We start from the raw sequence: 72,089 nt of genomic DNA on the forward strand, positions 1-72,089 counted from the left end.
AAATAATAATAATAAATAATGGCAGTGGGATTCTGGACGGGTCTGGATGTAAGTTAAATGACCCAGAAGTCGGGTGCAATCGGACAGATGCAAGGATCGGGAAGGAAAAAAGGTCGGGCGGAGTCTGAAAAAAGGTGTACCCAAATCGGGTAAACCGTAGATCGGGTGAAAGACGAAGTCGGGCAGACGCAAAGGGATAGGGCAAATAGAGCCGGTCGGTTGGTCCGTGGTCGGGACCACATTTGGTTGGTCCATGGTCGGACCAATTAAAGTCGGTCAAAGACGGAGGGCGGCTGATGCGGAGGTCGGCCCAAATGATGTCGGGCAAAGAAGCAGGTCGGGCATTGAGGTCAGGACGTGATACGAAGTTCGGACCAAGTGAAGTCGGGCGAATGGCATTTCTGGGACGGATTAAGGCGTGAGAGGTTTGGGGAGGTTGAAGGAAGTTGTAACACGTGTCAATTGAGGAGAATTTGATGGTCGGTTGACAGCGGTTGCTGTAACCGACCAGACGGCGGTTCAAACCGTTTTCTTCAAAGGCTATTTAAGGATTCAGATTTATTCTGAAAAGGCATCTTCAATCAACTTCAACAAAGCAAAGTCAGATTTGGGGATCACCACTTTAAATTTCAGTCTTTTATTTTCCAGTTTATTTTCTGTACCGTACAGTGTTTAGAGATTCCTAATCTCAGGCACTAATTAATCAAGTTTAAGGATATTTTTTATATATTTGAATTTTACTTTATTTTTGTTGAAAAATTACATCAACAAAAACATAAGAAATTATTGCTAAAATTAATATCTATTTGAATAACCATCGATGTATTTATAGTCATTCACAACATTTACAAGTCATTATTATTTAATACATGTCAATATAATATTCTAACATTTATCAAAACATAAGAAATTATTGCTAATTAATTGATATGTATGTCATAATTCTCCCCCTTATATGTCATTTAATTACAATGAATACGCTTCGTTAAAATCTTATTAGAAACAAAATCAATTGGAACAAAAATCCTAGTGAAGGAAAAAAAAAAAAAAAAACACGATATTCATGCATTAAAAATACTCCTCCTGATGTGGACATCACTTGAATTCTCGTAGCCGATGCATCCCGATGTTTTTCACCAATTTCTTGAACATTGTGTTTAGTAAAATCTTGGTCAACAAGTCTGTAAATTCTGTTCCGATCAAATCTGTTGCACATCTATTTCATCATTTTTCTAGAGATCGTGAGTAAAAAAAAAAATTTAGTGAAATATATTTTGTTCTATCTCCCTTGATATATCCTCTTTTCAGTTGAGCTATACACGTTGCATTATCTTCATATAAAATAGTATGAGGATATCTTTTCAGATTTCAAACCACAATTATGTAAAATGTGGTGAATCATTGATCTCAGTCAAATACACTCTCGACTAGCTTTATGAATTGCTATTATTTCTCCATGATTTGAAGATGTAGCAGTTAATGCTTGTTTAGTGGATCTCCAGGATATCACTGTGCCACCACAAGTAAATATATAGCAGGTTTGAGATTTGACTTTATGCGGATCAGAAAAATATCCAGCATCTGCATATCTAATCAATTCATGTTGAGATCTCTTTGGATATAATAGGCCGAGATCAATAGTTCCTTGGATATAACGAAAAATATGTGTTATTCATTTCCAATGTCTTTGTGTTGGCATTGCACTAAATTTAGCTAATAAATTTACAGCAACATTTATATCTGGTCTTGTACTATTAGTCAAATACATTAACGCGTTAATAGCACTTAAATATGATACTTCGGGACCAAGTGCTTCCCCACTCTTCTCTTTTGGTCTAAAATGATCATTCATAGGATTAAGAGTTCTAACGACCACTGGAGTACTTAATGAATGTGTTTTCTCCATTGCAAATCGTTTCAATACCTTCTGGATATATGCAGATTGATGTATCAAAATTCTATTTTCCAGATGTTCAATTTGTAGACCAAGACAGAATTTCATTTTCCCAAAACAAACTCCCATTTTAGATATTCAATAGCTTCTTAGATCTCTTCAAATGTTATAATTAAATTCAATTCATTAACATAAACTGCTACTATCACAAAACTTCTCCCATTTTTCTTTATAAAAATACATGGGCAAACAAAATCATTGGCATATTCTTCTTTCAGTAATGATTCACTGAGACGATTATATCACATGCGACCAGATTGTTTGAGCCTATGCAAAGACTTTTGTAATTTAATAGAATAACATTATTTTGACTTTGTTTTGAATGCTTGAGGCATATTGAATCCTTATGGGATTATCATGTAAATACTACTATCCAATGAGTTATGCAGTTGCAACATCCATCATACGCATATCCAAAGTTCATGAACTGCCAAACTGACAAAATATCGAAATGTTATTCCATCAATTACTGGAGAATATGTTTCATTAAAATTAATTCCAGGTCTTTGTGAAAAACCTTGGGCAACTAGTCTTACTTTATATCTCACAATCTCATTATTCTCATTTCATTTTCGAATAAATATCTATTTATAGCCAACAGGCTAAACACCTTCGAGTGTTTGAACAATTTGTCCAAAAACTTCCCGTTTGCCAGTGAATTTATTTCAGATTGGATGACATCTTTCCATTTTGGTCAATCTATTATTTTCCGACATTCATCAACTGATCTAGGTTCTGGATCCTTTTCATTTTCTATTGGATCAAGTGCTACATTATATGCAAAAGGATTATCCATAATTGTATCATTTTGGTTCCAATGCTTTCCAGTAGTATCATAATTTATTGAATTTTCAATAATTTCTCATTCTCTTCAAGAGAAACTTTATTAGGATTAACATCATCAACAACTTTATCAGGATCAATTTCTTCAAAAATCTGATCCATGTTACTACCTGTTTCTTGAGGATTTTGATAAATATCCAAATCCTCAACCCTTTCATTTGTTCTTCTTTTCTTTCAAGAACTTTTATCTTTGGAATCTATAGGTTTTCCACGCTTTCGGAATTTTGTATTTTTCTTCAGAAATAAAAATTTTAGCAGGTACATTTTCAGCACGTATAAGATCTAGTGACTCTGCTAGCGTCACAAAAAGCATCAGACAACTTATTTGTTATTCGCTGCAAATGTAAAATTCATTGCACCTCTAATTCACTTTTACTTGTACAAGGATCAATAAAATTGAATGGCATTTTCCAAGTAATTTCATTTTTCAGTTGATTAGTTTCTCCCCATAATGTTGGAAAATATGACTCATCAAAATAACAATCAACAAAACGAGTCATAAACGAATCACCAGTTAATGATTCAAGATATTTAATGATTGATGGTGATTCGTACCCGACATATATCCTCAATCTTCGTTGAGGGCCCATTTTTGTACATTGGGGCAGCGCAATTGACACATAAACTGCGCACCCAAAAGTTCTCAAATGTGAAATATTGAGTTTTTCATTGTACACCAATTGTACTGGGGAGTAGCTATGATAGCTTGTTGGTCTTAATTTTATTAGTATTATTGCATGATAATTGCATGTCCCCAAGTAGATACGGGAAGTTTAGATTTCATCAACATAGGTCTTGCAATTAATTGCAATCTTTTTATAAGCGATTCAGCTAGACTATTTTGAGTGTGTACGTGAGGTACAGGGTATTCGATGTCAATTCCAATAGACATGCAATAATCATCAAATGCCTTAGATGAAAATTCATCAGTATTATCAAAATGAATTTTCTTTATTGGGTGATTTAGAAACTGAGCCCGTAATTTAATTATTTGAGCAAGTAACCTCGCAAATGCCAAATTGCGGATGGACTATAAGCATACATGCGACCATCTAGTAGATACATCGATAAGTATCATAAAATATTTGAATTGTCCGCATGGTGGATCTACTGGCCCATATATATCATTATGAATTCAATCTAAAAATGCAGGTGATTCATTTTCCACTTTTACTGGTCATGGTCTAGTTATTAACTTTCCTTTTGAGCAAAGAACACATTTAAGCTCATTTGCATTTAATACCGTTTAATCTTTCAAGTTATAACCATGAGTATTTTCTATAATTCGTCTCATCATAGTATTACCGGGATGCCCAAACCGGTCATGTCAAATCATAGAATATGTAGACTTTTGGTCTACCAGATATGTTTCAACTACATTAATCTTTGTGCAATATAATCCGGAAGACAATTAAAACCATTTTTTCTAATATATATTTATGCCCATTAATGAATTTTGTAATCAACAAAAATTCATTATTTGTCTCACTTAATGTCTTAATATGATATCTATTTCTATGAATATCATTAAAACTCAATAAATTTCTTTGAGATTTGCTAAAATATAGTGCATTTTGGATATCAAATTTTACTCCTTCGAAGAGAAATATTATTGCTCTTTCAAAACCCTCAATAATTTCGCACAATCTCTCGTAGTATTCACCTTAATTTTGGAATCACAGGTGAAATTTAATTAAGTCCGTAATTTTATTGGTATTACATATTGATTTCAAGTCTATTAAAAATTCCGTTTGAACTTCCAACATATTTTAATTCTGTAAATAATTTTGTTGTAAATACCAATGGAATTCTAATTCATCCATAATTTTTTCGATAATAGTGACGAAAAAAATCCGTTGCATTTTTTTTTTGTAATGATGTTACATTGCGTTAAAAATTAAAAAAAATACTTACATTGTAAAATTGCAATAGAAATTTTTAAAATATTAATATACTATGATAAACAATAATATATTGATAATTATATACTTTCTCTTTTTTAGGTAATTGTCTTTTTGGTATGAATAGACAAATTTATCATTTATGATAAAGTAGAGATTAAAAGTGATAAATAAATGAAGGGTAAAAAAGTAAAATTTGTTTTAAAAAAAAATAGGACAATAGTTATTGGACATCCCAAATAAAAAAATAAAATATTAGTTTGTGGACGAAATGAGTATTATATTAAATTAATATGATATTCATTAGTCATATGTATACAAATATTTTTAAAATTTATAATTTACTTTAATTAATTACATTGTGCATGATTTATAGTAAATATTTTACAAATTATATCATTTATTAAATCATGATTATATTATATTACTGACAAAATTATAATAAATTGAAATGCCTTTACGTTGCATTTATTCTAATTTTTTTAAAAAAATAAACTAAGGGAAGGTTATTGTAAAATTCTCAAATTTCATTAAAAAAAATTCTGATATTATACCATAGAGTGTTAGAATTTTATTCCTACTCTTAAAAATTTCTATTTTACCCCAAAACTATTAAATCACATATATAATTTTCAACTTATATTTATTTTCTCTATTCTCCCGTGTCATAATATTTGGTCTTCTCTTCCTTTCACGCTCTTTTCCTTCCTATGGTGTCATTACCTTTGGTCTCACTCTTTATTCCTTTTGGGTATTCATTTTCAGTTTGCCTCTTTCTCTGAGTATATTTGTTCCTTTTATTCTTATAAATCAAGGTTGAATTCAGATAAATCTCAACCGTATTTAGTTCAATCGATAAATACTAATGTATTTAGTTCAATCGAATAATATGTGAACGATGGATGAAAACCTAGTAGTAGATTGTTGTGGTTTGGAACTGTATTAAGACTTTCTGTGTATGATTCTTGTACATAAAATTATATAGATATAGATATTTTGCATATGCTCTTTTTTAACTTTGTATGTTTTAATTCAATTTTTATGTTTATTATTTCTATAAATAATTGTATCTTTATTTGATGACGATAATGATTATTATTATTTTTACTTTGCTTGCTATATGAAGATTATAAAATGAATTCCGAAGAGGAGAATGAAAATAGCAAGAGTGTTGTCGAAGAAAATATCGTAGATCTTAAGGTTGCTTGTGAGTTCAAGGGTGACATCCAGTTTTTTATTGTGATAGACGAATGGATAATTTCTCTAGTATTGCTCGGAAGTGGCCTAAAGTTAGTTCGATATTAGTGAAAGTGTCATTTCAAATGGTCTATTTACTTGTTGAATGGTGACGATGTTGCAAATATGTGTCGAATACATTTCATGAAAAAGAGGACTATATGTGACATGGTAGCTATAACGATTACGACAATGCTAGGAAGTAAAAAAACGAAGGTTTGTTATTACATGATGAACAAACACTTTAGGCATGGAAGGTGTTGACTTCTATATTTGTAACTACTATTGTTTTTCTACGTAGGAAAAAAACGAGGCGAATATTGAAGTTATTATTTAATAATTTCAAAATATAACAATTTTGGATTAATTTAAAAATAATATAATTTAGTTAAGGGTAAACTGTTTTTTAGTCCCGTAACTGGACCCCTTATCATTTTAGTCCCGTAAGTGTAGCCTGTCACAAACTAGTCCCATAAGTGAAAAATTTTCACTGTTTTAGTCCTTCGGCGCCGGAGATGCCCGCGTGGCTCGCCGGTGGCGGACACGTGGATTTTTTTATTTTTTTTTAAAACTTATTTTTAATTTATTTTTAATTTTATTTGTATTTTTTTATTTAGTCCAATTAAAAAAATGAAAAAAATAAATAAACTCACATGTCCGCCAGGTATCGCTGACCTGGCGGACACGTCACCTCCGGCGAGCCACGCGGGCGTCTTCGGCGCCGGAGGACTAAAACAGCGAAAATTTTTCACTTATGTCACTAGTTTGTGACAGGCTCCACTTACGGGATTAAAATGATAAAGGGGTCCAGTTACGGGACTAAAAAAACAGTTTACCCTTTAGTTAATTCAATTTAGTGGAAAATTTTAAAAAATAAATTCTAAACAAAGTTAATAAATTTTTATTCGTAATTTTTTTAAATAAAAATTATTTTTAATATACATGCACTACTTTAGAATACACATCTACATAAAACTTAACTGCATAGTATTTTTTATGGCATTCAAAATTCTACCATTTTTAAATAAAATAATTTAGTGTTCAACATGTAAAAAAATAAATAAAAGAAGTGTTCATTACAAAACATACAAATCAAACATGCCAATTAAATATTTGACATAAAATCAAGGGTCTTGTCTTATTCTTGCTTGAAATTCGTCAATTCTACTTGAACTTGGTGTTGCATACGGAAATAATATGAATTGAAACACATAATTTTCTCCTAAAGAGAGTTGTGTACTTGGACCTCCTTGAAAATCATCACATAGTAGTATGCTTTGACTCTTTTTTGATATAACATTTTTTCCTATAATAATAATAAACATCAAAATACTTTCATAACAAATAAACATAATATAACGTTAAAAAAAATTATATAGCATATAATTTAACTTACTTGATGCGACAATCTTACATTTTTTTTCTTACTCTTGTCATCCCAATGACGCTTATGAATATTGACCATAATTCCTCTCTTTTTCATAGTCAGTGGATCACATACTAGAACTTCAGTCTATCGGGAAACACATCATTGCAAATATTTGCATCATTTAAATCCATATATCCCAAGCAAGCTTGTATATTTTTTTCTATGTTTCATACCCTCAATTATAACCAATCTTGCTTCTGCATTGGTTTGACTAATGAAGTAAGATCATAAAACTTCTTCATTGTTGTATTGACAAATGCCAACTCAGTAAGAAAATTACTATTACTATTTTGAGTTGCATTGTCACTTGGGGTAGAGAATGATACACTTTTGGCATATTTGATCCATCACTTCAAAATATATTTTTCGGGTATCATAATTTGTCTAGTATTTGTATATACCGACAAAATATGTCTGCATAATATACCCGTAGTTTCAAACTTATGACAAGTGCACCAAACTTCACCTGTATTACTTTGAAGTTGCACGATGTACTTTTTCGAACTACCATTAAGAGACATGATCGTAAAAATCCTCAAGCTACCATCCAAATATTGAGGTTCCTCCACACACCCAATAGATAACACTTCTCTCATTTTTGTATCAAACAACTTGAAACTTTTGTGTGTACCATGACAGCTTGCTTGAGTAACGGTTTATGAGGACTAAAAAGTGGGGTTGTTTATGTGTGATTCAATGTCATTTACCTTCTCTTTTGCTCGCCAACTACTTACAACTTCTTCATAACTTTGAACACAATGTAGCAATGTCGAAGTACTATTTCCAATTTCAGCCTTTAAAGTTGTATTAGTACCTTCACTCCGAGATGTAGCCATAAGCCGAGCACTAAACACCTCAACGCTAAAAGTAGTCAACCATCTTTGTCGTAAATTATACATCGTATTGAACCAACTATGTTCATTAATTCCGTGATCAACCACCATCTCTTTGCCTCGAATTCTTCTTCAGATTCACAAAAACTCATGCACTTTCTCCATAATCTTTTGAACTTTGAGTCGGAGTTCAACATTACAAAATATGATGGGGCATTTTGATTAATATGCCACTAACACAATCTATGATGAACAAGGGGAAACTTGTTGTCGACTGCATTTATGATTGCTTGACTTTGATCCATAAACACAACCCCCGGTTGTTTATTGCCCATGGACTCAAGAAACACGCCTAAAAGCCATTCAAATGATCTTTGACTCTCATCAGTTAAAAATGCAAACCCAAACATGACATTTTAATTGTGATTGTGAATTCCGACGAATGGAGCGCAAACAAGTCCATACTTATTAGTTCGGTATGTTGTGTCGAATGAAATGACATCATCAAAGCAAGCATAATCTGTTAAACATTAATATCATCTTCATCCACCTCCATATTCCAATAAAAATGTAGTTCATAAAGTGATTTGTTTCTAATATGCTGTACCACTTCAATTGCATCACCTCCACTAATTTTTCCTTTATTTCTCCTCTCTCTAGCAACTTCATCAAATACATCTCTTTGAATGAATCCTAAGTTGGTCTCTCAAAAGCAGATTGCATACTAGCATTCAACAGTGCACTATTGTTCTACGTTCTTCACTCAATCCACGGTGAAATCACAGTAAATATGCTTAATCGGGGCTATACAATTCATGCAATTCTGCTTCATCCAGTAGAATATTTAAATCTAAATCCATTTATGTTGTTGTCTACAGAAATAATAATAATAATAATAATATTATTATTATTATTTATAATATTTTTATGATATTAAACTACATCAGTTGAGTTTAAAAAAAATAAGGAAAAAAATCTAATGAAAAAAAAAAAAATTAATAAAAAAATAGTAAAACAATTAAAAAAATTGTGTAAAATTTAGCTAAATATAATATATACTTTTTTTAACATGTTTAAATTATCTTGATATATAAAAATAGTAAAAAATAAAAATTTTCTAATAATAATAAAAATATTATAATTATATAAAATCATGTGTACTTTATCAAATTTGTTTTCAAATCCCTTCAAATAAAAAGAAAAAAAAAGCCTGATTGAATTAAATAAAGTAACTGTTTTTTTATGGAAAAAATATATTAAATCAAATAAAAAAGTATTTAAAACTTACTTAAATATAGTGTGTATATATTTGTTCTCGTACATTTAAAATAGATTGATTCATAAAAATAGTAAATAATATTTTTTTAATAATAAAAAAAATATCAATAGTTTTTTTCACATCATAAAAAAAAAATAAAAATATATGTCCAATTAAAATAAATAAATAAACTATTTTTAATGAAAAATTAATTTTATATAAATAAAAATAGCAAATAGAAATTGTCTAATAATACTTTTTATATAAAATCACATATAGTTATTAATTTTTTTCACTAGTTGAGATAAAAAGAAAAAAAAAATCTAATTAAAATAAATGAATAGTATGATTTTTAATGAAAAATTATTATATGAAATAAAAAATTGTAAAAATTAAATAAATATATTATATATATATTTCATAAGTTTAAAATGTTTTGATACAATAAAACATATAATAAAAAAATAATTATTGGGTATGCTTAGATATAGAATGAAACAAAAGTATAATATCCAGTGTATTGCTTCACCAATTCAAAAATTTGCCCTTGCATTTGTCCACATCAAAATTTTATTAGTCTTATAGATCAAATATATAATGTATTTAAAAAAAATAGAAACTCTAATCTTTTACGAGAGAAAAAATAAATTATATTGTCAAATGCTGATTCATTTAAAAATGGTGAAACGATTACTCCCATTTCAAATTTATCTCATAAAAGTTGATGGAAAAGAAATTTTTTTCTTATATACAATATGCAACAATTGTATACAATATATATAGAAACTCTTATACAATATTGGAATGTGAAAGGTTTTGTAATAGTTACTATATTAAAGCCTAAAACTTTACTTGTACAACGTTCCTATCATAAATCATGTCAATATTAATAACATGGTCTTCTAATAATAATAATAACTGTACATAAATAAATTTTTTTAAAAAAACATAAAGATATTGCCACCAATAACGGATCAACAGGGCTAGGGGGTCATCTGACTCTCCAAGCCCTTTCTAAATTTTTTTTTAAGTGTAATTTTTTTTAATTTTTTATTTAGTAATCAAATTTGCCTTCAATTTGGGATTAATACTCTACCTGAACCTCCATATTTATTATTATTTTAATTTATAATAATATATAATATTTTTATTTATAAATATATTATATAAAAAATAAAATATTTTATTTTAAATATTATTTTTGTTTATTTTTTTTTTTTTTACAATCATATTACAGTGTTAATAAAAATTGAAAAAGTTAAGATGACATCAAATCAGTAGAAATGAATCGTCAAGAAAGTTCTTATATTATTTTTTGTATACACAAAAATAGCCGGTTGAAACTAAAAATAAATAGTAAAAAAAATAAAATAAATAAACATAACAATTTTGCCCATTAGAGTCGCAAAACTGGTTCCGGTGATTGCCACACAACTGTGATTTATTGGCCCTGCTCTACCAGGAGTACTGCTCGTGAGAGCAGGGTCTACTAAACTAAAATGGAGTGTCAATTGAAAAATGGGAACCGTGAGTGCACTAATTTATTTGTCGAGTTAATCTTGAGTGCTATTCTTTCCCAAATCATATTTAAATAATCAATTTTTTTTATATGGGTTTTTTTTTTTGCGCACCCATAAGTGCGCAGTGAGTAAACCTCGATCGAATCTAATACCCTGCAAATTAAGCCCGAATGGTTGATATGGTCTTTGATAGATATTTTGGTTGTTGGGGACGGAGCTACACAAATTTTAGGTCCATAGATCTGTTTGCTTTTAAATAACTCTTATTTCGATTTCAAAAGTTCATTTGCATTAACAGTCAACTATATATACATCTTCAAGATCTTGTACTGGAAAACTTCCCCAACGTCCCAAAACACTATATCACATAAAGTTTGAAATCACTTATGCATTATTACAACTGTTAAACGAATTACTTGACTCAATTCGGGTCGGTGAAAGTAAACAAGCCGAATCTAACAATATATATAGAGCCGTATTTGCGAACATTCGTTAATATTATATATATATATAGTATTGTTAATTAAAAAATAAAATAAAATATCATATCTATATAATAGACCAACATGAGTCTTCTAAGCAAATATTAAAGAAGAAACACAAAAACTTATTAAGCAAATGCAAATACAGTGTGAAATATTTTATTTTTATTAAAAAGAATACATCAAAAACTTATTTTATCACGTCCAACAATACATATACCTCGTCATCGCAATGCAGCACCATGTCATCCTCCCGACAAGAAACTGCTGCCAAATTATACTATATATTTCCTCACAATCATCAAAGGAGGCAAATGAGACAACAGAGGGCCTTACATAGGAATGTTGTGCAATCCAATATTGAGGTCGGAAGAGATTGAGATGAGGAGACGGCGGGCGTGGGCGTTGTGCCACGCAGCTTTGAACACTCTCTTCTGATGAGCCCTTATAGACTGAGAAGGCTTGTGAGTGTTGAATCTGATATCGAATATGTGTATTGCAGGGTCTGTCGATCCAGAACTCATGTACAAACCGTCGGGAGACCACGACTGATTTATGAGAGCCGACTGTGAGTCGCTGCACTCTTGATTCCACCCGAATGCATGGATTTCTATTTGCCTCAGTCTAAGATCAAATAGGCGTAGCTGCCGCTCTGGGGTCCTGCAAATATGGCAAGCTCAAAAAAAATTTCATTAAGTTTTAAATCAAAAAATCATGGGCCCGAGATTGCTACCAATTTTAAATCGAGTGATAACAATGAAACTTTGCCGTATCCATGTATTGTACGGCTAAATATAGAGATAAATATTTTTCTACAATACTAAGGTGCAATTAGCAGAGTTAAAGATGAAGAGCAATCGCAGATTCGAATACAAAACTCACCCTGTCTGAACCATAAAGAGGTTGAAGTCGCACGGATTAGGCAAAACACTCATGCATTTGCTGTCCAACTGGTGTGTGTAATCCAACCTTTCTGTTTGTACATTATAACCAACAATGCGCTTGTCTGCACCGACAGACATCACAATATTCTTATGCTGAATCCCAGCAACTCCCATCACAGCAGAGGAATGGTGATGTTTGTGTAGAGGTTTTGCTTTCCAAGAGTCTTCGGAGTCTTTCTCAGACCAGATAAATACAGCATGATCACTTCCACCCGTGACGAATTTCGTTTCATCCCAAGGCATGAACATTATGCTGTTGATGATGCCCTTTACGTGAGGCTTGTCTTGCAGAAAGTTTACGCGGGTTTTCTGCAGGTTATCCAAACAAGGTTACTACTAAAAGCAAGCTTCTCATTCAGAGCTATTGAAAGTATATGCATTTGATCAATCAGAGCCATTGATCAAAAGGAAAAAACTTAAAAACTCTTATAATTAGTCCCATAATATAATAGATATTAATTTTACTCATAATTTTAATCTGATTTACTTGATCAACTTTGTAATTAGTCCAAACATTTTCACATCTATAAAGATTGATGGAAACCACTGCCTTGCATATTCTTCTTAAATATACACATGCTAATGCTTTTCTTTTCTTTTTTCTTTCAATTGCCACGGCTTTGAAAATCAAAATAACCAAGAACTCTAAAAACTAGTCTATTTGGTCATCAACTTCTTGTGGACTAAAATAGAAATCAACATGCCTTTAGGGATAAAACTGCAATTTTGGAGGGCATCAGAGCTTAACATTCGATACAGTTATTCATTCATTCAAAGGATTTGTCATCATTTGTGCAAGATTTACCATGAGAAGGAATGATCAGGAAAATCAAATACTCCAGACTGCAACACTGAATATTAAAGAATACACAGGTGCCTCAAATAAGAGATTAGCAAAACAGTATCAAATTGTTTGTTACCTCTTTTCCTTTGTTCAGATTCAGAAGGGATATCTGAGAATCTCCATTGTCTGCAGTATAAACTGAAAAGAGTTTGTTTCCCTGTGGACACCAAGCTATGTCCTCCGGCCATCTCTGCTTTTCAGATTGACAATCGGTTGAACTCAGAAGAGTTGCACTTGTTCTGCACTTTATTGTAAGGACAGTAAAATCAGTTGGATTTAGAATAAGTGAATAACTAATTTGCTATCGAATAAAAAATTGAACAGGCTATCATGAACAGAGGAGAAACTATATAGATGCAGAATTCCATTCTATGGATTAAAAGGATATTATCATACCCTCTTCCCTGAACTTGCCATAGATTGACTAATCCATCAAGTGCACTGCAAAATCATAATATAAATTAAGAGAAGTTACAACCAAAGCCGCTGTGCTGTTTTAGAAAAGAAAGAGCACAGTAAATGCAACTTTATACAACTTCAAGAGCAACAAACTGCCTTTTCATAGACAAAAACAAGGAGGAAAATGATAAAAGCACGAACCCAGAATTTTGTATCAAACATTTATGCACAATGAAATGCTGTAAAATATTTCTGTTACAGATAACAAATGCACAGTAAATGCCACACATATATGATACAATCGCTTCGGTTACCATGCTGATTGGGTCAAATATGTTTATAAAAAAAGTAGCACATATTTTGATAGCGCATTATATAATTACATATACCACAATATATTTTTATTTCAGCACAATAACAAAATAAACAAATAATACAGTACAACACAATATATAACCATACAGTAAATATTAATACAATATATAACATAGCATATTATATAATTCCATATAGTAACACATGTTTATATATAGCACACAATATGCTATCTTCCTTGTGATGAAATGCTAATTGCTTCAAGTTAGTGTGTTAACTTGGTCATATGTTATCTGGCATGTGATAAAATGTTAATTGCTTCAAATTAATGTGCTAACTTGGTCAAATCAGCACGGTCATCACCCTAACTGCCGCCATGATACAATATTAGACACAACACACAAACATTCACGACTAGAAACATTTTAGGAACCATGGAAGCATAATGCACAGTTAAAACACAAATAGGATCAAGATATTGAATATGATTCATTCTTCTCCTATTTTTCTATCTTTACAACAATTTGGATCTCAACAAAAATTTCAGACTCAAAATAGCTAGGAAAATAAGTGATATATATTATATATAAACGCAATAGTTGATAACAAAATAGAGAATAAGAAAGAAATTGACTTACTGAAATAAAAAGTATATAAAAAAAATAAACAAATAAATTTCAAAATAAGGGGGCAAAGGGGCAATGATAGAGATGAAAAGGCTAAAAAAAATTAAAGAAATTTCTTTATCATCATCAATCACTTAAAATAAATTAGAGTATTAGACAAAAGAAAGAATTGCACCTTGGGTAACTAATGGACACTCAAGGCATATGCCACAAGCAAGCTATTTAAAAAATGGCACAGAACACTTAGAGCCCTAGAGCACCATGCTTCACAAAGCATGTAACAAAAAATAAAAAAAGAAGAGAGTGTGAGTGATTCTGATTCCTCAAACTCACACAAGTGATTCTACTTAGCTCAAATTTCTAGACTTGGAAGAGAATGCCCTAAAGAAAAACCCAAGATAACAATAGAATATTGGCAGTGATCCTTGTACTCTGCAGTACAATCATCCAATAGAAGAGTAAGGTCAGTGAGGTAAAACTGATGCCAACGAAACATTCACATATCTCAAGTCACAAGTTATAGAACTTGCCAAACCCTTGTAGATCAAGTGGTAAGGCATCCTTGTTTGGGGGCTATGACCCGGGTTCGAACCCGGGTGGGTGCACGTGTGTGTGTGGGGTTAAAAGAAAGTTACAGAACTTTGAGGTTTGTTGTATTGCTAATTTATTCCTACCATTTCTCTTGAGGACATCCCACAACAAAATTTGATTTCCTGTTGTGTACCTCTTTAATTTTCTTCATATAAGTATTCTATGGATAAGAAAAGGCTGTTATATTTCTCATATCATTTATAACATAATCCCACAAGTTTCACATACATGGAGTACATAGGTTCAGCTACAAGATGAACAGAAAAGGATAAGGCCCTTGCACTGTTATCAAACTTAAGTAATATTTGACCAACTTAAAAGGTTGTGACATCAAGTTACTATGAAAACTCTTGTACCCAGAGATCAACGTACATAGGACAAGATCAGTTCATCTATCTACACCAATTTTCCTATCCTAATCTACATTTATGTACACCAATGTTTACCTATATAGTCAGCGCTCCCCCTCAAGTTGGAGCATATATATATAAATCATGTCCAAATTGTCACAAATATAGTTGATAGTTCCTTAGAGAAATGTGTCCCAAGTTGTTCTTCGGAGTTGATCTACTACGTTGAGATGAACCCTTCTTGGACCTTGTCATGAATAAAGTAACAATCAACTTGAGTTTGCTTTGTTTATTCATGAAATATTGGATCAGATGAATTGTTTAGAGCTTGGTTGTCACATATTAGTGAAGACAAAATTGTGTTAATTTCAACTTCAACTAATATACATTTCATTTATTCCACAAAACATATTTCCAGAAGTAACTCACACGATATACAAATGATAGCCTTGAGGCATTAATCATGTATGAACTAATCACCATAAACACTAATACTGAAATGTCAAAACAAATGAAACATAGAGAGACCAATTAAAATTTAAAAAAAAAAAAAAAAAAAAAAAAAAAGCACCTACAAAGCAAAGAGTTTTGAATCTGTTACAGCTGCATGTGGAAATTCCCAACTAAAATTCCCGAAGCGAAAGAGAAGGATAAATTCAAAACCAATGAAACATATGCTTCACTTATCCTTACTGTTTTCATCTCTGACGGAAATCAAAACCCTCCTAGTTTGTGTCATAACAACTAATCATGTTCCAGAAATTTATCATTTATTCTTATTATTTGTTGAGAATATACCCTATATTGGAAAATTGTGGGATCTCCCTTTGGCTTATAAGAGTGAAGGGCCACTCCACCTATCACCAATTGGTTTTAGGTTAGAAGCCCGGATCCCTTCTTAACACTATTAAAAAGGAAATAGGGAAGGGCGGGTTACCTTGTGACAAATAACTGATCATTTGTTGGGCACAAGACAAGACTTCTAAGCTTTCTTTTGTGTTGGCTGGACAAATAATTAGCAGTCTGACAGTGGATAGTGAGTGGTGAAGGGCTTTTGTTGATCAACTTAATCAAATCTTTATGTTCTCGCTGTTCTGTCATTGAAGCCAAACAGTATGAATAAACTATGATAGAACATGAACCAAAGCATATGAAAACCAGAGTGGCTAGAAACCATGTGCCCATTCAACAAAAACATAAACATATGAAAATAATTGTAGTCATTGAAAAGGATTAACAAAAGAAGTCAAACCAAGTTTCCGCTTTGCTCCCTTGGGCTGATTATCCAGCTCAGACGATTTCTTATAGGCTTTTTCTTGCTTCGCCTTGGCCATAGTGTTGCTGTGATGCAGCATTGAGGCGGACACTGATCCAGAACCATCGGAAATTCTGTTTACAGTTTCTGTTGCCTTTGTTGGTTTAGTATTTGGTAAGACAGCAGATGGTGCAAGATGTGGTCTAGACTGTGTTTGGTTTTTCATGTTGTGTCCTCGAATATTAGCCAATTTATTTTGGCTGTCCTTCAACCTTTTCTTTGCATCGTTAAGCTGCAACACCACACACAAGGTCATTGACCCATAGAAGAAAAAGTTGCTGAAATAAAGACATTAATCGGATCAGCTATAACTCTCTTTTTCCACTCCAGTTTTTTGTTCTTTGGGCTCTAGCCATCTGATATCTAGGACTATCTTAAGCATAACTAATCAATCTGCCCAAATTGCATCCAAAATGTGACTATTTTGCATATAATATAGATTGGGAGATCACTTGTGGCCTGCAAAAGTGATTGGACACTGATGACACCAATGAGAACAAAATCTAAGTAAAAAGATAAGATAAGAAGTAGTTCCACCATGTAATGTGCAATAACCAAGCCTGTGTTGCTTGCTCCTCTGAACCATTGAATAAGGCCAAAATAGCAAAAAGCTTCCGCTAGATTTGCAAATGCACAAATTACTTGCACACATATGAAAAGGTCCAACATTATGTGAATGGAAATTTAGGCTATGTTCTTTTTCATGGATTTCTCAAATATTTATTCTATTGACTTAATTTTTTCCTACAAAAAAATATCAAACCAAATAACTATTTTTCATTTATTACATTATACTAAAAAATCAACTTTACATTCAAAATATTACATCAAACAACTATTTAAATTCAATCTTTTACTATTGAAAAATCCAAACCCAAATTCCAAATCCACAAACAAACACACCTTGTTTTAGAAAAAGCCCTAATCATTTAATGATATATATCTAAAAGTGAAGAAAACACTAATACATAATTTCTTATCACAAATCATTGTTTCCATGCAATTATAAGCTTTTGTTAAAACATGTATGAACTAAACCAGTGGTTCCAAAAAGTTAGAACAGCTTCAAAAAGCCTGTACTGCATGGATCACTTAAACAAATGAACCCGCTACTAACTGCCAATTTGCTTCCTAAATTAAGTATCACATCCTCAAAATCCTAGGAAATCAAAGCTCAGATGCCTTTAGCAGTCGAGCACAATTATGCATCGCATTCCTATCAGTCGGACGAACCTCGATTAAGAGAAAAACAAATCAGCATCATCACCATCAATCCTCCACATTGACTAAATACTTCAGGACAGTAGCAAATTTGATCTCAAGTCATAAGGTCACCAATAATCAAATTCAAACCAAAAGATAATAAGAATAACACGTTTCAACTAAAAAGTGCTCAAATAAGATAATAAATGAAAGCGCCCAAAAGTTTAAAAAGGAAAAGCAGCAATAAGCAATAGATATATAACCTGGGAGTTATAGTAGGTAATTCGTTGGCTCAGGTGTTCAACTTCTTTTTGGCGATGCTCTATGAGGGCGATTATAGCTTCTTCCTGCTCATTCCTGATCTGCTCCTTAGTTTCATTATTTCCATCTCGTTCTGGTTTTGGTTCTTCTAATGGCTCCACCTCTTCAATAGTGTTTTCTACTCTCTCGAATTTGGGTTTCTTGAGGGGTGAATAGCCGCTCATTTTCGTGAAAAACTACGAATTCTTGTTCGCCCGGATTATCGGGCAGATGAAAGAGAACGTACGCTGTTCCTAATGTGCTTAGGGTTGGTTGTGTACAAAGCGTGGAAGAAAAATAGTACCCGGGAGGCTAGGACTTGGTATGTTATTTCTGCTATGACATATTATATATAGGTGTCATTAATTTATAATGCTTTGATATGTGTCAATATTGTATTATGCCAACCAAGCTAAGTTGGTGACTAATCTTTTGTAAAATTCTTATAAATATGGTTTTATGGGACAAATAAAGGTGATATAAAAATTCTCACTATTTTGCATGTTTCTCTTATTCTCTCCCTCGACTTTCTCTTTCTCTCTAATTATATACACATATCTATACATATATATATATATTTATCTAAGTTATCTTTATATACATTATATACTTATATTTATATCATATTTGATATATTTCATAACACGTTATCAGCACGAGGCTTTGCCGAGGAAGTGCATATAAAGATAACGTATTTTTTTGTTGTTGTTTTTGTTATATTACTCGGAAGGTTGCGGAATTTCTGAAGAAGAAATATGAATGTTGAACATGTTATAATGAATAATATCGAAGACAGTTCATGTCTCATTGATAGTGCATCAACGCACACCGTTTTGAAATATAAAAAATATTTCACCAACCTGAAATTGGGAAAAATTGAGGTGAATACCATAAGTGGTTGTGCGAAGTTAATTGAGGACTCTGGAAGAGCAATAATATTTCTCCCTGAAGGAGTAAAACTTGATATCCAAAATGCACTATATTCTAGTAAATCTCAAAGAAATTTGTTGAGTTTTAATGATATTCGCAGAAATGGATATCATATTGAGACATCAAGTGTGGCAAATAATGAATTTTTGTTGATTACAAAATTCATTGATGGACATAAATGTATATTAAAAAATTGCCTTCATTATCTTCCGGATTATATTGCACAAAGATTAATGTGGTTGAAACATATCCGGTAGACCAGAAGTCTACAGATTTTATGATTTAGCATAATCGGTTTGGGCATCCTGGTAATACTATAATGAGACGAATTATTGAAAATACCAATGGCCATAACTTGAAAGATCAAAGGGTATTAAATACAAATGAGTTTATATGTGTTGCTTGTTCAAAAGGGAAGTTAATAACTAGATCATCACCGGAAAAAGTGGGAACTGAATCCCCTTCATTTTTAGAACGAATTCAGGGTGATATATGTGGACCTGTAGATCCACCATGGGGACCATTTCGATATTTTATGGTACTTATCGATGCATCTACTAGATGGTCGCATGTGTGTTTATTATCTACCCGCAATTTGGCATTTGCGAGGTTGCTTGCTCAAATAATTAGATTACGAGCTCAGTTTCCAGATCACCCAATAAAGAAAATTCGTCTTGATAATGCTGGTGAATTTTCATCCAAAACATTTGATGATTATTGCATGTCTATTGGAATTGACATTGAACATCCTGTACCTCATGTACATACTCAAAATGGTCTAGCTGAATCACTTATAAAAAGGCTGCAATTAATTGCAAGACCTATGCTAATGAAATCCAAACTTCTCATATCTGCTTGGGGATATGCAATTAAGCATGCAGCAACAGTGATAAAATTAAGACCGACAAGCTATCATAGCTACTCCCCAGTACAATTAGTGTACAATGAAAAGCCCAATATTTCACATTTGAGAACTTTTAGGTGCGCGGTTTATGTGCCAATTGCACCGCCCAAACGTACAAAAATGGACCCTCAACGGAGATTGGGGATATATGTCGGGTACGAATCACCATCTATCATTAAATATCTTGAACCATTGACTGGTGATTCATTTACGGCTCGTTTTGCTGATTGTCATTTTGACGAGTCGCATTTCCCGATATTAGGGGGAGAAACTGATCAACTGAAAAAGGAAATTACTTGGAAAATACCATTCAGTTTTCTTGATCCTCGTACAAGTCAAAGTGAATTAGAGGTACAAAGAATTTTACATTTGCAGCGAATAGCAAATCAGTTGCATGATGCTTTTTGTGACGCCAGCAGGGTCACTAGATCTTATATAGCTGCTGAAAATGTACCTGCTAAAATTGTTATTCCTGGAGACAAAATACAAAGTGCTAATGAATCAAATGTACGCTTAAAGCGTGGCAGACCTGTAGGTTCCAAAGATAAAAATCCTCGAAAGAAAAGAGGAACAAATGAAAGGATTGAAGATTTGAATGTTAATCAAAACCCTTAAGAAACAGATAGTAACATGGATCAGATTTCTAGAGAAATTGATCCTGATAAACTTGATGAGGATGTTAATCCTAATAGAATTTCTTCTGAAGAGAATGAAATTATTGAAAATTCAATAAATTATGTTACTACTGGAAAGCATTGGAACCGAAGTGATACAATTATGGATAATGCTTTTGCATATAATGTAGCACTTGATCTAATGGAAAATGACGATGATCAAGAACCTAGATCAGTTGATGAATGTCGGAAAAGAAATGATTGGCCAAAATGGAAATATGCGATCCAGTCTGAATTAAATTCACTGGCAAAACGAAAAGTTTTTGGACCAATTGTTCAAACACCTGAAGGTGTTAAACCTGTTGGCTATAAATGGGTATTTGTTCGAAAGCGAAATGAGAATAATGAAATTGTCAGATATAAAGCAAGACTTGTTGCCCAAGGTTTTTCACAAAGACCTAGAGTTGATTTTAATTAAACATATTCTCCAGTAATGGATGGAATAACATTTCGATATCTTGTCAGTTTGGCAGTACATGAAAATTTGGATATGCGTCTGATGGACATTGTAACTGCATATTTATATGGCTCGTTGGATAGTGATATTTACATAAAAATCCCTGAAGGATTTAGTATGCCTGATGCATATAAATCAAAGCCAAAAGAATGTTATTCTATTAAGTTACAAAAGTCTTTGTATGGGCTCAAACAATCTGGTCGCATGTGGTATAATCGTCTCAGTGAATCATTATTGAAAGAAGGATATGCCAATGATTCTATTTGTCCGTGTATTTTTATAAAGAAAAATGGGAGAAATTTTGTAATAATAGCTGTCTATGTGGATGACTTGAATTTAATTGGAACCCCTGAAGAAATTCAAGAAGCTATTGAATATTTGAAAAGGGAGTTTGAAATTAAAGATTTCGGGAAAACGAAATTTTGTCTTGGTCTACAAATTGAACATTTGGAAAATGGGATTTTGATACATCAATCTGCATATACCCAGAAGGTATTGAAACAATTTGCAATGGATAAAGCACATTCATTGAGTACTCCAATGGTCGTTAGAACTCTCGATCCTATTAAAGATCCTTTTAGACCAAAAGAGGAGAATGAGGAAGCACTTGGTCCTGAAGTACCATATTTAAGTGTTATTGGTGCACTAATGTATCTGGCTAACAGTACTAGACCGGATATAGCATTTGCTGTAAATTTATTAGCCAGATTTAGTGCAATTCCAACACAACGACATTGGAAAGGAATCAAACATATTTTTCGTTATCTCCAAGGATCTATTGATCTTGGTCTATTATATCCAAAAGGATCTCGACATGAATTGATTGGATATGCAGATGCTGGGTATCTTTCTGATCCGCATAAAGCCAAGTCTCAGACTGGCCATATGTTTACTTGTGGCGGTACAGTGATATCTTGGAGATCCACTAAACAAACATTAACCGCCACATCTTCAAATCATGCAGAAATAATAGCAATCCATGAAGCCAGTAGAGAGTGTGTTTGGCTAAGATCAATGATTCATCACATTTTATAGAATTGTGGTTTGAAATCTGAAAATGATAATCCTCCCACTATTCTGTACGAAGATAATGCAGCTTGTATACGGCAACTGAAAGAAGGATATATCAAGGGAGATAGAACAAAACATATTTCACCGAAATTTTTCTTTACTCATGATCTTCAGAAAAATGGTGAAATAAATGTGCAGCAGATTCGATCAGACCAAAATTTAGCAGACTTGTTGACCAAGGCTTTACTGACCGCAACGTTCGAGAAATTAGTAAAGATCATCGGGATGCGTCGGTTGCAAGATTTCAAATGACGTCCACATCAGGGGGAGCAATATTTCAAGTGATGTCCACATCAAGGGAAGTATTTTTAATGCATGAATGACGTACTCTTTTTCCTTAATTAGGATTTTTGTCCCATTGGGTTTTTTCCTAGTAAGGTTTTAACGAGGCGTATTCAATGCAATTAAATGACACCTAAGGGGGAGTGTTATGACATATTATATATAGGTGTCATTAATTTATAATGCTTTGATATGTATCAATATTGTATTATGCCAACCAAGCTAAGTTGGTGACTAATCTCTTGTAAAATTCCTATAAATATGGTTTTATGGGACAAATAAAGGTGATATAAAAATTCTCTCTATTTTGCATGTTTCTCTTCTTCTCTCCCTCGGCTTTCTCTCTCTCTCTAATTATATACACATATCTATACATATATATATATTTATCTAAGTTATCTTTATATACATTATATACTTATATTTATATCATATTTGATATATTTCATAACAATTTCATTGGTTTTCATGTTTTTCTACCCAACGATTTTTTCACGTGAACAGATGAAAACAAATTATTTTGTACTGAATTTTTTCATTTTTATACTTCTTTTTGCTTCGACTAATATTCGTATATTTTGATTAAGTTTTGCATTTTCTTTCAGTTTATTGTAATTTTAGGTCTATTTTAATTTTAATAATCAATTTATTTTTATGTTTAGTTTTCTAGAATTTTAAACATTGTGTGTGGAATATTTTCTTGAATAGGATAATATTTAATTATAATTTCAACCGATCATATAGAGTAAATAATCTAACTAAAAATTTTAACCACAATATAAATATTTAACATTTATTTATTATTATTAATATATGTTTATATGTATTTAGATATTGTATATATCTTTTTACTTCATAATAATTATAATTCTTTTTTGAAATATATTAGGTTATATATCTAAATTACCATATTTTTATAGAAAAAACAATGAACAATTGATTTGAAACTAATCATTTTATTTGATTTTTACAAAATATATATTGGGTGTGTTTGTTGGAGGGATTTTCCTCAATTTTCCCTATTTATCAAATTTTTTTTCCTAAAAATATAAAATTAAACACCATTTTTTTATATTATATTAAAAATTTGTTTTTTTATTCAAAACATCACATTAACACCTATTTATATCTCATCATACAACTATTTAAATTCAAAATTTTTACTATTCAAATCTCAACTCAAAATTCAAACCCTCAAATAGAATGTACTATTCAAATCCCAACTCAAAATTTTTAAATATGAAGAATTTATATATTAATTCCAATTAGAATTTTGATTATTGCTCTCTTTTTTTATATATATATTTGGGCTGGAATTATCGGCTCATAAGTAAAATTGAGCATCATTTCAATTGAATATTAGTCATTAAATTTAATAGTAATATTTCAATACTATTAATTTATATAACTATCTTAGTCATCCACCTTCATTTTCTCTTTTGTTTCAGCATTACCTACAAAATAACTCAGAATTTTCCAACAAAATTAATGGATCGGATCAATGGAGACTATCAGATTAATTTTCTATTATTCTAACTCCAATTAATCCATCAAGAAGCACAGAGACATCAAAGAAATTGTAGTTTCAAATACTTCAATGCCTTCATCAATGCCGGACACAGTGGAAATCACTCAATCATATAAGCTACATCGGGACAATTGATTTGAAATCGTCAATACCTTATGTGGTTTATTAGATTGCTTTTACTGGATTCGATTTATTATATTAGATTATTGCATCTTTAGTCAAAATTGGATAATAATTTATAATCTAATTATTTTCATAGTTTTCCAAGATTTAGATATTAGAGATACTACTAAAATTTCATCAAAACTATTAGAATTTCAACTGGTGTGTTAATAATTTGGTAGTGGTAGATATGTATTAGCAATCATTTTTCAATTAAAAGCATCGAAATGAATGTTAGTTAAAATAACTTAGCATCTCATTCAGTTGACTTCAATATTTACCTATGCATGAAGAAACATCTTATATTATGTTATACAACACGATATTTTATGAACTTAAATACAATACTCAACATTTTCCTATTTATGGGAAAAAAAATTATAATAAAACACACAGCATCTTGTTTGACATATTTCAACATCTAATATATGTAAACTCCATAGATTGACATGCAATAGAATTTACAAAACCAGAATATGTATACAATGACTTTCACTTAGAATTAAAATGTAGAAAATATTCAAAAAAAGATATGTATCAAATACAATACATGGAATATTATTGCAACAAAGCCAGGTTTAATGCAGGCAACAATATGAAACCTGATTATTCTAAGATTCATTCAAAAGAATGCAATAAATTAGGAAAGATCAAGACAATGCATTATAATCATGAAACGAGAACAAACTGTAATTCAAATATAGGACTTCAATTCGACAAGGAAAATGCAAGATACAAAGTGATATACTTTGAAGATAACTACAATCATAATTTACATCCTACAAAATACAAATATATGCTTGTATCCAACCATAACATTGATTAATCACACTTAATCATTGCAAATACAAATTAAGAAGTTGGACTACCAGTTAGATTATCGTATGATTTGATGAAAATAGCCGCCAGAGAAAAAGAAAATGTGGAATTTTATAAGTTGGACTTGAAAAATTACATGAAAAAAAAGAAGGGAAATACATTTTCAAAGAGGACGAAACAAATACATTACTACAATACTTCATCCAAAGATCCATGGATAATCCTTTTTTTTCTTTTATGAAATTGAAGTAGATTCTGAAAATAAGATTACTAATATATTTTGGCCAGATGCTCAAATAAGGGAAAACTACTCATTGTTTAGGAATTGTATTATGTTTGATACCACAAACCAAACAAACAAGAACTATAGGCCACTAGGTAAATCTACAACATTTTTCTCTGTATATAGTTAGCATTTTATCTTCCATTCTATAATATTTCATCTTCTATACAACATTTCATCTTCTAATGGAAACATGGCACAACCCCAAGTTGGTAAGAACCTTCGGACAATCTTAAACTACAAAGTTAAACCACAATTAAGTCACGAACATCAAACAACAACAATGCATAAAATTTGGTAACTCAAACCAAAAAACACACACACGGGTACTAAATGATCTCAATTTAATCCAAAAACTACCAAAATCATTCACAAGGCTTTGACGTACCTTCCAAATTCAACTCAAAAGTCATTCAAAACAAGACTAAAAAATCAAGGAACATGTCAAATGATGTCGATTTTACAATTTTGAGATTCCAATTTGTGTAATTAATGTCCAATTGCATTAATATATGAAACACTCGATTAATTGGCACCCTAACACTCTAATTGAAGTTTTTTAAACTTGAATTGATAAAATAATTTGGGAAAAATTGCAATTTAACTTAATTTTTCAAAATTGACATCAAATCCAATCGTTAAATGGTAAAAAGAGTTTAAAATACATCATTTTCCAACCAAAACCAAAAGAAATTCATCATGGTCTTAAAATACTCATTCTCAAACTAGAAGCACTACCAGGGTGTATCTAATTTTCGGAGAGAGGATTCATCCTCGACTCGGTTTTATAGGACTTTTATTCTCTAGCAATATTTATTTAACTAAAAATTGAAAATTAGATACTATTTTGTGAGAATGTCAACCATTGACAGAGTCTCTGGAACCACCGCCGGCGAACTTGCCGGATCTTCCGCCGAAGCAGTTTCCGGAGTCGCCACTCCCTCAATTGGGCTGGTTACATTTATGGGTAGCCTTGTGCTTTATGGATTTGTCCTATGAGGATTTGGGGGCTTCCATTGATTTGTGGCCGCACCTTCCGCTGCCTTTGCGCCTAAACTATTGATCCTGGGTTCGGCCCACTAATCATGCCCAACATACCAGTTCCACAACCATTTACCGGAGACTTTAAGATATGACAGGAGAAGATGCTCTTCTACCTAGCCTCGATTTGATTTTCCATGTTTGTGCTACATGATGGCCCAACAACCCCAGAGCCTGATGCAAATAGCCGACGCATACGAACTATTCATCGTGGATACATGAAGACTACTTGACAAGGAACACCATATTATTTACTCTTTTTATAATGTCTATTATAAAATAAATAGTGTGAAAGGGTTGTAGAATGCCTTTGAAAAAAATTATAAGTCTGAGAATATTGGGTCTAAAATATGTGTTGTAGCCCAATTTATGGACTATAAAATAGTAGATGGCAAGTTTGTCATTGAACAAGTGGAAAACATTTAATACATAGTCCACTCTGTTATCGATGAGGAGATGCCACTACTAGAAAAGTTCATCACGAGTGTGATGATCAAGAAATTACTCCCGAGTTGAAACAACTTCAATCATGGGCTGAAGCATGAGTTGAAGCAAGTAGGACTTGAAAATTTTGATTATCCAAATCCGGATAGAGAAGCACAACAGAAAACAACACAAGGCTAAAGAAGGAGATATGCCGAAGCCAACTTGGTTGGAGATCCCTCCAAGAAATGTGCACGCTTGAATCAGACGGACAAGGGCAAAGGTAAGACCATACAATCCAAGTTTATAGGAAACTTTTTTAACTATGGTAAAAAAGACACCAAGTTAAGGATTGTAAGGCATCAAAAAAGAAGAAACTGAGTTCCCAACTGGTTGAGATGAGCCGCCGGATTGATCCTGACCTAAAAAATGACAATCTTGTCGTTGTTGTGTACAAAAAAAATTATGCGAAAAGCCTGAAAGTGTGGTTTATCAATACCGGAGCAACCTATCATGTTTTCTCCAATAAGACAAACATCTCAACCTACAAGGAGATCGAGGAAAGGAAGTTGCACATGGAAACCATGCAACTTCTGAGGTCCAAGGTGTGGGGAACGTGGTGCTAAAGATGACCTTTGGCAAAGAGCTGACCCTGAAGGATGTCCTGCATATACCAAACATTACGAAAAATCTCGTTTCAGGATCATTGCTAGTTAGGCATAGATTTAAACTTGTCTTTGTAGCAGATAAATTGTCAAAAAACGAGATGTTCCTAGTTAGGGGTTATCTTACAAATGAGTTGTTTAAGTTTAATGTAATGGTTGTGGGCCGAGAATCACCTACTTATAATGGAAATGTTACTTCTTCTGCGTACTTGATCGTGTGTTCTAACTTATGACATTGTAGACTAAGTCATGTAAATTTAAATGCTATAAAAAGATTAGTAAAATATTAATTTACTAGATATAAATGAAATAAACACTCAAAGCAAATGTGAAGTTTGTGTTGAGGCTAAAATGGCATAATTACCTTTCCCTTATGTTGAAATGAATACTAAGTCATTAGAATTCATTCACACCGACGTGTGTGATTTAAAATTTGTGCAACCTAGAGGTAGAAATATTTCATCACCTTTATTGATGACTAGACAAGGTATTGCTATCTTTACCTTCTAAAGGAAAAGAGCGAAGCAATTGAGGCCTTTAAAAACTTAAAAATTAAGGCAGAAAATCAACTTTGATGTAAAATCAAGATAGTTCAAGTGATAGAGGTGGCAAATATGTGACCCTCTTCGAAGAATTATGTGATGAAAGTAGCATAATTTATCAGACAACGGCTCTATATTCACCTTAATCAAATAGCGTTGCGGAATGCAAAAATTGAACACCTAAGGGAACGATGAATAACTTGTTGATAAGTTTAGGACTTCTTCAAAACTTGTGGGGGAAGGCAGTACTGATTGCAAATTATATCATAAAAAGGATTCCACTTATGAGTAAGGATGTTACTCGTGAGGAACTATAAAAAGTCAAGAAACCTACATACAAATATTTCAAAGTGTAGGGGTGCCTAGAAAAATTGGAAGTTTCACCTCCAAAGTAAGTCACTATAAAAAAATGGTACATTGCATATTTATCGGATATGCACTAAACATTAGGGCTTATCATTTTATAGTTCACAAATCAAAAATCCTCGAGATGACTGATCGAAGATTTTTGGAGAAATTTAAAAATATCTTTTAATATACAAAAAATGATATATGTATAAAATGAAAATTTTGTCGTGCGTGTTCGTGTAGTAACTCCAAAAACTTTTGTCAAAAATAAAAATTCTCTTTAACCGGAGAGTGTCTGGGTTGAACTCAGGGAATATGCGAATATCTTATATTTAATTAGAAAAAGTGCAATGAGTTAATGCAATCGAAGAAACTGAAAACATAAATTGCAGAAATTAAATATAACTAAAAAACGATAAAATATACGTATCTCGAAAAGGATGAAGCGAGGCGTTTGTGTCTGACTTTTGCGTTCCTTAATGGCTAGATTTTCATGGATGAAATGAGCGGGATGACGATGGCGTGATAGCGAAAAATATATGTATAATTGCGGGGCGGCTCGGAGTAATGAACGTGATCGCATTTGCTCGCTTAAGCCGATTCTCAACTCGGTTGGTACTCGACCTTAGGGGATTTACAACGAGGCTTCAGCGACACCCGACAAAGAACATTATAAGCAAGAAACTCTATTGTCACTAGAAATTTCAGTGACCCAATAGACCACCGCCTATGCCCCATGAATTATTCCTCCAACCGTTCCGCTAGTGGCTCTGCCCCTCTAATACCTCTCTTTAATCGGTATCGAATTCAGAACAGCAACTAAGCAGGTCGACAAGGCTCCCACGTACTTAGCTACGTTGAACTACCCGGAATCTATTTGTGACACGAAACAGGGCTGAAATAGTCGATTCTTCTATCGCCCTTCCGCAACCTTGCCGAAATCTAACTTGAACAATTCAAATCGAACATGGAATTTTTGGGTGAAGGTGAGGTGGAGAAATATGATAGGAATTCTACTAGCTAAAATAATATGCTGAAATTAAAAGAAAACAAGGAGAAAATCAGTTTGCTCGCGACACAAAACCGAAAATCTCGTATTATTAAACTAGATAAAAATATGGAAGAAAATAAATAGAGAAAATGGAGTGTATGAAATGTATATTATTGTGTATATATGGTGTATATGTGTGTGGGACAATTAGAGGGGATATTTATAGGGGGGAATGCTTCTAGAAGCTTGGCGGTTACAACCGCCAATAAATAACTACTTTTAAAAATAGCTACTAACTACCTTTAAAAATAACCATTAATAACTAACTCTAAAAATAGCTATTAATATAACTATTAATAATTACCTATTTTCTAGAAGGTTCTAAAATAAAAATTACACAAAAATAGCCAAAAAGTGGCTAAAAAATAGTGCATGAATTTAATTAAGGGAGGTGGGAGAGTGTAGTAAATGGAGGAGCTGAGGGTGCAGTAGATATAAATGCAGTGAAATTATGTGCAGGAATTATTGTCGGGGCGCAGTAAATGCACCGCTGACCAGTGACAAGTAATACAGCTGCCGCTGACCAGCGACAGTAATTACAACCGTCGCTTGGTTTCTGCGCTCATAAATGCAGTCGCCGCTTGCCTTCCGTGCTCGCGCACTCCTATGCAGCTTCCGCTCACTTTCCATGCCAGTCGCACCAGCCGCCGCACTTTCTGTGCCAGCCGCCACTTGCCTTCCGCACCAGCCGCCGCTCACTTTCCGTGCCAGCCGCCGCTTGCCTTCCGCACCAGCCGCCGCTCAGTTTCCGCGCAAGCCGCCGCTCAGTTTCCGCGCAAGCCACCACTTGCCTTCCGCGCCTATAAATGGAGCCGCCGTATACGGATTAATGGACATAAAATTCCGTTTCGCTCAAATTTCCGTGCAGCCGCCATCAATTTCTGCACGCTGTCATCGCTTTCCGTGTGGCCGTCATTGCTCACTTCCATGCAGAGATTTTCACTCCGCTTACATTTCCGTGCAACCGCCGCTTGCCTTCCGCGCTCGCGCTAGCCGCAGTTCACTTTCCGCGCAAGCCGCCACTTGAATTCCGCGCAGCGGTTGACTTTGACTTTCACGCGTTGACTTTTATACGTTGACCGTTGACTTTCACAAGATGAAATACATACAATTATTAGAATAAATTAACATAAATAATACCAAAATTCGACATAAATAAATAAATAATTAAATAAATATAAGCTATAAAATATGACAAAATCAAAAGTTATCAAACTCCTCACACTTAACCTTTATTCGTCCTCGAATAAATTCAATTAATGAAATTAAGAACTCAATATTGTCGGCAATATCAACGGAGGTGTGTAAGTGAATCTTAGCTAAAGTTCAGATCCTTAAGCCTTTTACGCATTATTGCTCATCTGCAAAGATTCTAAATTATGTCTCCCGAAACATTTTCAAACTTAAGTATTCAGAGTAGCTTCTAAAAATGTTGCGACGACTCAAAGCTTTAAATAAACCGTCATTATAAATTATAAATTAAGAAACAAGGCGGTCCGATAGACATTGCTACCGATAATAAATTAATTTTGACATTTTTCGCGTTTATTTTATTTTTTTTTTTTGCCAAGTCAAGTCGCATATAAAGATAATCGGCATCCTCCTCACACTATTCGTTCGTCAATCCCATTTTTAAGAAAAGTTCATTCATCTTCTCCACTAACAAGGGCAGCTAAATAGACGAAAGTTCTAAAAATTAGACTAAGTACGGAATAAATGAAATGAATGAGATATCAACCAATTTTATCAAAATTCCGATTAATACTCATACTCAAAAGAATTTCAATTATTGAATAGATTCAATTTCAAACTCAAATTAAGTATAATAGAAATCGATTGACTCGAGAAAATAACATATTTGACGGCTAATTTTATTTTAAATAAAAATAGATATAATAAATATAAAATAATTTATTTCAAAATAAATTAGACAATAATAAATTACACAAAATAAATTAATCGACATAAATTAAATAACATAAATTAAAAATCAATATGAATAATTTAAGCCAAAATAAATTAATTTCACATAAATTAATTAGCACACAATACAACACTTATCCTAAGCTAATCAATCAAACACAGGCCTGGTTACAATAAATAAATAAATAAGCCAACATCTTCACCACAGTGGATTAAACTAATGGTGCTAAAAAAAATTAGATTAAGAAAGAAAGAATGAAGCATCAAATTAAGGGATCATATTATATTACAAAAAATCACAGCACAACTAATCTAACTAAACTAAACTAAAGCCATCCTACTACACCTGTTCTGCAAAATTTAAAACCAATGCTACACTAATTACAACACTACCGCAGTTTATCATGATCAATCCAATGTTTACATAATTAATCAATAAGCTACTAAAATGAATTGAATAGCATCATACCAGCCAAAAGCTAATGAAGGGTAACATTTAGCAAAACACACTTTCTAATATGAGACTAAAGAATGCACTATCTCAACTACTTCCGATTAATTAATTATGTGCTAACTTCTAATCACACCGCTAATCCCTAAACTAAAGAAGAAGAAAAGTATAACTTAACAATTATCCCATCAATAATACTCAGCAGCAGAAGATTTCTAAGACTATCTAGTAGGCTAGCCTAATGCAATCACCAAGTATGCATCAACTAAATTAAACATGCAGCAGTATATCTAACAAAACTTAAAGTGAACAACATATTGTATAAGGCTAAAAACTATAGCAGAACACCCAACTAAAAATACAAAAGAGAAAATATCTAACTAGTTAAGCTAACTAATTCTACACTACCTCAACTAAAGCCGACTAAACTAGCCTAAAATTGGTACAGTTGAGATCAAAGATGAACCGAGCAAACTAAGTAACAGTAAGCTAAAAAAATGTACAACTGCTCTGAAAATTAACCTAATCAACTAGATTACAACTACTAATTTATCTAAGAAGCAATTATTCTATAATCTAACAAATTAGCAATCAATAAATAAGCCAACATAAATAATTGAGAAGGGAATCAAGAACTTCCCTGATTCATGTCTTGTGCAGCCAGATTTTCTTTTTTTTTTCAAAATTTTTGGTGGCGCCGATGACTTCCCTCCTCACAGTTGAATTGTTGTTCGCCCTCGAACAACCTTGAGTAAGCTCGGTAGGGAATAAGTCTTCGTGCTTGGGAATTTTCAAAGCAGCCTCCTCCTCAGCGTCAATTCACCACGGAATGAATCTGCAAAATTTCAGATTTTGCAACCACCAGCAGCTGTTGTATGCAGATTTTTATCGAATGCCCTCAATTATCAATCCTAAATCAAATCAATCCAACACAACCTACAATCAGCCCTTGGAGGTTGTTCGTGTCTTGTCTAAATTATCGATTAATCCTAAAATTATCATAAGAAATAAACTCACAACTCATCTTACTCAAATCTCCTAAATCTTCTAGACAGTTTGCAATTCACCAATCATATACCAATTATGTATACAAACTCGACAACTAATTCCAATCTAAACTAAATCCAAATTCTAAAATAATTTTAATCCTAATCACAACTACAAATCTAAAATAGATATCAACAAGAGGATAATTATCATAATTAAAGGAGGTACTCCAATCCGACGCAGCCCTGCACATTTTCAGAATTTTAGTAATATGCCAAAAGTTAAAGAAATTCGATGAAAATAGCAAAAAAAAAAAAAAAAGGTTGAGTGAGTAATACAACCTTTCCCTAGATGTTTACCATCTCTAGACAAGATGAATAATGGTGGATTCAGAACAATTAGAATTGGGGAAATTGATGTGGTTGGCTTCATCACCGCGACGAGGGAGAAGTAATTACGGTAAAGATTAGGGCTGGACGAAATTGAAAGGGAATCCGGTGTAAAATTATGATTTTCTTCTCAAAACTAGGAGATGAAGATGACGGAAGGAAGGAAGAGATTGAAGGCGTAGGCGGCTAGGGTTTAAACTTGACGGAGCACGTCCGAAAAAAGAATTGTGCGCCCACTCGAGGAGAGAAAGAAGATGGGGAAGAAAAGAAGAAAATAAATAGATAGATCGATTTCTTTACCTTAACTTATTTCTTCGAAGAATCATTTAGGGTTCACTGTCAGTTTAATTTTCTCTTGCGCCAGACCGAAGCCTCTGATTTGCAGACACCGCTCCGCTCAAATATGGGCTGAAGTGGCCACTTCGCTTGTTGTCACTGCTTTGCTTGCAGGTGAGCTGCTCTGTGCCGCTTTAAAAATAGTCGTTTCGCTACACTTGCCTAAAATTGGCTTCGCTTGCAGACCGCTCACTTCTTCCGCTTGTTTTCGCCGCTTGCACACAGAGACACTGATGCCGCTTCGCTCGCAGTCACCGCTCTGCTTCACAAGAATAGATGTCTGCTTCTTCGGCTTTAAAATTCAATCTGAACGAACGAGCATATCATCTTGAAAATCCTGAATGAAAAAAAAAAGTAAAAATAAATAAATAAAAGAAATTATCATTATTTTATATAAAAATATTTTTATCACATATATAAAAGGGGAGAAAGGGAGCAGTCGCTCCTAAACCTAATTTTTATTTATTCTAATTATTCCTATTATTATTAGTATTTTTTTATTAATTTTTTTAATTTTTTTTATTATTGTTGATTTATCATTATAGTAATATTATTATTTATTATGATTTATTTATTATATATATAGTAAATATTATTATTATTTTTATTATTATATAATTATTACTATATGTATATTTGGAACAAAGCTGCAGAGGACGGTGCCCTGCGACCTTTTTTTTTTTTTCTGATTTTCTCCGAAAGATAAATGCCGTGCAGGTTTGATTCTCGAAGGATATCGCACTTTCGAAACCTACAAAGCATATCGTTGATGGATTAGAGGTTCAAAATAAAATTAAATTCAATATTAAAATTAAATTAGCATTAAACTCAGTATTTTCTAATTAAAACAAAGATACTAGGCTGATTCCACGGCAACGGCGCCAAAATTTGATCGAAGATTTTTTGAGAGATTTAAAAATATCTTTTAAGATACAAAAAATGATATATGTATAAAATGAAAATTGTTTCGTGCGTGTTCGTGTAGTAACTCCCAAATTTTTCGTCAAAAAAAAAATCTATTTAACCGGTGAGTGTCCGGGTCGAACTAAGGGAATATGCGAATATTCTATATTTAATTAGAAAAAGTGCAATGAGTTAATGCAATCGAAGAAACTGAAAAGATAAATTGCAGAAATTAAATCCAACTAAAAAGCGATAAAATATATATATCTCGAAAAGGATGAAGCGAGGCGTTTGTGTTTGACTTGTGCGTTCCTTAATGGTTATATTTTCATGGATGAAATGAGCGGAATGACGATGGCGTGATAGCGAAAAATATATGTATAATTGCGGGGCGGCTCGAAGGAATGAACGTGAACCTATTTGCTCACTTAAGCCGATTCTCAACTCAGTTGGTACTCGACCTTGGGGGATTTACAATGAGGCTTCAGCGACACCCGACAAAGAACATTATAAGCAAGAAACTCTACTGTCAATAGAAATTTATGTGACCCAATAGACCACCGCCTATACCCCATGAATTATTCTTCCAACCGTTCCGCTAGTGGCTCTACCCCCCTGATACCTCTCTTTAATCGAAGTCGAATTCAGAACAGCAACTAAGCACGTCGACAAGGCTCCCGCGTACTTAGCTACGTTGAACTACCCAGAATCTGTTTGTGACACGAAACAGGGCTGAAATAGTCGATTCTTTTATCGCCCTTCTGCAACCTTGCCGAAATCTAACTTGAACAATTCAAATCGAACATGGAATTTTTGGGTGAAGGTGAGATGGAGAAATATGATAGGAATTCTACTAGCTAAAATAATATGCTGAAATTAAAATGAAATAAGGAGAAAATCAGTTTACTCGCGACACAAAACCGAAAATCTCGTATTATTAAACTAGATAAAAATATGGGAGAAAAGAAATGGAGAAAATGGAGTGTATGAAATGTATATTATTGTGTATATATGGTGTATATGTGTATGGTACAATTAGAGGGGATATTTATAGGGGGAAAAGCTTCTAGAAGCTTGGCGATTACAACGCCAATAAATAACTACTTCTAAAAATAGCTATTAACTACCTCTAAAAATAACCATAAATAACTAACTCTAAGAATAGCTACTAATATAACTACTAATAACTACCTATTTTCTAGAAGGTTCTAGAATAAAAATTACACAAAAATAGCAAAAAATTTGCTAAAAAATAGTGCAGGAATTTAATTAAGGGAGCTGGGAGAGTGTAGTAAATACAGGAGCTGAAGGTGCAGCAAACATAAATGCAGTGAAATTCTGTATAGGAATTATTGTGGCGGCGCAGTAAATGCACCGCTGACCAGCGGCAATTAATACAGCCCCCGCTGACCAGTGACAGTAATTACAACCATCGCTTGCTTTTCGCGCTCATAAATGCAGCCGCCGCTTGCCTTCTGTGCTCGCGCACTCCTATGCAGCCGCCGCTCACTTCCGCGCAAGCCCACGCTTGCCTTCCGCGCCTATAAATGCAACCGCTGCTTACGGATTAATGGACGTAGAATTCCGTTTCACTCAAATTTCCGTGCAGCCGCCATCGATTTCCGTACGCCGTCATCGCTTTCCGTGCGGCCATCATCGCTCACTTTCATGCAGAGATTTCCACTCCGCTTACATTTCCGTGCAACCGCCGCTTGCCTTCCGCTAGCCGCCGCTTGCCTTCCGCGAAGCCGCCCGTTGAATTCTGCGCAGCGGTTGACTTTGACTTTCGTGTGTTGACTTTTATGCTTTGACCGTTGACTTTTGTTGATGTTCGCACCGGGAACTGTTTTTTCGCTCCTGAAGCCATTTTTTCGCTTTTTAAAGCCAGTTTTGAACTCCCGAACTAGTTTTCAAGCATTAGTTCACCAGTATAATAAACACCTTATAAATATTTATTTAAATAGATAATAAATAAAATTAATTTAACCAAAATTAAATACTTAAATAGCACATAAATAATGCCTAAAAAATATAATTCAAGAAACACATCAATTAATTCAATTTATACACCAAAACAATTATAAATTACACTTAAAAACTAATAAATTAATATTATACAAATAAGATTAAATAAATACAATTATTAGAATAAATTAACATAAATAATACCAAAATTTGACATAAATAAATAAATAATTAAATAAATATAAGTTATAAAATATGACAAAATCAAGAGTTATCAATGACTGAGGAAATTACGATAGAATAGAGGAATGTCATATTTTTTGAAAATATCTACCATTTGTATGGAGAAGATTCAGCTCAGCGTAGAACCTTTAGATAAAGAACTACGGGGTGAAATGAGACAAATGACCAGTAGCCCTGATCAAGTGATTTCAGAACATAGGCGTAGTAAAAGGACAAGGATTAAGAAAATATTTGGTCCGGATTTCGTTACATATTTGTTGGATAATGATCTATCAACGATCAGGGAAGCACTATCTAGTCCTGATGCTCCTTTTTGGAAGGAAACAATAGATAGTGGAATAGAATCAATAATGCAGAATAACACTTAGGTGTTATCTTACCTACCCAGTGGTTGTAAACCACTAGGGTGCAAATGAGTTTTGAAAAGAAAACTCAAGGCTGATGGGTCTGTTGATAAATACAAAGTCCGTCTCATAGTATAAGGTTATAGACAAATCGAATAGTTTGACTTTTTCGACACAATTTCACTAGTAATCAGGGTAACATCAATTTGAGTGCTTTTCTCATTATGTCTTTGAATAATCTTGACATTTACCAAATGGATGTGAAAATTATTTTCTTAAATGGTAAATTAAAAGAAGAGGTGTATATATGGAAAAATCGGAGCGTATGTCGTTCCTGACCAAGAAAAAAAAAGTAAGCAAACTGACAAAATCTTTATACGGACTAAAACATATATCTTATAATGACACTTAAGATTTGATAATGTCATGTTATCAAATAGTTTTAAAATAAACGAATGCGACAAATGTTTCTACGCCAAGGAAACACCTTCCGGTTTTATCATAGTTTGTTTGTATGTAGACGACTTACTGATCATGGCTAAAGAAGTCAGTTTAATCAATGAGGTCAAATGGATATTGAGTCGTAACTTTGACATGAAATATTAGGGGTTAGCCGGCATTATCCTTGGAATAAAAATTCTAAGACAAGACGAATGTATTGTTTTGACTCAATCCCACTATGAGAAAAAGATATTGAGAAAACTCCTACGACAAAATCCCGTAATTCAAGAAGAGTATGCCAAAATTATTGAAAACCTAATATACTTAACAAACTATACAAGGCCTGACCTGGCTTACCTTGTAAACAAGCTAAGTCGATACACTAGCAACCCTAGTCATGAACACTAAGAATGAAATTTACAATGGTAATTCCCGACATATCGGACATAGACATAACACTATAAGACATTTGGTCACCAGTGAAGTTTTGACTATTGAATATGTAAAGTCAATAGAAAAAATTAGCGAATCCGCTAGCTAAAGGGTTACAGAGAGATCAAATGTACAAACTGCTAAAGAGAAATGGGCTTGAAATCTACAAGATAGAGACAATTACAATGGTAACCTAACAAAATCACTTGGAAATCCTAACCTTTGGTTCAATGGAAAAACTAAACTGTGAGAGTCCGACATGAACACTCAATAACAATTCCCTGAAAAGTAATGAGTGTTATAATGTGCGAAAGCGGTGAGGTTGAGACAATGACTCTTAATGATCCTAAATGTGTGAGTTAGAAACCTTGAGACGGGACATTACCTATATAAGTGTGAAGTGTGGGTCACTTTGAACGAAACACTTATGAATCCAAAGATGAGATCCATGGACGAAATGAATCAAAACGTGAGAACAAATTTGAGGTTGAGATAGCAACACGTCGATATTATTGACTAAGTGTGCGAAGAGATGAAACAGTTCAATGCGTTACGTCAACTGGCCACCATAAATCTGTAATATTGACTATAGAAGATTCAAAGACACAAGTTACCTATCTTGATGTTTCAATGTCCGAAATGGATTGAGTTAGGCTTCTGTTTTTCTATGGGCATTTCCACTCATGTGGGAGATTGTTGAATAATCAGTTATTAATAGGTGAAATTTAATTTTAGAAAATTAAATTCAGAATTTACGCAACCAATTAATCGGTGAGTGATAATACGACGGGTTGGTGACCTAAATTAATTGGACTAATTTGGATGAAATAAATAGATATTCCCTCCGTCCCACATAATTTGTCTCTATTTTCTATTTTCGTCAATCCCACATAACTTGTACTTTCTTTTTTTTTTGGAAATATTATTATCCACTTTAATCACATTTTAAATTTAAATTTTATAATTTTCTTAATCTTAATTAAACTATTTATTTATCTTAATCTTAATCTATAATTGTTTTTACTAAATAATAATTATTTTTACTAATATACTTCTTAATTACTTACTAATTATAGTTTACTTAAATTTCCGTATCTACCGTAATAGAGGCCCAAAATATATGGGACAGATGAAGTATTATTTATTTATTACATATGGAGCTTGTTTAATATTTTGGTTATTTTGTCTATCTCGAGACAAACCAAATTATGCACCCCTAAGTTAAACACGAGTATATGGTCTAAGTCGCATAATTATCCAGATAAAATCTTATTTCAAACGAAATGTTTAAAATTAGAATAAATTACGATAATTTCAAACAGAATGTTTGAAATTAGAATAAATTATAATCGTTTTAAAAGGAATGTTTGAAATTAGAATAAATTACGACCGCCTCAAACAGAAAATTTGAAATTAAAATTAATTAAATCGGTAACTAAGGTCGTAATTAAAATTTGTAATTGATTCCGTGCCATTTTGGCCAAATGGAGACGCCTAAATTAAATCATTTGATCGTACGATTTGGACAACAAGACATGTTTGAGTTGTAACTCACTCATCCACTCCGATTGACCTCTCATTTGCGGCACCAGATAACCAACTCAAAATACTATATATCTATTAAATTTTAGGTCGATCAGATCTCTGTATGATTTATGATAAAGTTTTCAACTCAACCGTTGTGATATGAATTTTTAACGTACAATTTTCTACTCAAACGAATTTATCTCTTTTGTCCAATATTCAATCGACTTTTCTATCCGTAATATTAAAAAAATAACTTGAAGTCTGAATATAATTTAGATAAACTTGTGATCGAATTTAAAAATGTATAAATTAAAGATACCAAATAAGTCGTATTAAACAAATAATATATGACACACAAAATCAAATAATATCAAGGAATTTAAACCCTCTAACCCTCGCACCCGTAGGTTTCGTTTAGTTTACAAGAGGATGAATCTTGACTAGAGTTAACGTGTATAGAGAATAATATTAAGGATAATAATAATAAAACATTATTTCGAAACATCGGCGGGCCTCTAAAACAAAGGCAATAAAACTCTTTTGATGTTTATTTGCGTAATAGATTATTGATGGCTGAATTGGACCAATCACATTTCAGAGACACATCACAAGTACGGACGTTAATAAGGGGGAATTTTTTATTTTATTTTTTATTTTTTATTTTCAACTGCGTTGCAAAGAACAAACACTGCTTCTTCAGCTAATTACAGAAGGAATACTAATAATTACACAGTTGAGCGGTGTCGAGACTCATCACTTCTAAACCCTTTATTTCCTTCTCCCCGGGAGACCACGACAACCTTTGCAGTGCGGATTTCGGGTACATTTCTCTGCCTTCCTTACCCTGCCCGTTGACGCTCGATATACTGACTGCCGTGCTAGATTTGTTTCTGAATCATCTTGTAATTGTGTAATGGCTTTTCATGCTTTGTGATCTTGTCAGATCGATATCTTGCCGGAAAGCGGTCGGTTCCCGTGTAGCGGACTTGGATTTCGGCTATCCCCACAGGTATGATTCGTGTAGGTCTTTTTTGCGTGATCTGGAAAAAGGGATGCCGTGCTTTGAATGAATTATGTTCTTTTACCTGTTGTTTTGATTCGTGAATTTCGAATGGATGAATAGTTCTTATAAAGATCTGTAATTTTGGGCATTTCAGAAACCTGACTAGTTGAATTGATGGCAACTCCGGGAGGACCTAGGCCGGGGTCTTTCCCCCAGAACACTAACCCTAATGCCCTGGCTGATCATATGCAAAATCTTCAGATGAATCAGCCTAATCAGCAGCCATCTGGTAACTACGGTGGTGTTGGTCCTAGGCCTTCTAATGCTTCACCGTTCAACCAGCAGCCACCTCCTTTTGCTGGCAGCAGACCTGGCCCTCCCCCTCCCGGTGTGTTTCCCAGGGGCCCTATGCCTCCGGGTGCTCCTGTTAGACCTACTGGTCCTTCACAGCCCCCTCCATTTGCATCGAGGCCTCCACCGCCTGGGGCATTGCCATCTTCCTTGGCAAGACCTTCAGTTCCCCCACCTGGGGCAGGTCCTCGATCAGCACCTTTTTCATCTTCGCCTTTGACTTCAGTCCCTCCAATTCCATCTCAATTTGGTGCACAAGGTCCATTTAATAATGGACCGCCCTCAGTTCCCCCAGTTACGGCCCAAAGTGGTCCACGCTTCCCTCCAAATGTGGGTACTATGCCAAGGCCTTCAGTTGGACCTCCACAGCCTCCAACAATGCTTTCATCTGGTGCAACTTCTCAGTCTTCACAAATGCGGCCTAGCTTTGGTAGTCCACCTGCTGGTGCAATACCTTCGATAGGGCAACCAGCTCCACCGTTTTCTGCCCCACCCTCAAGCATGCCTCCTCCTCCTCCTCCGGGTTCGTCGCCATTTTCTCCATCTGTTCCCGGGACAGTTCAAGCATCAGGTTCTCCTTTTGGGATGCAGACATGGCCGCCACAACCACAACAGGTTAGTATTTTTTGCTACATATTTTTCTCTTGTGATTTTATTGATTTCTTTTGAATTATACATTCGTTCTCATTGTTTGTTTTTCTTTTGAATTGTTTATGTTATATTAAATGCTTGTACTATATTTTTCAGTTTAATGAGAGATGAATGAACGCCTAAATTTATTTGAACAGACCTACGTGAACTCACTTTTGAAGTAGCATAAATTGGGATTCAATGAATTGAAAGAAACTATATGCTTCATTGTGTCTTCTCTGTGATGGTTTGGTGAAATACCGTAACTTAATGACATCACATGATTTTTCGGTATCCACAAAAGGTTTTAGGATGTGTTTGTTTGTGGGTTTGGATTTTTTGTTGGGATTTAAATAGTAAAAAATTTGAATTTGAATAGTTGTATGATGTGATATAAATAGGTGTTGATATGATGTTTTGAATGTAAAACTGATTTTTAGTATAATATAAAAAATAAAAAAAAAGATGTTTGATTTGATGTTTTTTAGGGGAAAAATTTTAATGAATAGTATTATTTTGTTTGATTTGATGTTTTTTAGGAGAAATTTTTTAATGAATAGTAGAACTTTGGTAAAATGTGATAAAAGAACACACCCTTAGTTTTTTTTGAGTTGCATGACAAATCAAGCATTTGGTTCAGGCGGCTCCACCTCCCTCTGGTCCTATGCAGCCCCCACCACCTCGGATGTTTGGGATGCCACCCGGACCTCCTGCACTTCCAAATCAATCTATGGCTTTGGGTCAAACAGGGCAGTCCAGAATTGATCCCAACCAAATTCCTCGCCTTGCTGCAAGTTCTTCCGTAATTTTGCATGAGACACGTCAGGACAATCAAGCAAATCCCCCTCCAGTATGTAATGCCTTATATTTATTGGGTTCCATTTGCTGCATGTACCACAAAATCTTCAGTTATTTTTTATTTTTGCTTGTATTATACTCCAAGTTGTCATTAACAATTATGGAGTTACACTTTGTTTCTGATTCGATATTTCATCTTTTCTTTTGAAGCCTGCAACAAGTGATTATATAGTTAAAGACACTGGGAATTGCAGTCCACGATATATGAGGTGTACGATAAATCAGGTTAGATATCCAATGGCATCATTACGTGTACCTCCATTCAGCAATTGATGTTGATCCCTGCTCAATTTTTCTTGACCAATATTAATTGTACCTTGGCTATGGTTATATTAATATGACTATATCTTTAATTTATTAGATTCCTTGCACGGTTGATCTTCTTTCAACATCTGCAATGCAATTGGCTTTACTGGTCCAGCCTTTAGCTATTCCGCATCCCTCCGAAGAACCCATACAAGTAATGCTCAACCTTCCTTTTCTGTTTTCACTCTTCTCACTCCCTCTATTGTGTTTTATATTTTCGTATTTCCTGGTAGAATATATGGATGGCCTATTTTCGTAACTTGTCGTAATATAAGGAAGTCTGTTTTCTGTATTATTATCAATTACAAGATTAAACATCGTTGTTGGAAATCCTCAATTTGTTACATCATGAATTCGTTTGCCCATATCTATCCACAAAGCATGAAGATTAATGTTTTGGAGGTATTCAAAGGTACTAAAAAGTTCCTCATAAAGTTATTTGGAAAAGATCTTTGCAATGGTGGACAAACATTTTATGCTTTCTATTCCTTTTCACTCAAATGGTCTCAGATTGAAAGATTTTTACATTTTGTGTGCTTTGGTGTTGATTTGTCTATGTATGGATTTTTATGCAGAGCAATTTAATAAATATTTGCCATGATTCCTTGTATCCCATTTTCTCCCCCGTACTTTTAGTGGGTCTGCCTTTTTCAGAATGGGTCTTGAATGCAAGTGTAGGTTGTAGAGCTACTTTGAAATTTTTAAGGAGTTGAAATTCTGGCCTATGCAAAGCTAATTAAGCAATTTTCAGTTAGTATATATGAACATTGAAGCAAAAAGATGGCAATAAGATAGTAAGTTAAGCTCTGTTTATTGACTTGAGGCTTCAGGTTATAGCCTATTTACAAATCACCTATGATGAACTGGAGATAATCTTATTGTAAACATTACAATTGCTGGAGCTTTATGTTCTGAATAAATTGTTGGAAGAATCACTCATTGCATTCCTTAATATGTATGAACTGGAGATAATCTTATTCTAAACAATACAATCGCTGGAGTTTTATGTGCCTGAGTAAATTGTTCGAATAACCACTCATTGCATTCCTTAATTTTATATAACTGGAGACAATCTTATTCTAAACACTACAATTTCTGGAGTTTTATGTGCTGAGTAAATTGTTGGAAGAATCACTCATTGCATTCCTTAATATGTAATGCATATATGTTCCATTTGTTAGTTTTCTGTTAACTTGTTATTATACTATGGTGAGCAATTACCATTTCTTGAAAATAATAATGAAATTTTGTGAATGTTTTCTTGTGCTTGTTATTAGTTTCTGACCCAAAAACATTATAGAATGAAATATGTGTCATAAAATTTCTGGTGAATGATTGGCAATATTGCTGAGGCAATGACCAGTTGTTTATATTTGTACTAATTATATTTATATGTATTTTGGCATCCACATAAAAATTTCAAACTCCCTATTACCAAACATGTCTTTTTTTATTAATAACATCCTTTCTTTCTTACACAAATATAAATAAATTCAACAACATAATGAATATCCAGTATTTACTGTGAGTTCAATTCAAATTCAAATGGATTCACCACAAAACTTATATTCTGATTTTTAGAACCAACGACTTCCCATATATTCAAAGACTCCAATAATTATATCTATACCAAAATAAATAAATAAATAAAAGAATACAGTTAAAATATGCATTTCAAACTTCTTTCACTTAGGGCTTGTTTACTTTACAATTTTCAGTACTTGTTCCTTATTCTTGTTGTTGTCTTCTGTCTGAATAAACACGTTTTCTTGTAATAGATTGAAAACAGAAATAATGAGTTCATTCTATGTTATGCCCAAACCATTGATTGTTGTATGGGCCATTCTACATGTAATTTCAATTCCGTATAAGAGTTTTACTTATGAAGTTTTATTTAGGAAAGGAAACATTTTGTTTGCTCTCAAATATTTACTAGGACTTTTTGTGAGAGGGCAAGAAAATCCTAGTCATTATATTTTGATGGTCTTAATAGACTTTTTTTCTCGGAAATTTATTATGGGTGTTCTTTTATCAAATTTTACCAATTTTTTACTATTCATCCAAAAATTTTCCCTAAAAATATCAAATCAAATATTTATTTTTCATTTTATATATTATACTTAAAATCAATTTTACATTCAAAACATCACGTTAACAGCTATTTATATCATATCATACAACTATTCCAATTCAAATTTTTACTATTCAAATTCCAACAATAAATCCAACCTCCAAACAAACACACCCATAAGACTTCATATTCAGCCCTAGGATAGTCCATGATTATGCTACGTATGAATTTCATTTGACTTCATATGTTGAATTAGAATATTTGATATCTATAGCTACTGTGGTTGGTAGGTGGTTGATTTTGGTGAGAGTGGACCAGTTCGATGTTCTCGTTGCAAAGGCTACATTAATCCTTTTATGAAGTTTATTGATCAAGGAAGGCGCTTCATTTGTAACTTATGTGGTAAGGATATCCTCATCTTTTAATTTTTCATAAGTCATTAATTGCATGGAAGGAATTCCATTATCAAGGTAATAAACCTGGGATTCGTTGCTTTTCATTTTGTTTTATTTTTCTCTTGCATTTGTTATGTATAGAAAAACTTGAAACAATATCGAACTGAATGTGTATGGGACAAAATTTTCAATTTGTATTATGCCTAAAATCTTGTATACTTGAATGCTATTTTACCTCGCTCCAATGTTTTATTAATTACTGTAATGGTTATTTTTTGTCATGATTTGTGAATTGCATTTTTGCTGCTGCTATTTTCTAGTAAGTTCTGCATTCTGTGATTTATCAAACTTCTTGTCTGCACGTCAATTTCCTTGCAGGATTCACAGATGAAACTCCACGTGACTATCACTGTAATTTAGGCCCTGATGGTCGGCGCAGGGATGCTGATGAGAGGCCTGAATTGTGCAGGGGAACTGTAGAATTTGTTGCTACTAAGGAGTACATGGTTTGTATCTTGTGCAAATCAATAGTTTGGAATTTGATAAGGATGAAAGTTTTTTATTGGAAACTGGGGCAAAAGATTTTAAACTGTCAGTTTCAGAATGGATACAGAAGCTTGTTATCTCACTTGACAACTGGAAAAAAGGATCATGGAATTGATTCTTTAGTAGATAGGATGAGGATTCTTAAGTTCAATGTAGCCATTTGCTTAAGGGGTTGAAGATGATATTTGAAACATAATTATAGCTAATTTATGCCGCTTCCATGCTGCTTCACAATGTGAGGATTGAAGTATCAATTTCATCTGATATTAAGAAATTAGGTTGTAATGTGGAGCATTGCCATTTCAAATGTCTAGTGGCAGAGGAAAATATCATAAATTTTTTAATGAAGATTACCCAATGATATATTATCTAAGATTTTTGACTTCTTTATGTGTAAATCAGTTTTGCCTCCTAATTTGTGGTATAATCTTCTGAATCTAATATTATTTATTTTCTAAACACTAACCTAAAAAATTAGCTAAAGGTACCAACCAAACAATTTTCAAAGATATTCATGTCAACTATGTAGGAGTAATTTAATGAGACAAGATGAATATGAAAATAGGTTGAGATGATTCTTTTGTTTGTGGAAATCTTGGACTTTCTGCAAACTTGGGGAAAAGATTCTTGTATATTACTTTAAATTTTGTGAGCATGTGTGGATAGTTGTATTGAAACTTCTCAGCTATTATGTTGCATGGTCCATCTAATGTTGTTCACATTTGAAATTTTGTGCCATCAGGTGCGAGATCCAATGCCTGCAGTATTTTTCTTCCTTATTGATGTATCAATGTATGCCATACAAACTGGTGCAACTGCCGCTGCTTGCAGTGCAATCAGCCAAGTTATATCTGATCTTCCTGTAAGTGAAGTTTATGTCCTAAATAAGAAAGAACATGTAATTTGAGTCCACTTTGTGAGGCTATTACTTACGTACTTTTCTGAATTTCAAATTCAAGCATTGCATGTTTAGAATTACAATCACAGCTATCCACTCTGTAGTGTTCAAAAGGTTTCTGTTACTACACATTTAAGTGTAAGCTTCTTCAATCAACTGAATTGACATGTTTTTACCCTGAATCTGGAAGGTGTGAACCCCTTTCTAAGATTATATGATCTAATGCTTACCTTTTTATCTTTCATTTCAAGAAATTTTTGTGCTACTTCATTCAAGTTTTGTTGAATAGGACCAGGTCCAGTATTGTTGGACACTGATTTCCCAGAAAAAATTGAAAGCATAAAAGCATTGGTATTGATCAAATATTTTATTGCAGGAGGGTCCTCGAACATTGGTGGGTATTGCTACATTTGACTCCACCATTCACTTTTACAATCTAAAACGTGCTCTGCAGCAGGTTGGTTTAGATTTATCTGCCATTTAGTCATCAAATTGAAACAATTTTCTTCTCTATAAAATCATATGAGCCCTTTTACTGTTGCTATTGGCTTATTTTCTATGACATTATTACTCATTGTTAATTTGTGATACCTCTAAAGTGTTCTATGTTGATAACCTTATCCATTATGTGAGATAAACTTCTCAGGCTATTGAATAAAGTTCTGCGGCATGCTAAATTTGCTTTTCTTCTGATTCATGGCAGCCTTTGATGCTTATCATTCCTGATGTGCAAGATGTCTACACCCCTCTCGAAAGTGATGTTATTGTTCAACTTTCTGAGGTTGGTTTTCATATTTCCATTGCAAGTTTATTGGCGTGCTGAATGAACCCTAAGCCTAAGCTGCTATATGAATTCTCACTCTCTTTCATTTTTCTCTTACTCTCTATAGCTTTCTCCTTTTGATTATTGGGGAGCATTAGGTGTTCAATGTGAGGATATTTCTTTGAGTTAACAATCTTCAATTAAATGCAGTTGTTTCTATTTTAATAAATGCAGTGCCGTGAACATTTGGAGATGTTGCTGGAGAGTATCCCTACAATGTTTCAGAACAATAAAATTGTTGATTCTGCTTTTGGTGCTGCAGTAAAGGTGTGAGATTCATGCTTTTAATATTAATTTATATGTTTTAAACATGTGTACATACTATGTTAATCTGTATGATTTTAACATGGTGAAAAAAGGAAACCTTGTCTTAGTTAAAAGAAAATTCCCAGTACTTGTGGAATTAGGAATATAGCTTTTTAGAACTATGTAATGTTTATTTTCTATAACACAAAGGTTTGTGGGCTTCGGGCATGAGATATTGTTAAGATAGGTAGGTTGGGAACTGTAGGGAACTAGGGATTCTAGTTAGTGTAGCGCATTACAATCCATCAGGAAGAATCAATCAATCCCTTGCCTTTGCTGGTTGGTGACAATTTAGCACATACAATTAAATTTATAGTTATTTCCTTGCATATAATTTGTATCTTATCACTATTCATTGTCCTTTTGATAATATACTGTTCATTTTGTTTTCTCTTTTCTTACTCTAGGCTGCTTTCTTGGCTATGAAAAGTACTGGTGGCAAACTTCTTGTCTTCCAATCAGGTAAAACTGAATTAATTTTTTATTGAAAATTTTTATTTTCTTGAATGTAATGGTGGATGTTTCCAGAAATAAATGTCCCACACATGGCATTTTTTGGATAAAAATTTCCTGTCTGCAAATATTGACCCTAAACTATAGCTTGTGGGTATACAAGTATATATGAATTGGGGACAGTTGGTGGAAAGTATGGAATGGAAAAGAGAAAAGGTTAAAGGAAGGGTTTATGTTCTGTCATTTCGTAACCAATTTCAAGGACAGTTTGTAAAAATGTTCCATCAAATAATCTCATCTACCTTTTTAACTGTGTAAATGACCAATTGTCAAACCTGTTTGTGCCACTAACAACATTTACAAGGAATGAAGTAAATTAATTTTAAAAATTTTCTTACTTTGATATCTCCAAAATTCTGGGCCTCTTATTATTGAGCAGAATAAAGTATCATTTCATAGCTTTATGATCATAATTTGTGATATGACAGTATTGCCTTCAACTGGTGTTGGATCGCTTTCTGCTAGGGAATCGGAAGGCAGAAGTAACATATCAGCAGGAGAAAAGGTAAAACTGCTGTTTATGTCATATAGTGTTCATCACTTTTGAACTGTATGTATGAATATTAATGTGCATGCATACATGCATGTACTTTCCTTTTCATAAAAAGTTTTGAAAAAAAAAGAAAAGAAAAAAGGATTATTTGCATTCGATGACACCCTTGATCTTAATTATTTATTCTGTTGCAGTCTTTTTTGTTCTCCAGTGTCAGGGAATTTTCCCGTTTTAGTCAGGAGGTGTCATATCAGAGTGTAGTTTTCTATTTTTCTTCTCATTTGCTCCTTACAATTTGTGAATGCACGCAGTTATGCTTAGTAAAATTTTAATTATGATAATACAAATAAAATTATAATGAGAATTCTGCTATACTATCTCCATGTGGCTAATTTGGATTCAAAAGTCTGTACCGTATCATCTATAAGATTCTCTGTATAATTTCTAGCATATATCTCAACATGCATGTGAGTTGACCTATTAATTGGCAAAGCGGTGTGATGCAAAAGGAAAATAGGAAACAATGAGATTTAGGCTTGGGTTTGGATGAATGTGTTGTAGAGGATAGGCTTAAACCCAAAACAGCAGTATTTTCATTTTTCACATCAATCATTTATAATTCTCTATAGCTGTTTAGCTTCATTAAAACTTCATTCTCATCCTTGGACTTCAAAGGAAAAGTGCCAAGGTTGTATGGAAATTATGTTGTGTTCTGTTAGTTCTATTGCAATCCGTGCTCTATTTATCCTGTTAATGCTTGCACTTCAGGAGGCTCACAAATTACTCCAACCAGCGGACAAAACCCTTAAAACTATGGCCATTGAATTTGCAGAATACCAGGTGGGAGTCAAACTTTTTCCAAATTACACAGGATGTTTCCAAACAAAATGTGAATATATACACATATTTTGATTTGGGATTAATTTAATTCTTTTTTCTAATATTTCCAGGTCTGTATCGACTTGTTCATAACTACTCAATCATATGTAGACATTGCTTCACTCTCTGTTGTTCCAAGAACTACTGGAGGGCAGGTATTTTACAATGGATCTGGATTCTTATGTATAGTTGTTGAATATCATTCTTTATTTAGCAATTACATCATTTATTACCCTAGGTTTAACTTCGTGCTTACTGTACTACTGTTTATTTTCAGATGCCTAATTTAAAAGCTACCAATTCATGTTGAAATGGCTCTGGATATTAATTCCTTCTTTTTGTCTAGGTGTACTATTATTATCCTTTCTCGGCTCTTTCTGATCCTGCTAAGCTGTACAATGATCTTCGCTGGAATGTCACAAGGCCCCAAGGATTTGAAGCGGTGATGCGTGTTAGGTGCAGTCAGGTGAGTATCCTATACTTTTGGATATTGCTTGCTTAAGATCAAAAAATTACTTGGAGAAATTATGTCTCGTTAGTAAGCGGAAGTGATATTGATTTTCTTTTTCCAATATTTTTTCCCCTGCATTAGGGTATTCAAGTACAGGAGTATTCCGGAAACTTCTGTAAGCGCATCCCAACTGATGTTGATCTACCTGCGGTATGTATCTATTTCTCTTAATTTATTGACACAATATATACCCATGCTCTATTCAGTTCTCAAAATATGTATCTTTATAGATTCTTGTATTAATTTGCAGGGCTAATCTTATATTAGCAACAGAATCTGTTAATATCTCTACTTGCATTTTTTGTAAGCCTATGCTAGATAGTGACCCTTGTTTTCAACGCGTCTCCAACCAACAACTGAATCTAATATTGGCAGCTTATATATATATATATATATATATATAGGTTTCTTTGTTGCTACCTTGTATATATGTATCTTGTATAACTGGATATGATTTCTTACCACAAACAGGGAGTTTGGTTATGTCTATTTTGGGTGGTGGCAGTTCATAGAGTTCTTTTGGACTATCTATCATTGTATTCTGTACATATGTGTTTCTTTCTCTTTGTTTTTTTAGTTTTCTGACCCTATAGTTTCAAATAATTTTCTTCTTTGTTGATTTTTTTTTCAGCTCTTTTATTACTCTCTCAAACTAGATTACTTAATTGCTTAGAGAAACTATTATTTGCTAGCATTCTTGAATCTAGCCTTCTCCAATTTATGCTAATTGTTGGTATAGAAATTTTAATCCAAGATTATATACATATATATATATATATTCCCAGATCGATTGTGACAAGACAATAATGGTGACGCTAAAACATGATGATAAATTGGCAGAAGGATCAGAATGTGCTTTTCAGGTAAATAGATTCATTTTGCTTGAAGAATTTCTAGTATATACTAGATTTCTTGAGACGTTTTCTTTACTTTCCGAAGGAAAATGAGATGGCTTCTAAGTGATTTATTTTTATTCTATATGCTTGGAACTTGTTGATTACTTGATGGGCGCAGTGTGCTCTTCTTTACACCACTGTCTATGGCCAAAGAAGAATTCGGGTTTCAACCTTGTCCCTTCCATGTACCAACATGTTGAGTAATCTGTTCCGATCTGCTGACTTAGACACTCAATTTGCTTGTGTCCTGAAACAAGGTAATTGGCTGTTAATTTTGAGAAAAAAATTTGGTCGTGGAAGTGGCAAAAGAATTTGATATGTCTGTCACTCGTCGTTTCTTTAATGATTCTAACCTTGCCTTGACACCTATGTTTGCATTTTTGAACCCCTCCAGGTGTCACTTTGTAAGCATGCATGAATGTCACCATTCGAGTGACAAGTAATATATAAAATTATTTCTAGACAAGGTTCGCTAGGTGTATTTGGCTGGGGGATTTTGTCACAAATTTTACTATTGACTAAATATGCCCCTCCCCCCCCCCCCATCAAATCACACTTATTTTTTATATTATACTAAAAATTAATTTTATCACATCAACACGTATTTATATTACATTATACAACTATTGAAATTCAAATTTTTTACTATGCAAATTCCAAATTCAAAATCCAACCCCCAACCAAACACAACCAAAGGATCAAAATTAAAAGGATGCACTTACAAGACCAACATTGCATTTTTCCTGTTAATTTTTGTTGAATTTTCAGTATTTGGTTTACCCTCAGCAGCTGGTGTTTTATTGTGCTTGGTTTTCTTCTAGAACAATAATAAGTTATGCATCTGATATTTCCCTTTCTTCTGATGTTTGTAAATGATTTACCTTATTGACATGATATACTTTACTCAGTCAAATGGTCTTATCTTTCGTCACTTTTTGACATCTGTTGTTCATATATTTTAACTTTGGTACCATGTTTTTGTGTTTTCTAATAACATTTTTCCCTTAAAATGACAGCGGCTAATGAAATTCCATCAGCTCCCCTTGGTCAAGTCAGGGATCAGGCCACAAATGTTTGCATTAACATTTTATATTCCTATCGCAAGTTCTGTGCTACAGCATCCTCTTCTGGACAACTCATTCTGCCTGAGGCACTTAAATTGTTGCCTCTATACACACTTGGTATGTTTCATGCCATCGAACTAAATAGTCTTATTTGATGAATGCTGCTTTCTTAATTACTTGGAAATATATATTGTCCTGGCTAGACTTGATTACTGTAAAGGTAATTCAACATGTGCAAATTTCTTATTTTCAATGTTAATGCAAAAAGGAGCTCGTATATATAATTCTAGCTGTTTATACCACTTACACGGCCAAGGGAAAATAAAGAAAAAAGATACATAAAACGGAAGATCTGCCCACGAAGAAGATAAAATATTGTACAATCAATCCCTGAGGAGATTTAATGGGTATATTATATCAGATATGATGGGTATATTATGCTAGAGTTTGCTGGTTTTCTTTCTGGGGTAGGTTTTCAATACATATGTAATATGGAATTTTCTTCTCCTTGTATTAATATTTATACAAGACTTATATTTTATTTTGTTACGATTCCTCTCTCATTTCAAATTTTATATACGAAAGCACTTACTTTGTGGACAACTTTGTTTTTCCCATTTTCAGCTTTGCTTAAAAGCAATGGATTGCGGTCTGATGGACGGATAGATGATAGGTCCTTCTGGATAAATTTTGTTTCTCCTTTACCTACTCCCTTGGTAATCCCATTGGTCTATCCAAGGATGATATCGATTCATGACCTTGATGAAAAGGTACAAACTCAGGATTGGTGCATGTCAGTATGGTAAAGTGTATTTACACTCTTCTCATTTCTTAATGATAAATTGTCAGGAGGAGTCCGATGATGCTTCTATTCCTGCTTCTATACCACTTTCCAGCGAACACATATCTGATGATGGAATATATCTTCTTGAAAATGGCGAAGACTGCTTAATATATATTGGTAGCACCGCTCAGGAAAATGTTCTGCAGAAGCTTTTCAACGTTTCGTCAGTCGAAGAAATTTCAAATCAGGTTCTCTTGCATATACTTGAAGGCTCTTGCCCTTATTTTAAAGTCTTTGCACAAGTGTTGACACTGTATTTTTGTAATTTGGGAGCACACTTATCATCTGCTATAACCAAGCTCGTCTTACAATATGTACTGATTTATGTTGAATGTATTGCATTATAGGTAAGAAAATAACATTTTTGGCATTTTGCCACTTCAGTTTATTTTGCAGCAATATGAGAATCCATTGTCGAAGAAGTTGAATGCTATTGTCAATGAAATAAGGCGCCAACGATTTTCATATCTACGGTAACAATCATGCTCTTCTGATACTCATGGAACTGTACATGTACTCACATGATAACTAATTTTCTTGTTCATTTCTCTCTTTGTGTAACGCAGCTTGAAAATTTGCAAAAAGGGCGAATCATCAGGTTAGTGTCTGAGAAATCACTATTTATACGAATGACTCAACTTTCTTGGTTTGAATACCCAAGCCCAACTGCACTATACCCCCCCGTGTCGTCTTCTTTCCAGCTTCGTAAAATATGATATGCATCTTTCCCGGTTTTCTTTTCCTTTTCAGGGATGATGTTTTTCTCGTACATGGTCGAAGACAAAACACCGGGTGGCCCATCATATGTTGAATATCTAATACATATTCATAGACAGATTCAGAGCAAAATGGCTTGAAGATAGAGATGCGCGAAACTGCCAACCACCTGAATCTGAAGCTGGCAGAAGAATGTGGCTACCTCATTATGCGCCGGAGAGGCCGAGCTGAGCTTTTTCAGGAGAGGATTTTAATGAGATCGTATCATATTTTGTTTTGATGGTTCCTACATAGCAATAAGTTACATCATCTCTTGTGGCTGCTTTTTCTTACATTCTTTTGAACTGTGGAAGGAAATAGGCTATTGTTTTGTTTTGTTTTTCAAGGATCAGATCGGATCATACATATTCTCCGGGCTTACCATGATACATGCATACCCTATGGACCCCACCATTGTTCATTTATGTTAAAAACATATATACAAAATACTTTTTTGTTTTGTTGCTGCAAGTTTACCGAGTATGCAACAACCGACCCATCTATCTATCTATCTATCTATATATATGTCCATTTATTTGGATTCGAAAGGGATAGATATATATTGTCATTCAAATTTATGTTATTAGTTTTTTCTTTTCTTTTTTTTTTTTTTGAAAATGGTCATGTTTTCATTTTTAATAGAAATATTGAAATTCCTGTTGTAATATTAGTATATGATTAGCATATTAATTATTTTTACAGCTAATCACTATTTTATACATTGTATATAATGTTATATAGTATAATGTAGATATATATATATATAGAAGTATGTGGCTTCTATATATTATAATATATATAGTTTAGTGTGTATATATATGATGTATGTATTATAGAAAGAGGGACATTGATTAGTTGGAGTAAATGAATGTTGCGTTTGATTCTATTCATCTTATATTTATATTACAAGTTATAGTAAGTAGAAGGATTTGTTTGAGCCACGTAGCATCCACGTTTTGTACACAAAAATACTATGTATATAACATTCTCCATTGGATGCTTTTATACAAAGAACGTGTCTCGTTAAAATCTTATTAGAAAAAATATCATGTGGAAAAAAAAATTCCAGTGAATGTAAAAGAGTACAACATTCTTGTAGTTATTTGCTCCCCCGATATGAGCATTATTTGAGATCTCTGAACCGATGCATTCCAATTTTCTTCACCAATTCTTCAAAAGTTGCAGTCGGTAATACCTTGGTTAATATATCCGCCAAATTATTATCTGATCCAATTTTTTGCACACTAATTTCACCATTCTGTTATAGATCATGAGCGAAAAATTTTTTTGGTGAAATATATTTCGTTTTATCTTCTTTAATGTAACCCCATTTCAATTGGGTTATACAAGCCATATTGTCTTCATATGATGTAGTTGGGAGAATTTTATCGTCAGGTATTAACCCAAAATTTTTCAGAATATGTTGAGTCATTGACCTCAACCAAACACATTCTCGACTAGCTTCATGTATTGCCAATATTTCAGCATGATTTGAAGAAGTGACCGTTAAAGTTTGTTTCATTGATCTCCAAAATATCACAGTTCCGCCACAAGTAAATATATAGCCAATTTACGACTTGGCTTTATGAGGATCCGATAAATATCCTGCATCGGCAAATCCAATTAATTCATGTTGAGAATCTTTCGAGTAAAATAACCCAAGATCAATTGTTCCTTGGAGATAATGAAAAATGTGCTTAATCTCATTCAAATGTCGTCAAGTAGGCGATGAGCTGAATCTTGCCAATAAATTTACAGCAAATGATATATCAGGTCTGGTGTTGTTAGCAAGATACATCAATGCACATATAACACTCATATATAGCACTTCTGGGCCAAGTGTTTTTTCATTTTCCTCTTTTGATTTAAATGGATCCTTTATTGGATCGAGTGCTCTAACGATCATTGAGATACTTAGCGGATGTGACTTATCCATCAGAAATTGTTTCAGTACCTTTTTGGTATAATTTGATTGGTGAATAAAGGTTCCACTCTCCAAATGCTCAATTTGCAAACCAAGGCAAAATTTAGTTTTTTCAAAATCTTTAATCTCAAACTCTTTTTTCAAATATTCAACAGCTTTCTGGATTTTATCAGGAGTTCCAATTAAATTGAGATCATCGACATACACAACGATAATTACAAATTCTGACCCATTTTTCTTTATAAAAACACATGGACAAATATGGTCATTTATGTAACCTTCTTTTGTTAAGATTTTGCTGAGACGATTATACCACATTCGGCTCGATTGCTTGAGCCCATACAAAGATTTTTGCAATTTGATGGAATATGATTCTTTTGGCTTTGATTTGAATGATTCAGGTATATTAATCCCTTCTGGAATTTTCATGTAGACATCATTTTCTAAGGAACCATAAACATAGACAGTAACTACATCCATTAATCGCATATCAAGATTATTGTATACTGTCAGACTCACCAGATACCTGAATATTATTCCATCCATGACCGGCGAATATGTTTCTTCAAAGTCAATGCCAGGTCTCTGGGAAAACCCCTGGGCTACAACCCTTGCTTTATATCTTGTGATACCATTATTTTCATTTTTTTTCTCACAAACAACCACTTGTAGCCAACAGGTTTTACATTTACAGGTGTTTGGACTATAGGGCTGAACACTTATCGTTTATTTAATGAGTCCAATTCAGACTTAATTGCGTCTTTCCATTTTGCCTAATCATCTCTTTTCCGACATTCATCAACTGATTTTGGTTCATAATCATCGTCATCTTTCATTATATCGAGTGCTACATAATATGCAAATGCATTATCAATATTTGTTTTCTTTCTGTTCCAATATTTTCCACTGGTGGTATAGTTAACAGAAGTTTCAATAACTTCATCTTCACTTTCATCAGAATTTTTAATATCAACCTCTTCAGGGATTGTACTGACCTTTTCAGGTATCCGATTGTTGTTGATTTCTTCACCAGTATTTACAATTTTCTTCTTTCGTGGATTCTTATCCTTGGAACCCAATGGCCTCCCACGTTTTACGCGGAAAGTATGCTCATTAGCACTCGGCACCTTCCTTTCTGGAGGATTTATTTTAGCTGGTGCATTTACTGCTACAATATATGATTTCGTAACTCTGGCAGCATATTTAAAAGCATCAGGAAATTGATTTGTAATTTTCTACAAATGCACAATTCTTTGAACTTCAAGTTCACTATGTTTTGTACGAGGATCAAATTCAAGTGGTATTTTCCACGAAATTTCTTTGTTCAGTTGATTATTGTCTCCCCCTAATGTTGGGAAATGAGATTCATCAAAGTGACAGTCTACAAACCTCGCAGTAAATAAATCACTCGTTGTTGGTTCAAGATATTTTGCGATCGAGGGTGATTCATACCCGACATATATACCCAATCTTCTTTGAGGTCCCATTTTTGTACGTTAGGGTGGCGCAATTGGCACATAAACAGCACACCCGAAAATTCGCAGGAGAGATATATTTGGTACTTTTTCAGATACCAATTGAGTAGGGGAATAACATTGATAATTTTTCGACCTTATTTTCACGAGGGCTGTTGCATTAAATATTAAATATGATGACTAATATTTTGAGGAAATTATAATTGATAAACAAATTTTGTACAAAGTCATGTTGGCAAAAAATATAATATTTGTTCCTTTCGTTTGTTTCTTGTTTCTTTAGATTCGGAATGTTTGAATTTTTGTTTAAATAATAATTGTAAAAATGTATTCAAATTAGAAATTGAAGGAATTGTAACTTTAGAAAAAAAGAACAGTGATTTGTTGCAATCTTTAATTTGATTTATTCCTCAACAGGTTGTATATTGTTAAGGGCAGGAAGTCGATCTTAGAGTATATTCAAGGTTAAAGCTTCAATGACAAGGCATTGCGGTGGCGATGGTGGACAAAAAATCTTTGCTGGAAGAGATAGGCCCCTCGTAATGATCACCTCATTGATAGCCATCTCTGCATTTCCGATTATTTACCTTACTGTGAAGGACCCAAGTCAGCTTGTTAGGTGCTCAACTAGCATTGGAAGAATAATCAGTTGGTTTTTAATTATGTTAAGAAATTCAGTGGTTTAGAGTTAGTCCAGTAGTTCTTGGAAATTACTGGCTGGCATATGCATGTGTATGTCTATGATTAGATGATACCTACCTTATATTGTCTTCATTAAATTTATCAAACAATAATATTATTCTGCCCCACTTATAACTATAAATTAAATATTATATGTAATTGGTGTAATAGCTAAACAAGCCATACTTGTTAGGTGTTGTTCAGATTAATGTTTACAACAACTGTTTAGTTCTCATTTATTTGGAAATGTTAACTTTCCATTCAAATCCTATAAGAATAATGATGATTTTAGAATTGGTGGCTTCTTCTAAGGTTGAAGCAAACAACAGACAAAGTTGTAAATCTGTAGAACAACAGTGTCATTGGCAAGACACTCTTCTCCATCTCATCTCAAGTATCTAATTGATACAGCTAGAAATATTATTCATTTAATGTATAATTCACTGTAATTTTTGTTGGAATGAATCATATGAAGTAATTTTTGTGAATGAATAAATCTTGGTATCTACAAATACTAAAAATTTTTGTGAGTGACATATATTGACAACTAAGGATTTTGAGATATTGTTGATCATGTGAATTAATTTTGCTGTAAAAATATTTAATTATTGAATTATGGTTAAATTATACAACTGGATGGATTTTTTCTTTAAAAAATTCAATAAATCTCATTTCTTTTCACAATTATAGAGAATTTTTCTGTAAAATAGCACACAGGTCTTCTGCTTAAGTTGTATATTACCATAATAATGAAATCTTTAGATACTTTTAAATTATGCTCTAGAATTAAATTTTCAGAAACATTGAAATGAAGCCAGGTTGTGATATGAGATTATAACATCAATCAAGTGGTGCCTAGAACGTAAACTAGTATGAGAAATCAATCAAGTACCAGCATCACAATACTTTTATATTGTTACAAAACTAAACTAACACCAGCATGGTGTGAAAGTGAAATGCAAAGCAATATATGTGGATTTTGGTACATTCCTTGGCATTATCATTACATATAAACCTATAAATAAGATTTGTTGTTAGACAAACATCAAATTTTCAACCTTTAAGATCCAATAAAGATCACAATTATTGTTTTCTGCAATCACAGTATCTTTCAAACCATTGCATGATCAGATAAGTTCCATATCATTGCAGGATAGGAACAATTACATCTGCACTAAAATATCAAGGGATCCACAAACATATGTGCTAAGTGGACACCACAATTCCACACTTCCATAGATAGAATTCATTAGGATCTATGCCAAGACAGATCTAGCACATACAAAAAAGGGCCAACCACTATTATATCAGGAATTGATTCCTTCCCCAAGGAGTATGCATATGACTACGGTTGAGAGTGTATTTCTGAAAAAATGATAAAAGTTATACAAACTCAACATATGGATTCATATAAAGTTAACACCTGCTCAGTTTTAGCATAAGCTCCATAATGGACATCCTTCCTTGACAATTCTTTCAGAGCAGTCATGCATGACTAAACCTTAAGATACTAAACAAATTTACTAAAATGTTAAAAATTGATGGCTCTCATAAATTAAGTATTTAACAAAACTCAAATACTGAGAAACCATCAACCCAAAGAAAACAAGATTACTACCTTCTCAACAACAAATGTAAGTTTGTAAGTTAAGTACAGTCCAGTCATCAAGGATGAGAAGAGGCTACCATATTCAATGTTCAAAAAGAACTAATACCATACTGGAGCAGACAACAATGCACGGTAAAGCACCAATAGGTATTCAATTAAAGTTAGCATCTGGCCTTGCGAATCAATGTTAGCTTCATGAGATGGTAACTGCTAGTAGTTCTCCATCTCCTTTCCTACAAATAGTCAGAAATTTGTTATTAAGAAATATAGAAGTTACTAAAACTACTAGTTTTATGTCTTCTATAATCAATTTTACAAATGATATATAATAATATCGATAATTTTGATACAACAATATGAAGGTTACTATCATATAAATGTCATAAGTCTTAAAGAGATCGCTGCATAGAAAAAAATTCTTACAACCTAAGATTGAGCACATAACAAAGGAAAACTATTTTAAAGATTACATACAATGATCAAATCCCAAAAAAAATAACAAACAAAAAACCACATACACAATCAACAAACTTTTAAATGGGGGCTTTAGACATCTGCATCATTTCAATTAGAGAAAAATTATTTGGCTTACCTGATTTGATTTGACAAAAAGTTTGTACTTCAGACAAAATATCCAACCTAAAAAAAAAAAAACACCACACTTAAAATGTAAATAAACATAAAAACATGCTTCAAATTAAAAGAACTTGACAACAAGTCAATAAAAATATATATAAGAAAGGAAAACTATGATAAGCCACAAAATACTTTCTTAGCTTTATTAACCAAATTTTCTAAATAAAACCAATGATCATTTTCCGGATCAAGTTCAACCATTGCAACATCAGAATTTTCTTGAGATAAAATTAGTGTTGCATGACAGTAAATTTTGACTATTTTTGCTCCCTTTAACCACCATTTCCTACAATAATAAAAATAACATAAAAATTAATAATAATGAATCAAAATATTGAATACATGTGTAATGCCCCGATTTCGGAATGTATAAAGTAATATTATTATAGCATATAAATATTTGACAATAGTAATGGAATCAAGAAACTAATATTTTGGGATAAATTATATTCCAATTTTGTATATTAGTTATAATTAAATAGACTGTTAAATGGATAAATATCGATAAAATTAAAAATAAATATAAATATAAATATAATATATAATATATAATATAATAATAATAAAGGTAATGATGATGAAGATAATATTTATAATAATAATAATAATAACGCTAATAATAATAATATAATATAATATAATGTATATAATATATATATAATAATAATATAATTATATATATAAAACAAGCAAACTTACCTGTGAAGCGGAGGGCAAAGGAAGAAACGCGAAGGAGAAGAAAGGAGAAAAAGAAAAGAAGAAAGAAAAAGATTTAGCCGTTCGATTTCGATTCCGATTTCGGTATTGTATTCCTTGTTATACGTAGAATTTAATTATGGATTTTAATATGAATTTCAATATTGGGAATATTAAATTAGAAATTCTTCAAAAAATTCAAAATTGGCTATTTAGCTATTTAATCGATGAATTTCTTTAGCTAATAGCCTATTCGTAGCGCCGACATTATATTTTGAGAATTTCGTACCAATCCAAGTCGAATAAAAAACGGCAGTATATCGCACCTGCCTGCTTGTTCATACCTTTGCGTATTTTTATTTAATAATCGGGCAATATAAATATTATGAGGTAGAAGGATTTTATAGCTAGAATATCATATTCTACTAAATATAAAAGTTTGGAGCCCGACGAGTTAATTATAGAAATTAGCTTTTGAATAAGCAGGTAGCTCCTGAGAATAAGCATAAAGCTCATCTGATTTGAGTAAATAATGGGACAGGTGTACGTTGGAGGAGATTTGGGTGAAGTTATAAAATCCAGAAAGTATCGGTAGGAGGTAAGCAGTAGGGAATTAAATCTAATTTTAAAAAATTAGGTATTTATGTTGCATGTGATTCTGATTCTGATATTGATATGATATTATGTGGAATCATTTGGTCAGTGCATCTATATATGTATATATGTGTGTGTATATGCATGTGTGAAACTTCGTTTTACGATATTTGATATACGTATTTGATCGTGTTGGTGAATTTATAAAAAGGAGGATAGGTGGGCCGTCTCACCAGCCCTTTTCATTAAATTCACTTATTGACATGCTGCACACATTGCACGATTTATCGGATATGTTTTATGGATCTATCGTTTAGTCGCCGTGTGCGGTAGTGCTAGGCGAGGGCATCATCTGGGGTTAGGATATTCGACCCCGATGTACCGTAACACTTTGGCGATAGTGGACGATAGTAGTCGGACAACTGGGTGACTTAGTCGCACGGTCATTCAGGGATTAGACCCATTGCAGTTGAGACGTATTTGGTCTAATCATTCGGGTTCGGTGTTGTTCCACTCATTGGAGTAGCTACTAGTGAGGTCTACCGGTAGTTTAGGATTAGATGCCAAACTCCAAACGCGATCCCGTTAGGGCGTGCGAGGAGGAGTAGAGTTTCCGGGTTTCCTTCGGGTGATTCCAGGTTGCACGGATTCTACTACGTTACACGGGGTAGGGCTAGACAGGAGGGTCCTATCTTCGCTATCACAGACTATGGGGTGTCTTGTGGTTAATGGCGACAACGTTCGACTATCCATGTATTGATTGCGGGAGTCGTATGGTGGGTATATGGGAGTGACCGGGTGACCGTTATATTATTATGGGTTTACCAGGTCCTTCCTTGAGCCGAGGATTTTCCGGCTATTTATTGATGATAGTCTAGTGAGCTGTTATTATGGAGCCGAGGTTATTCCGGCTGCTCACTTTGACATATGTATATGGGTATATGTGCATGAGTTGTCGATTTTGACATTATTGTTACATTATTTCAGTATGGGCATGGCATGGCATTTATTTTGCAAATGACGGAAATTAAACTCTATTTTCGAGCATGACATGGCATATTTTATGTTAGTTCTTAAAATGGATTTAATTCTATTGATTCAGGTACGCATGGCACCTCCGGGACATGGGACGTCTCGGGAGATAGAAAGACGGGCTGAATGAGTGAACTGCATCTGATGTATTATATGTAAATTCTAACTAGAAAAACCTCCCGTTTTGGGAGTATGTTTTTGTAAATATTTATAAACTTGTTTTTTTTGGAAATAATAAAATGCTTATATAATTAATTTTAGCCTTAACACTGTGTTGTGGGGCCCGAAGTAGGAGGTGACGACCTCATGATGCAGTGTGGCGGTAGCATTTCCAGTATGAGCCAACTGGGGGTGTTACAAGTGTTTGAGTAATAAAACTTACTTATGTGCTAACTTTTCCTTTTCCTTTTTTACTTTTATCATCTCAATGTCGTTTGTGGATATTGACAGTTGATCCTCACCCTCTTAAAATTGGCAGATCGCGAACAAGACTTCCAGTTTGACTACTGTCTATATTGTCTGAAAATTTGCATCACTCAAATTCATATATTTAAACCAAACTTCCATTTTTTCTTTAATTCCTTATATACCATCAATCATAATTGATCTAACCTCAACATGAGCTTTGCTTCGCAATGTAATATCATATACTTTCTTTGTTGTGAGATTTAGGAATGCCAATTCAGAAAGTGAACCACTATTATTATTTCTACTTGAGTCACCAAGTGGTTTTATAAATATCTCAGCTTTTGCATTCTTGGTCCAACGTTTCAAAATATATTTATCGGGTATGCTTGTTTGACAAGTATAAGCATGCACACTCAAAGTATGTTTACATAGCATACTAGTAGTTTCAAATTTGTGACATGTGCATTGAACTTCAACTGTTTGGCTGTCAAGATGAACAATATGACCATTTGAGTCACCAATTTCAAAATCCTCAAACAAGAATTTGAATTTCGAGGTTCTTCAATGCATCCAACTGACAATTATCCTCGCATCTTGCTGCCAAACATTTTAAAATTTTGATGTGTATACACCATAGCAGCTTGTTTTAGCAATGAATTGTGTGGAATGAAAAGTGAAGGCTTTTTATGACGAGATTCAATATCATTTGTCTTCTTCTTTCCCTCAAATGCTTTAAAACTGTTCATAGCTATGAACACAATATAGAAAGTGGACGTGCTATTCCCAATTTCAAATTTCAATGTTGTGTTAGTGTCTTCACTTCGAGACGTTGCCATAAGTCCCGCAAAAAATATATTAACACTAAAAGCTTTTGACCACTTTTGTCTTATTTTATACATCATAGAAAACCAAATCCTTTTTTCCAACACCATAATCATCCACAAGTATATTCCATGTTGCTTCAAACTCATCTTCAAATTTACAGAAATTCATGAACTTTTTCCACAAAGATTTGAATTTCACAGTTGTTTAAATCTCCAAAATGCGAAGAAGAATTTTGTCCAATATGCCATTGACATAATCCATGAAAAACATCGAGAAACTTACAATGGATTGCATTCATCATTGCTTAACATTGATAAGTGAATATCACTTTAGGTTGCTGGTTTCCCATCGACTCAAGAAATACCTGAAATAAACATTCAAATGATCTTTGTGTCTCATCTGTCAAGAATGCAAAACCAAACATGATATTCTAATTGTGATGATTAATACCAACAAAAGGGCACACACCAATCCATATTTGTACAGTATGTGGTGTCAAAGATAATAACATCCCCAAAGTAAGAATAATTACCTAAACACTGAGAACCTCTAAAAAGCAAGTTTAACATAGTAATGTCATCATCATCTACTTCCATATTCCAATAAAAATTTGGCCCTTGAATTGATTTTTTCCTAAAATATTAAACCACTGAAATTGCATCTCCACCATCAATTTTCTGTCCTTTTCTTCTTTCCCGTGTAGCTTCATCAATTGCATATCTTTCAGTAAACCCAAGATTATGCTCTCCATGTGCTATAGTCTTCACTAACTTGTAAGTTTTAGTGGGTTGCATACCGACATTTACTAAAGTACTATACACAATTCTATGATTTTCTGTTAATCTACGTTGTGAACACAACAAATGAATCTCATCGTGATCATACAAAACATTATTATGCTCTTGATTAAAGATTGCAATTCTCCATAAATTTCCCTCAGTACGAGAAATTTTCAATTTTACACTACATCCACATCGAAAACTTGTTTTTTTCATAATTACTTACCTTTTTTGTAGATTTTTATCGTTTTTTACACCTTCACAAGAACAATGGTAGCATTTTTCAATTAAAAAATTGGATTTCTTTATGCTATAAAGATCTTTTTCCTTTCTCACGTTAAATCATTTCATACGAACATATTCTGAATATAAAACATACGTTGTAGCACCATCTTCTACAATTTGACCACGAAAGAGTTTATACTTTATTTCTTCAATTGAAAAACATTCTACTTCTGCATTCTTTATAATGTTAGGATCCACATTATCTAAATCCAATTCAGCATAAGCTTCACTGGTAAAATTCAAGTTTATATCCATTTATAAAATAAAATGCAATGACATCAATTCCAGCCAAAAAGCATAGCCACTAGATGATACACATAACATAACATTGGCTTGTATAATAAGACCAAATGCTTGTGTGGAAGCTTACTGCAAAAAAATTAATAAAGTAATTACTGAAATTTTTGTCATTATTTCGAAAATCATACATAAAATTTCAAAAACAAAATGAGAGAAAGAAAAAAATAAATAAATCAACCTTAAGAATGGTGAATCTATTCTTTATCAACAAATAATTTCTTCCGTTGGTTCTATCTATGGAAAGGAACACAAATCCACTAAACCCAGGAAAAAATTAGGAATGTGAAATTGAAAAAAAAAAGGATATAGACTTCCGTCATATTGGAGCGGGAGAATGTGAAAATATATTATGCAAGAAAGAGGTTAGAAAATTGTAGGATTTGAGAGTTTTTAATTATGAGTTAAATTATTTATTAATATAAAAAACAATATATTAAGATATAGGCTAAATTGCACAAAATCCACCCGTGATTTCATGAAATTACACCAAATCCTCCATACTTTTAAAACTGCGTCAAACTCCCTCGTGGTTTCATAAACTTTGCGTCTAACCCCTCAACGGTCCTTATTTAACAGTATTTGACCTAAATGTGTTCAAACTGCGAATAAATTTTAGAACCTCAATTTCTAAACCCCTAAAATTACAAATATATTTATTTTTTATATATTTACCCTGAAAAAATAGTAAATATACTAAAAAATAGTTATTTTTTTTCTCAGGTTTTAAGAGTTTATTTTTACTATTTTTTTAGGGTAAATATATAAAAAAATAAATATATTTGTAATTTTAGAGGTTTAGAAATTAAAATTCTAAAATTTATTGACAGTTTGAGCGTATTTAAGTCAAATATTGTTAAATAAGGACCGCTGAGGGGGTTAGACGCAAAGTTTATGAAACCACGAGGGAGTTTGACACAGTTTTAGAAGTATGGGGATTTGGTGCAATTTCATAAAACCACGGGTGGATTTTGTACAATTTAGCCTAAGATATATAATCTGAACCGGACCAGTATAATATTTTAAAAACTACTCTCTCTATTTTAAAACAATAGTCTCATTTTGTCATTTTTGTCCTTAAAAAAACATTAGTTTCATTTTTATTTTTAGTAACCAACTCCTCATTTTTTAACAAAATTATTCTCATTTTTTACAATAATTATATATAGTAGGAATATTTTGATATTTTAAAAATATTTTTATATTAACCATCGATATAGGAAATATTAAATATATATATATATATATATATTTTACAGCCGGCGCGGGGGCAGTGGTCTTGCAGCGGGTGCAGGGGCCACTAAACCGGCTATAGGCAGCGCGATCGGCTCTTATTCTTGATGCGTGGAGACGGTCCGGTCCGGTCCGGATCGGAGCGAGCGGCACAGTTCACAACTTGACTGTGAACAAACACTCTAGTGTGTAGTGGAGAGTGCAGAAGTTGAGGCAGTTTCGAAACCCGAAGGGGAAGATGCTCCCAATTTCCAACAATGGCGACGAGAAGACGATAGATGACATGCATGCGCACACAGAACACACTTAAATGACACATATATTACATATATATATATATACACACACAATATACAGAGAGAATATCTACACTTATCACAACTCACAACCCTATGCGTCTGCCCACTCCTACACACTCTCTCTCTAGAGCCCCTTCGTTTTGTCCGTCCGAAACTCCTAGTGGACTCAAATGTTGGACCATACTGTATCCTACTATTCTACGCCGTAGCTTTGGTGCGATTTACGAATTTGTGGTTGTATCAAACCAGTTGGGCGAAAGCCTGACGTCTAGAATCGGAGATTTCCCTCAACCCCCTTTTGAAATCGAAGCTAAAAATCGCCGTGATCTATGGATGCTTTGGGAGTTAGTTCACTTCCCATTTCGTATGAATTCCGGGTAAGTTTTCCGAATCGTTTTCTCATCCGGCTTGTTTACTTTGCGTCTCAGGCACTCGCTTGTTCTATTGTTAATATTTCTTTTGTTGGGCCGATTTTGACCTCTTTTTCGTGTTTATTTCACTGCATCTAGTTTTCCGACTATATATACTCGAAGATAGATTGAATTCACTCCCTGGTGGTAGAAATTTTGGTCTTTTGACTTTCCAAATTGTGTATTTGGATCGTTTGTGGAGAATTGTTGTGCTATGAAATTCAAGAATAAGGTAATTAGTTCAATTGTTGGTTCTGATGTGTTTGAAAGTGTTACGTATTTTCTGCATACTACTTGAAGAGAACCATGGCAGGTCTTTTCTCTGTGTTATTTTATCTTTATTGTGTTAAGATTTTTATGTATTTATAGTTTTTATTATTTATTTATTTATTTATTTTTATTTTTTGAGAATCTGGTGTTGTGCTGAAACCAAATTTTGTTTTCATTTACCAATAGCACAATACCCTGTGATTGACTACAAAAGTGTGGATATGTTAGGTTTACTATCCTCAGCATGTGAAGAGATGGAATCAGATTTCCGTATGGACTTCTGAACTTCGTAACAGCTTGTTTACTCCAAAGGATGAGCTATTCAAATTCAACTCAATCCAAATTGTGTCTTAAATCATTTACCTAGCATTAGAGATATGGGCAAATTCTATTATGGAAATATTGGAACTCATAATATGTGATTCTAGTTTATTTTTGATTAATGTATATCTTTGGCATAAACTCTATCTTCTAGATTTGATATGTTCTACGACCAAGCTGGAATTTTTGCTTTAACAGCTGTATAAGTTCTGTTTCTTATCTATATATTCTTGTAATACTTTCAGAACTCTAATCATACTTCTTTTTTATTACTGCGGCAATGTGCAGAAAGAGACATGGAAGCATACACTCATTTTGTCATTTCAAAGCCTTGGGGTGATATATGGCCGCTTGAGTACAGCTCCATTGTATGTAATGGAATCAATTCGACCAGGGGATATTAGGTCTCCTGATGAGATACATGAACTCTTCTCATTTGTATTCTGGACTTTAACTATCATCCCCTTGGTCAAGTACTCCTTTATTGTGTTGAGGGCTGATGACGATGGAGAAGGTAATTGTCTTGAAAACTGTTGGTATCAAATCAAGGCTATGTTATGATAAGATCCATCTAGAATTGCTAACCTCACGGATCCTTTCAGGTGGCCCATTTGCATTGTACTCATTACTCTGTAGACATGCAAGTGTTGGACTAATTCCATGTGATAAATCTTCTGACAAGATTTTGCATCATGAGGAACACAGCCCTTCCAAGAAAACACTGGAAAGTAAAGCTAGAAGAACTCTGGAAAAGCATAAAAGCTGTCACTATCTATTGTTCTTCCTGGCTTTATTTGGTGCTTGCATGATTTTGAGTGATGCAGTTCTTACACCTGCGATTTCAGGTGCGTTGTTAATTGTTATACTTCTCCTTGTTTTTGCTATAGTACTTATTGATGTTTAAGGAACTTTACTGAGCAATGTAGTCGTCAATATCATTAAACTTGACACAATAATCTACACTTCTCTCTGTTTTCTGATCAGTGTTGTCAGCAACGTCAGGCCTTGGAAGATCATTGGCAAAAATATCTGCTAAATGTAAGCATTTACCACATTTATGGAAAAATGTATAAAAATCTGCGGATCATTTTAACCTTACTGTCAATGAACTAATATTTGCTTGATTGTTTCTCCACCAGTTATCACTTCTGATCATGCAAAAGTCCATGTGGCAAAGACCCTGAAGAAATGTAAGTTGCTCGTGGAATCTAATGTTTTTATTTTTTTTATTTTTTATGAAGCTTCTTCTTCTGCATTACTTCTTTTATGAAATTCCTTGCAGTGACTGACTAATCTTAATTTGTGGCATAATATGTTGGACTATAATAACTGTTGAATCATTCTATCGAAATATATTAGTGTGTGAAATGAGCTGCTGAATGATCTTTATGTTGATAACATGTGAAGTAGTGCACGACAGTCTAAGGCTTGATTAGATAAGGATATATGATATATCTACTGCATGGGCATGCCAAAATTTGCAGTGCTTAAAATTTCCGTGAGTTGTTTGATTCTAGGTTCGTAAATAGCACAAGTCATTTAGGTTTCTAGCTTTGAAGGATTGCATTGGATTAATATTGTTTAGTCTAAGGACGTGTCTTTTCAATTGATTTCAATCAATCACATACAACACGAAGTATGCATATATATGTATACATAAATTAACCCAGTGCTCAGCACATATACCATCTAATTCTAATACTATCTAAACCCCTTTTTATGTTGGAGCATATAAAATGTATGAGCCAAATTTGCCTCTTAAATACTTGATATGAAGACCTCTTAAGAGATTTGGTGAAAATGTTGGCAGACTGATAATTGGAATATACATTGTTAGTACTAGTGCATCCATATAACACCTTCTTCTAGATAAAGTGGCAATCGTCCCTGTATTTTTTTTGAAACAATCTGAATCGCAACTTGGTTATCCCAAAATATTCATCTCAGAGATGATGATCAACTTACTTCTGAATGTCATTGTTTGATCCAAATGAGCTCGCAGGTGGCTAAAGCTGTAGCCAAGGTTATCACGGCGCCCTATTGTGGCGCAGCGCCTATTGACCGCCATACCGCTATGGCGACGAAATGGCGAACACAACACACTATGTATAAATTATATATATTTTGTAGTATAAGTATTAAATACTTTAACTAGGCAAACAAAAATATATAATAAATAATAATGCAATACACTTATACTATGATAGTATGAATAAAAAAGTAGCACTACTAGAGTGCAATCTGAATGGAGTCTGAGTCTAGAATGCTGAAGCATTCAAACTATTGAAAGTCTAAACCTCTGAATAAAAACATTCAGTGGGATGAAATGGCAAACAAAGTGGTGGGATGAAACAGCAAAATGAAGTCGCAGACAAGGAGAGAGCAAGGGGATAGGTAAGAATGGCGAGTTAGGGTTTGATCGAGCTCAAGGGTTTAGGAGCTGAGGAAGGTGTGGTTTAGGGGCCTGGTCTGACCTGCGCAGGAGACTCAATTTTTGGGCTAACCTGGATAGCTCCATGGCGTTGTTGAGGCATCGCCAAGGCATCTCCAAACAACTTTGCTTAATATGGCGAGGCAATGTGTCCCGGCGCTTCCCAAAAAGCGCATGGCGTCGCCATGACAACACTGGCCGTAACTCGATATTAAGCTTCAACATAGATCTAGCTCAAACTTTTGCTGCTTACTTTTCCATAATATAAGATTGCTAAATGCAATATCCACTTGTAAGTTTTCTATCATATGGTAATCCTGCCTAATTAACATCCAAATATCCAATAACATGGGCGTGATCATGATTCACACATAATAGTCATTGACTATGTAGCACCCCGGTCGGCTCAAGCTGGAGTATCACCACCATGCCACACCGGAAGGTTCATTCATCAACCAACGAGCTTTACGTTGTGGCGCTAAAGCTAAAAATACCCAACACAAACAAGAAAATAGAAATTTAAAACTAAAGCGCACCGGCTTAACATTTGAATTAAACAAGGTCCGAGTCAAAAGTATAAGCCGAAAATTAGTTCAAAGGACATTAATTCTTAAACATTAATAATAGATTTCAAAAGCATCCTAAAAGATAAGATAGTTCTAATTCTCCCCAATGGATCATGTGATGTGGATGCATCATTTAGGTATAACGGAAACACCATCACTTACAAAAAAAGGTTTGTAGAAAGAGGGTCAACACGAAGGTCAAATAAGTGCAATTAATGAAAGATAAATTAATACGGTATAAGTCATGATTCACGTGTAAATGCCACAATTATTTGAAGAAGATAATTTGAATAAGATGGCATATATCATATAAAGATAACTCATAGACACGAGTCTTTTAGCGTCTCCCTTATGTCTCCCTTTTATTCTCAAGGAATTGTGATGAATACATCACGAGAAAACTCCACTAGGCCTTAATTAGGGTCGGCTTGACCCGGTTTTCCAACCTTATTACTTCGTATGACACGTCACATAGTTACACATAACAAGTGTAGGGTCACAACTCTCAAGAAAAGCTCCACAATATGTACATAAAGGTTCGAAACCTAAAGTACATGTAAATTAATTTATTTATTAGTTTGTGAGAGGCGCCAAACGGCCCACAACCCTTTAGTTTCCAATATAACATACCAAGAGAGGACTGTACGTAATCCATCACGGATGACGGTCTAATGACCTTCTCATTATGAATGACGGGTACTTCGGAATCACCATAAAGGGAACCCGCCATCTTTCTCCCTCGGCTAGCCCATATGGGTTCTAGTTCGAGGTTAGCTAGTTATCCTAAAATACCGATATACCCTCATGTGTCACAGAGGTGGAAGACTATGCCTTATCATCTAAACAATCGATGAGTTGATCGGACTCGACGGGTAGTTTTAATTACCAATTTGACCCAATATTCAATATGTTATTAGGCAAATTTCAAAACGTGAGCTTTAGACTCAAAACATTTAAATTACCAACATTTAACCAAGCAAAAAATAGGATATTGAAATCCAACAAGTTCATTATAATCTTACTCTAATCCAACATTTGAATAATATGTCCATCCCAATAGGCATAATCTAATTAAACAAAATCATAATATTTAAACATAATCATAAATCTTTTTCCAAAAACCATAACTAGGTCAGGGCAAAACTAGGGTTTCAAACCCATTCTACAAATTCTACAATTTTCAATTTAAAATATTATAATAATCTTCACATATAATCAACTTTCTAGAAGAAATTAGCAAAACTGAACACTTTTACAGGGCAAACTCATTTGAAAATAATTATGAAAAATATCAACAAAAGGGGTCTAGGGGTTAGAATATATCAATTATCTAAGATTAATCCTCGTTACCTTAAGAGAAGAGACCAAAAAGAAGAGTTTTGGAGAAGAAAACCTCCAAAGAAGAAGAGCAGAAACGCTCGGTGGCTGGAGAGGCTTCCTGTTCTGCCTCTCTTTCTTTTCATAAACATAATAGACTTCGCCCTAAACTTATTTTTTTAATTCCCTTGGGCCCAAATTGGTCCAAACACTCTAATTACTTTTAATTTAAGCTAATTACTTCATTTTTTACACCAAAAGTCCAAAACAAATAAGCCCAAAATAAAATTGTCTGGCTGCAGCATCGGATTCCGGCAAGTTCCGGTGAACTTCCGTCGATTATTTTTATGTGAATTAAAGGGACCCCAAATAAATAAGAATAATAAATCTTAAA

At 33.3% G+C, this 72,089-nt stretch overlaps 3 protein-coding genes and 1 long non-coding RNA gene across 5 annotated transcripts in view; 2 read left to right on the forward strand and 2 right to left on the reverse strand.

Moving 5' to 3' along the window:
• Nucleotides 1–11,569: 11,569 nt before the first annotated feature.
• Nucleotides 11,570–18,661, reverse strand: LOC127241092 (uncharacterized). The gene is made up of 7 exons (XM_051259981.1): nt 18,307–18,661; nt 16,778–17,072; nt 16,463–16,619; nt 13,641–13,685; nt 13,321–13,483; nt 12,339–12,709; nt 11,570–12,116 (listed from the first exon to the last, which is right to left on the reverse strand). Exons 1-7 carry the CDS (start codon nt 18,526–18,528, stop codon nt 11,789–11,791), a joined length of 1,581 nt encoding a protein of 526 aa, XP_051115938.1. The 5' UTR covers nt 18,529–18,661; the 3' UTR covers nt 11,570–11,788.
• Nucleotides 18,662–31,058: 12,397 nt separating this feature from the next.
• On the reverse strand, nt 31,059–33,702 carry LOC127241111 (uncharacterized). Its single transcript, XR_007836459.1, has 2 exons — nt 33,226–33,702; nt 31,059–33,129 (listed from the first exon to the last, which is right to left on the reverse strand). It is a non-coding gene; the product is annotated as an uncharacterized LOC127241111 (long non-coding RNA).
• A 6,446-nt stretch (nt 33,703–40,148) lies between these two features.
• LOC127240921 (protein transport protein Sec24-like At4g32640) lies at nt 40,149–54,067 on the forward strand. The gene is made up of 26 exons (XM_051259775.1): nt 40,149–40,284; nt 40,408–40,473; nt 40,622–41,433; nt 42,089–42,298; nt 42,457–42,531; nt 42,668–42,766; nt 44,974–45,085; nt 45,457–45,584; nt 46,367–46,486; nt 46,899–46,979; nt 47,226–47,303; nt 47,520–47,612; nt 48,059–48,113; nt 48,593–48,669; nt 49,426–49,497; nt 49,608–49,691; nt 49,883–50,002; nt 50,129–50,197; nt 50,833–50,910; nt 51,062–51,200; nt 51,960–52,124; nt 52,632–52,777; nt 52,857–53,039; nt 53,236–53,324; nt 53,418–53,449; nt 53,602–54,067. The coding sequence occupies exons 3-26, from the start codon at nt 40,642–40,644 to the stop codon at nt 53,706–53,708; spliced, it is 3,204 nt and encodes a 1,067-aa protein (XP_051115732.1). The 5' UTR covers nt 40,149–40,284; nt 40,408–40,473; nt 40,622–40,641; the 3' UTR covers nt 53,709–54,067.
• A 12,184-nt stretch (nt 54,068–66,251) lies between these two features.
• The window catches only part of LOC127241077 (potassium transporter 10-like), a 13,311-nt gene continuing 7,473 nt past the window's right edge, over nt 66,252–72,089 (forward strand). Inside the window, exons 1-6 of one of the 2 annotated variants that reach the window (XM_051259967.1) lie at nt 66,252–66,757; nt 66,890–67,022; nt 67,670–67,895; nt 67,984–68,226; nt 68,366–68,419; nt 68,521–68,571. In XM_051259967.1, the coding sequence (XP_051115924.1) occupies nt 67,005–67,022; nt 67,670–67,895; nt 67,984–68,226; nt 68,366–68,419; nt 68,521–68,571 (592 nt within the window). In that variant the 5' untranslated portion in view covers nt 66,252–66,757; nt 66,890–67,004. The remainder of the gene's footprint in view (nt 66,758–66,889; nt 67,023–67,669; nt 67,896–67,983; nt 68,227–68,365; nt 68,420–68,520; nt 68,572–72,089) is intronic. The other variant, XM_051259966.1, reaches the window with a different exon arrangement.

Source organism: Andrographis paniculata, unplaced genomic scaffold (assembly GCF_009805555.1).
Source record: "Andrographis paniculata isolate CXL003 unplaced genomic scaffold, ASM980555v1 Contig80END, whole genome shotgun sequence".
Lineage (NCBI taxonomy): Eukaryota > Viridiplantae > Streptophyta > Magnoliopsida > Lamiales > Acanthaceae > Andrographis > Andrographis paniculata.

Excerpts from the sequence above, each read along its gene's own strand:
- LOC127241092 (XM_051259981.1), bottom strand. The coding sequence starts at position 18,528 with ATGAGCGGCTATTCACCCCTCAAGAAACCCAAATTCGAGAGAGTAGAA. Across the intron at positions 17,073-18,306 it reads TTACCTACTATAACTCCCAG|CTTAACGATGCAAAGAAAAG; the intron begins GTTATATATCTA and ends GTGGTGTTGCAG. Across the intron at positions 13,484-13,640 it reads TGGCAAGTTCAGGGAAGAGG|AACAAGTGCAACTCTTCTGA; the intron begins GTATGATAATAT and ends AATAAAGTGCAG.
- LOC127240921 (XM_051259775.1), top strand. The coding sequence starts at position 40,642 with ATGGCAACTCCGGGAGGACCTAGGCCGGGGTCTTTCCCCCAGAACACT. Across the intron at positions 41,434-42,088 it reads GGCCGCCACAACCACAACAG|GCGGCTCCACCTCCCTCTGG; the intron begins GTTAGTATTTTT and ends CATTTGGTTCAG. Across the intron at positions 53,450-53,601 it reads CAAAAAGGGCGAATCATCAG|GGATGATGTTTTTCTCGTAC; the intron begins GTTAGTGTCTGA and ends TTTCCTTTTCAG.